Here is a 70609-nt window from a genome sequence, read left to right on the forward strand (position 1 = left end):
TCTAATTCCACATCACGTCCAGTTTCCTATTTAGTATGGAGAGCGGAACACTACTGCAATGTGGCCGAGAGAGATAAAACCCCAGCAGTGGCCCGCCTGCCCTGATAAGCTTCTAAACCCATTATTTATGAAATGATTCATTATTATTTGGCAATTTTATCGAAGGAAAGCGGAAAATTATTGCAGGGATATGCATAGGAATAACTCCGGAATGCATGCCTTCTAGCTTTTTATGTGTGTGTGCTTAGATGCTCTTAAAAAGACACTGCAAAAAAAAAAAAAAAAAAAAGAGTAATAAAAAATTGCACTGTGCCTGCCCGCATCTGAATAGCAATTCTTTATTTTAGTCCTCTTGGAGGTTATTATGCCCCTGATTTCCCCCCCCCCCTTTTTTTTTTTTTATTAAATATGGAACACCTACTCCGTTCTTAATTAAATTTAATGAGCCAAAATAAATTGTTGGAGATGCTGAGAGAGAGGGAAGGGGTGTGGGCTGCTTTGGGACAAGAGGAGGTAAATAAAGCACATCGACAGGAGACGTTTTGGAGAGAAGTGGCCCCATCCCCAGCCTTCCTCGCCCCACAATGTGTGTTTTCGCTGAAGGGCTAAATTGGGGGGCGAGCTCCTTCTCTCATCTCCCGTGCTGGGGCGTTGGGGGAGGCCGAGCATCCCTGCCGGGGCTGGGGGATGCCGGGGAACGGGGAGCGGAGCGGGTACCGAGCCGGGAAATTTGGGATGTGAGCGGAGGTGAGAGCTCGGCGTGGGGGTCAGGGCCGACCCTGGAGGGAGAGGGGCCTGGGGAAGGGGAGAAAGGGCCCTTGGTCGCCCCGGAGTGGAGCGGGGAAGCCAACGGGGCTCGGGGACCGGGACCGGCTGCGCGCCCCGTCGGGGCTGGGGCTCAGCCCGGCCGCGGAGGGCTCCGGCCCCGGGGCGGGGGGACGACGGGGAGACCCCCGGCCCTTGCCAAAGCCGCCTTGCGAAACCGGAGCGGCTGCTGGGGGACGGGGAACCGGGCGGGTGAAGGGGGTCGGCTGCCCAACGGGGCTCTTGCCAAGGCACGGGAGGCGTCCGAAACCCTCCCCAAATTGCCAGAAGGCTCCCGGCAGAGGAAGGGGAGGGCGGCGGGGACGGCTGGAGGGTCCCGGGTCCGTTTCTCCGGACAGCCGCGGGTAAAGCCGTCCTCAAGACAGCGGCGGGGAGCGGTTTTCGATACGGCTCGGGAGGTCGGCCTTGCCCCGGGCAGCCGAAAATCAACGAAATCTCCACCGGAGCGGGGCGGGGAGGAGGGAGCCGGGGCTGAGCACCTCCCGGGCCGCCCCCCGGTCCCCACTGCGGGGCTGGGGCGAGGTTGGGGACCCCGGGCCGAGGGGGAGAAGCTCAACCGGGGAGGACCGGCCGCACCTGCCCGGCGGAGGGGGGACACACACGGGACGACGGCGGGGCTGGGGGTGCGGGGGTGTCTATTGTGTCCCCGCCACCTGCACGGCCTCCCGCAGGGGGAAATGCCGGAGCTGTTATTCTTCCTTTCACTCCTTCCCTTCAACGTCCCGCTCTTGGACGCGGCCGTGGGAGAGGTTTCCACAAACCCTCCCCGGCTCCCTCCCAGCCCCCCGGGGTGGGGTGCCGGCAGGCGGGAGCCCCGCACGATGCCGGCAGCGTGCGTGGGGCGGCGGGGCAGGGGACGGTCACGACGCGGTGGAGAGCCCGTCGTGCCTCCCGCCAGGAAACACGACCATTTTCAAGCCGGCTCCTCTAACCAACAGGAAGCGTTAAAGATAGAACAGCCGGGGCTGGGCGGGGGAGATTAGGAAGCCGAGCATCTTCTGTGCACCGAAAGCTGCTGTGGGGGCAATTCCCACCCGTGCCTGCCCCCGGTGGGGTGGGAGCCGTGGCCGCGGTTCACCCATCTCGGCCGGCGCAGCTGCCCCTCGCTGGGCACCCCAACCCCGAGCCTAAGAGGGACCCTGGGGTGGCAGGTAACGGGCACCTTTCCTCGGCACTGCCCTGCCAAGGGTGGGCTTCCCGGTCACACCGAGCAAGCTGGGGCTCGCCCCCTCTCCAGGCTTTCACGAGGCGAAGAGGGAGCAAGGTCTGCCGTGCGGAGCACCAAAATTATAGGGAATAATGAGGCCAGTGATGCTCCAAGCAGGCCCAAGACCTTTTGAGCAAGCACTATAAACCTCTTCCTTTAACTATAATAAAAGATAGCTAGAAACAACAGAAGCAAAAAAAAAAAAAAAAAGAAAAAAGAAAAAAAACAACAATAAAGCCTTAAACCGTGCTGCCCCTCCACACGTGTCATCGCCTGAGCAGGCAATCGAGCCAGCGCTTGAGTTTGGTCCCCGTTGCTCAGAGTTAACAAAGCCAGACCTGGCTCTCCGGGTGTTTTTGACTCCAAGCTGCAGTAGATGCTTCAGGAAAAAAATCCGGGCATCTTGAAATTACTCAGCACTACACCATGAAAGGAAAAATGCCGCTTTAGGGAAGGGTGGTTTTTTGTTGTTTTGGTCAAGTGAATTAGTATTTCACTCGCTCAGAGGTTGCTGTCCAGGACTGTATGATTTGTGTAACTTGATAAAACACCACACCCTTGTCCTGAGCTGTGTGCAAGTAGTTTGGCTTTTGTTTTCAAATTGTTTCTAGCCCTTCAGCATTTGAAGAAAGTCTTCAAAATATTAACCAATACAACTGTCATCTTCCTGTGTTTCCAGACATTTTACAATAGGAAACAAAGAACAAAACCCTACAACAATAGCTCAGAGGTATGAATTGCCTCATTCATCTCACTGGAATGTTCAAAAACATTAACTATTTTTTGACTGATTCAGCAGAAAATGTGCTGCCAGATAATAAGCTTGTGCCTGATCCAGGGGAGATTCAGAGACTGAGAAAGGTTTTATTTTTCAGCACAGCAAAGTAGCACCTTTCCTGAAAGGAAGCAAATATTCTTGTTGATGGAAGAGGCTGCGTGAGAGGAGAAATTCTGACACGGCTTGAAGGGAGCTGCTGCCTTCCTCTCCGTACTGGCTCTGAAATAGCAAATGGCTTATCTCACCCCCATTCTTAATCCACAAAGGCCCACAAGGGTGGTAGATGCTGGAAAAGACTCCTGTGTCCTTGTAATAAGTTAATTAGCAGTTAGTTCATGGTATGTTTGAGTGGGCACTAACAGTGCAGTCCTTTAGATTTGAATGAGAAGGGCCTGGGACTTCAGTGTGGGGTGTTTTAATCTCTAGTTTAACACTCTTAGAGCAGGAAAGACAAGGTCAGCACCATAGGCTGAACTTCTGTTGGGACAATGCCATCATTAAAACAAAGTTTGCTCAAACTCACATTAAAGCACATTGATGCGGTCCGGCCAGTGAGAAAACAGATGGCTCGACCGACATTCAGCACTGTTCTCCCGTCAGAAACGGTGGGAATGGGAATGAATTGCTGCTTCCAGTGCCAGTATCTCATTTCCAAGACCAAGAGGTCAGGACAGAGGTGCGCTACACCACAGCCATGCTCGCCGAGCTGTATCCTCAGATGTACTGTCAAACGCAGGCAGAGCTGCCACGGCCAGCATAGGGCACCTGGGGTTGCCAGCACCAGCAGGTTACTATGTAGCTGACACCACACAGTAACCACAAAAACACTTACTACACCAAAAAAAAAAATCGAACAAAAAAGTCAAAAGTCTTAATAGAAATGGAATTGTTAAACAATAAATAACTGAATTCTTCAACTTGTGGAATATTATCATCACAGGGTTACAGAAAAGGGCTGCTTCACTAATAGACTGTAGCACTTGATGACAGAATATTTGTATGTTAATACAGAACAAAGGAAATAATTTAGTTTTGCTAACCCCACCACCTACTATCGGAATTTTTGAAGAGTTCAGTAGCAAGTGACACCCTCACCCTTCCAGTTAGCCATTCTAAACGATGGATGGAAGGTAGCATATGTCTTAAATAAAGGCTACATCAGACAACTGAAGATTTTTTTTTTTTAATGGAACCTTTGACCTTTATGAGCAATATGTACTTCTTAAATAAATAGAAAACATTCATTCAGAAAAAAAAAAAATCACAAAAGTTTTAAAAGTGCTAGTTTTTCCAATTTCCTTCCATGATTTCATGATACAGAGAGTTACATGTGCCATTTTGGCTGAATTCAAAATAATCTGACGCAAAGTAAAGCCACGGTTATACTTCCCTTCCCCCCAGACACAACCCCTCCCCAGTAATCCAACCATTTCAGCAACTTTCTAGAAATTAGTGCTTTAGCTCTGTTACCCCTGCTCTGCCACACACAGTATCGATGGCTCACAGTTGGCACAAACATGTAAGAGTCAGTGTTTTAAAAAAAGTCAACAGAAGAACATTTAAATAAGCATCATTGTCAAAAGTGTATTTAGAGTACATTTCAGGCTCAAGTTGATTCACCTTTTAGATACTTTAAAATCACGCCTAACTGTAAACAAAGTGCACACATACTTCAATGCTGATCAGCACCGATTCAAACCAGGCATTTAGAGGTGGCTGACCCCAACCTGGGCCAAAAACTCAGTTCTGCAAGTTTTACATTGTTACAACAGAGTGACCTCTTCAAAGACAATTTAATCCTTAGTTTCCTATAGTCTTTTACTGAGGTGTCCCTCTCAGGTTTGTAACAGTGGTTGCCAGCCATCTCGGGGGATGTTCAGAACAACTTTGGCAACTGCCTAAGTTGTTTCACATCAAGAATGGTGCCAATAGAATTGATGCTGTTTGACTGGTTTAATGTTTCAAGGGCTGGAGTATGCAGATTTCCAGGGAAGACCTGAATGTCTCCTTCGTCTTTCCTACCAGGTTGTTCAGTGAATTCAACCCTCCCAGGTAACAATTTGGGTTTTGATTTTAAATCCTTTAAAATCTGAACGGAGTTTTCATCTGCTTGATCTGCTCTGGGAGGAAAAATTTCATTTGTAATATTTCTTAATACAGGGCTGTTTAGTTCTGGTGGAGAGGCATTAGTAGTCAACTCTCTGCTGTGACTCTTTAGATGAATTGGAAGTCTTCCATCAGTTCTTTTGGATAATTCAGTCTGGTGATTGAAGCCATCCAACACAGGGGTACAGTTTTTGTCCAGCATGCTTTTGACAGTGCCAGAATTGCCATCTTGAACCTGCAGTTCCTCTTCATCTTCACTACTGTCATTGCCCTGTATCAGCCCATATCGCTTCATGTACTTCTTGGTTGCAAAAGACATATTGTTTGGTGAAATTAAGCTAAAACCCACCATGCTCTTGTCCATATTTGTATGCAAGATGTCTTGGAAAGAGAAATCTACAGGAGGATTTTGGCCTGAGCGACTGAAAGAAAGTCGAGATAACTGATTTTCACTGAGATACTTGAGTGCTATAGCGTTCGCTTCCATGCTCAGATCAACAACATTAGGAGTTAAGCCACACATGCTGACATTGGCAAATGACATATAATTTAGTCCAGGAACAACTGCTTCAGGATTTATGCACGCTAAGATGCTGAAATAAAGCATCAAAAAGTTAGTTTAGCATTACAGGAAAAGTATGCATTTTACAATATAATCTCATAATTTCATCTTGCTTGCTGTACTAAATTCTCCTTCCTTCTGAACACCACAGCTCAATCAGGTTGTTCAGTGCCGAGATCATACGTTCTGCACGTACTAAAAAGCAGCTCTCCAGCTACTCGCACCGATGGTATTCAAACACTGGGTTAGAGAATTGATGATACTCCCTTCTGATTTGATCTTAACCACAACCCTCGTATCAAGAAGAACCCGCCTCTAGCAGGTTTCAGAGCTGGTTTTGTTTTTAAAGCAGGTTTGAGCTTTTGGTCTATTCTCACCAGTGAAATGTGACATTATATGTCCCTGATGCTGAGACTCTAGAATCAAATTTTGGGTTAGATGGCAGTATCTAGACAGAAGATACAAGCCCAATGACAGAGACCAAGAACATCTCTTCCTTCCCAGTGCATGCCAATTCCCGGATTTTTACAGAATCTGTTTCCAGAAGCCTGCAAGTTTCTAGTTTTTCTGTCCTTCGGTAAGGGAAACGTTCATTTGTTCTGTTGTTTGGTACACCAATTTCTTGTATACATTAGGTGTTTAAAGACTGAAAGGACAAGCTCTGGTACACTGGTAGTGGTTATAAACCAGTGCACTTAATACATGCATCATATACTAGTTCATAAACCCAAACTCTTTGTGTTGAGAGTTAAGAGTCTTCCTATTCCACTGAGCACACATCCTGAAGTTTGCTTAAGGAGAACAAACTCCTGGCTCAGACGAACAACCACAAATTATGCTATGGAGTTGCACTGTTGTTTCCTTCTCTACTGATTGGTAGACCTTTTCTCAGAATTGTTTATATCAGTCATGAAAGTGGCAGAAGGAAGAATGCCACCCTGCTCCCCAGGTTTGAAGAAAAAACACCAAGAATTCCAGTTTTGTCTCATGTCAATAATATGCTAATAATTGAACCCATTAAAAGAACACTGACAGACTGTCCAGCCAGGAAGGTAGCCCAAAAATTCCAGAAAAATGCCTGAAGAAATTCAAGTGAAAAGGAGAGAAAAGAGCTTAGAAACTGTATGACTGGAAACAGCTTTTGATACATAGCTGAAGAGAAGATTAAGTAGGAGATGGTTAGATTTTTTTGTTTACTAACAGTTATATACTAGTATCAAGAAGACAATAAGAATGAAAGCAAAGCTGTGCCAGGCAGTCAGCCTATGCCTAAGCAGCTACATAAGTAAATTCCCGTGCCTCAAACACTTTCTTCAGAAATTACTGCTGTTCCTTCTCCTGTTTCATCAAGGCTGTTTCCCTCCCCAGCCACTGCACCCTCCCTGTTTCAAGTCAAAGCACTCAGAATCAGTTTTGATTATATATCAAAGCCTTGATAACAATGTCACTTATACTGGTGAAGTGCAAGGCAAGGGTTAAGAAACAGTGATGAAAATATATAGCTGCTTAACATTCAGCCTCCCAAGTCCAGTGTTTCTCTGGAATACCTTGACATAGCCCAAAGGACTGAATTTACTCAAGCAGCTTTGTTATTATTCTAGGGAATTGTGTGCTACTGCATGCACAATACTTTAAGAATCACCAGATGCTTTAACAGCTAGAGCTACTTGTGTTATATTTAAATAATCTGAGTTTTGCTAGCAGAGCTCTTAAACCTCTCTGAAATACCCATAGCATGAGCCAGTGTTTCATCTTTGCAGGAAATGTGGATCAAGTTGCCAAACAAATCCCCAGTGACAATGAACACAGTCCCTTCTCTTTGCTCATTGATCCAATCTTCATTTTTGGTTGGATTTACAAATTACTACTCAAAACAACTAGTATTTTACCTGGCATTCTCCACTTTGTGTGTGTTTGTCTTCATTTTGCCAGGCGAGTCAATTGTCACTCCAAGACTCTTCAGCTGTTTGAGCGTAGCACTAATCACACTCTCCTTATCCACCACTCCCGTGTCAGTCTCTGAAGCCATTTCTGTTTTATTGTCAATATCCTGATACTTAGGACCATCATCATTAACAAATCCTGATTTTACAGACAAGTGATCTTGCTCTTCTGAGGACCTTAAGAGGTGGTTTACTTGGCCCTATAGGAAAAGGGAGCAGGGGACAGACCACATGGACAAAAACATCATGACATGCAGCAATTGTCAAAATCCAAAATCCGGGTTTATTCTTATGCAACTTAAAATACAACTAGATGGGTTAACAGCTTATTCTGACAAAGGAGCCAAATTCAGATTCGGTTCAGGTGCAGTCACGTAAACTCCCAGCAGTGTAGTCAAACACTGGAATATCTTACATTTCAAACTTTCTGCAAGAGTTTGCTCTGAATTTAAACACATCACATACTGATATTCTTCAAGATTTAATGTACCTGCCCTTTAAGGGACTTGAAGGTAAAATGCTGTGCTATTATAAAGGGCACTAATTTGGGAAGTTATCAACTGACATTATCTTTGAACTAAAAAATTATTATTTTTTTAGACAGTACTCCATGTATGCATGGAAGGGTGAAGTACAGAATAACCACTTAAACCTTAAAAAATGAAAAACCACAAACTTGGAACCTTTCTGTAGAGCATAACATGTGAATTTGAAAACCGCACACAGTTTTCATTCATGCCAATACCACATCGTAACTTCAGCAGTGTGCTGTTTTGACTGTTGCATTCAGGGCAGAATATCAAATTTACATGAATTACCAGTAAGTCCTGGTAAAGCTTCTGATCCTCTGATGGATGCCGAGGCAGCAACGAGGCAGGTGGCTCCGAGTTTGGCTCCCTTGTTACCACCAAGTGGTTGCTGGCTCCCTCTGTTGGCTCTTTCTGTAAAGACACGCTAATACTTTCTTCCAAGGATGAACTGTGAACAAGTGCTTGGGAAACGTTTCCGCTTTTGAAAGAGAACAAAGAGATAGCTAGATATTTCCTTGAAACAGAAAAAACACAAGTATTTCTATGCGTACCTTATCTTTTCACGAACACAAGAGGAGAAAAATCGAGTACTGGAAACAGATCCTAACCACTTCTTGGTTTGTCTACTGCTTGAGGCTTTGCTCCTTTCTGCAGTCATTTTCTTTCAAAAGTCATTTGAGGACTGAGGAAATACACCTCACGGTGTGAAACTACAACAGCCTGACTAGTTTTTCAAAAGATGATTTGAAAATGACAATGGCTTCTCTGGACTAGTCAAAACTCAATGACTATGTCTTAACCTTAAAGCAGATGAAATTGAAGTTATTAACAATCTCGAGTTTGTCTTACGTTTTCAGCATTTTTATGGACACTTAAAAGCCTTTAGGAGCAACTATCTTCCATACGTTCTGAAACATGACTTATTCAAAAAGCCATTTTTACCAAGGTAACTGATAACAAGATTCCTGTTGTATTTTAAAAACGCTTTAAAAACTTCAACAACACTGTTACAAGTACACACATACACAATGCACTGAGTATCATGAGCTGATAACAAACACCTAGTTGAAATACTTCTCGATAGCAGATGTGAAAGGGGAACCATGATCTATCCTGAAGTTTCCAGATAAAAAGGGTAAATGTTCTAGAATGAGTTACAACGTGATGCTCCGCATCCCCTTCAGCTAGCTGGTATGTGCGTCGCATAAACCGTTTGAGACCAGACATATCAATAGTACTATCATCCCGAGGAGATCCCTAAGTGACCCTCCTCCCCCTTCCTGTTCCTCCTCAGAAGACAACTGTAAGATAAGGGAATTTCAGAACTCAACTGATCAATTGCCTGTGTTGAAAGCGATAAGATTTAAATCACGTGACATACTAGATAGTCAATGTAGGTTATCAGTTACTGTTACACTAGCAATTATTCATCATTCCCAAAAATGTTTCCCTCCTCCTCAAAGAAATCTGGGTGGTGCTCTACATTCTTATTATAAGATACTTATACAGCTATTTTACAGGTTTAAGGTTCTCTTCAACTTAGATTCATAAGATGGCATCTCTCTCAAATACAGCGTTCAAAAAACTGATTTGAATCAGTAACATTTATGGTAGCAGTATATGTTTGCAGATAATACTTTAATCAAGGACTATGAATATTTAAGTTATAGCTTAATTATCATCTCTTTCCCAATATGATTATTTTAAAAACCTAATTTAACTGGAAGGGTATTCCCCCTCCTTTGGCTTTTTATACTTAGAGAATATTAGATCATTAAAAGTGCTAAATTGTTGAGCTATTCCCTGTGTAAAAATAACATCCATATAGATAATTAAAAATATTTTTAAAATCGCTTCCCAAATTAGTCTGAGATTAGTCACTGCACTATAAAGAATCTGAGCTTAAAAATAATTAAACAGCAGTGAAGTTGGTACCTGCATTCACTACACACAAAGCAATTAGATGTAAAAGGTAGAGAAATTCAGGGAACAGTCATATAATCATAAACTCCTCATCCTAAGCCCCTCAGAACTGAAAGGGTTCTGAAAGCTGCTGACAGGGGAAAGCCAATGTAGAAAAACAACTGACTACAGCAGTGTCCCTTTCCCCCCTCAGGATTTAAGGTAAGAAAGGGAATGCTGCCAGCACTGTACATGCTTTTACAAGTTAAAGGCTTTTGCCATCAGCTGCTGCTGATAGGTAGGCTAGCTAAACGTGCATGACCGATAAATGCAGACTCTAAAGGCAACTGTGTTTTGGTAAGCTGTACAATTTGAAGCATAATTAAAAAACAAAGAAGTGAAAGAACACAACAACTGAAGTCAGGTGACCATTTATAATTCCTGAAGAAAATAACTATGAAAGTAGTAACTTATGAAAGGCAGTTCAGCTTCTTATGTGAACAACAGATATTTCTGGCTACTTACTGGAGAGTGTTCTGATTAGTTCCTTCTTCCACAAGATGAATACTGTCTACAAAGCTGGGCATGTCAACCACCTTTAAGGAAGAAGCAATACTTGTATTACTTGCATCTTGTTCAGCATTAATTGAAATGCTTATGTCTTCCTTAGAAATCTCTCCATCCTCTTTTTTTCCTTGTGGTATGGAGTCATCTTGTTTTTCTGAGGCTGTATTCCAAAATAAGCTAGCACCTAGAAGAGAACGAGAGATTTATCCATTTAAGGAAAGTTATTACTATCTTCTGAGACCCTCTGGTTTCATAAAGCTAGAGGAATCATTTCGTCACATTCAGGTTTTTTCCACCATTTTAGAAGTGATTTAGTGTTTAGAACAGCTAAGAGTTGCCAAAACATCATTCAAGTCCTAGTTTCTTCCAAAGTGTACTTGATGAAAATAAATAGTTGTATTAAAGCATTTTAATGCATTGACCTTGAGCCAGTTCAAAATTTTCTTCCAGACTAATCACAATATTTCCATGGATTTAATATTCCCACAGATTAACAGGAACCATTAATATGTAACTTTACAGACACAGCTGCCTAACTTGCTAAAATCAAAGCTAATACAGTCTCCTCTCCACGCATGTAAATGCATGCCTTCCAAAAACCATCAATAATATATTTAATAGAACACCAGATGGGATAGAAGCTATTACTTTTCAAAACAGTGTATTAATTCAGAAAGACATGTGGATTTTTTTCTTTCAATAAGGTACAATTTAAAATAGAAGACCTTGCTAAGGCTATTGGAAAAAGAATTCTTCCAGTGATGGCAATCACTGCCATTGCAGCCCAAAGACAAAAGCAGCTCCAGCCTAAACTTGCAAAAACACCTACAGAACTTAGCTATCTTTGTGTATCTAGGTGCATGTTTGCATACATTCAGCGTTTCTGCAAAACATTTCCCCCCATGCCCAAACAAATCACAGAAACATCCAGAAAAAGCAATGCCAGCCTATTTTTAAAGAATAAAGCGTTACCTGTGCTCACAGCAATGCTCACACTTTTCCTCATGGGGGAACCTGGTGAGGACTGTGTTTCCATAGAAACAAGGTCCCCTTGCTTCTCAGGCTGCGGAGCATGGCCAGCTGCAGCTGGTTCAGAGGAACAAGCCTGATGAGCCTGTGCTTCCAATAAGCGTTGGATCTGTAACGGTTATCAGACAGTTATAATTTGTACAATAAAAAAATAAAGTATAATAGGCAAAAGTGAATTACTAAATTAGGCCCCTCTAAGATCTGGATTCGGATCCAGGCTGCATTGCCACAGAAGTCTGATAACCTTCCAGTTCTCAGCAGTGCATGCAGCATAAATCAAAACATCAATTCTGATATTGGCAGAGCTAGCGAAGAAAAGGTTTTAAGCATGCTGGCAGAACTACACCAAGACAACTTGAGTAAAGCCTATTTGCACTACACTTGTTGGAAGTATTCTCTGCCCCTTTCATTCACATACAAAGCCTATTACCGACTTACCAGCCAAGCATTTATATGCCAACTGTCCCTCCACCATGCTAAACCAACTTTGTATTAATTACAAAACTAAGCACTTAAATGATAAAATTAAGGTTGCCCAGGCGATCTTCACTCTAGTATTTGCATCCACCCTGTGCACTGATTAGTTCACAGCTCCATGGAGAAATATCATAACAGTGAAGGCTGCATTTATGCAATAAGGAGAGGTTTCCCTCTGTCATGCACAGCCCATGCTTTAAGAGCTTGATTTTACATACAGGAACTATATCTAAAGCATATTTCAGGTGTAATTTTCTAGTTTAAGCGGGAAAAATATGTATTGTGAGCAACTTTCCTACTCGTATCATTCATCACCAGCAGCAAAATTTAAACTCTTGCTCTTCAGCCCCAAATCATACCCTGCAAAATACAGGGCCCACATGCTAACTCAGGAGGCTGCTATTTTGAAGAAACTTAACCTGGTATCAAAACCTAATTTAGCAAGACCACCAAAGCCCAAATTTCCAGTGCAGCAACAAACACCTGATGAATCCTGCCAGTCTGCTGCAAACAGACAACTGAAATTTTCAAAGCAACAGCCTCAACGGCTCAGGAATCTGCAGGCTTGAAGGCGGGCAAAGCAACACATGAGAACATTCTGTGCTTCACCTGTATGCTTACAACAATTCCAAAGTTTATAGCCTATGCAGCAAGTTTTTTTACATAGACAAGCATATGTATATGAAAGTATTTATACAGAAGGCATATTGGTTTGCATTATAAACAGCCTGCTAAAAGGGAAACCTTCATGTTATAGAAATACGATAAAAATAAACTCAAAATTTAATCAGGCAAGAGTCAAATAGTTTTCATTTAAGGGACAGCAATTAGCAGAGGTAATCAGGACCCCACTCCATCCCCAAACTGCAGCTGGTATGACAGGCTCTCTTGTTCCAACAAGGATAGACAACAGTTAATTTAATTCCTTTGGCAGGGGAACTATCAAAGCATAATCACTAAGAGGGCAGAGGAGAAAGCTGCCATTTCCACAAACCTGAGCTTGAAGTAATTTGAGTTGTCTATCTTGTTCTGTAAGAACCCGGTATGCATCTGGAGATAATCCCATCATTCCATTATCTGATCCTGCTTTAGAAGCAAGCATGTGCAGGCACGGTGAGTGGGCTGCACAAAACTGCGGACTAGAGGGGCTTGCACTTGAAGGCAGTCTTATTCCAGGTGATAAGCTATTGTCGAGAGAACAGTTCCCCATTTTCCCGTGATATCCCACGCTTATAGGGCTGCTTGTGGTATACCCTGGATTGCAGCAAATATTTGGGCAAATGATATTTTGATGGAGCACTGTACATGGATTCTGTTGAGCCATCTCTGATTGGATTTCTGCTCCATGTTTGGGGCTCATTCTACCGATTCCTTGCCATGAGTTTATTGGATTATATTGGACAGAAGCAGGAAACTGACAGTTGCATGCACTGGCTGGACAGCAAGGTGGCACTTGAACTGGCACCTGCAGTTCTGGTGGTCTTCTGCAGCTCTGTGGTGAAAAAGCAGAGTTGTAGAGGACTGGCTGCTTAACAGCAGGAAGCTGCTTGGCACAGGATATTGATGTTCTTCTACTTGGAGGCTCTCCCTGCTGTGCGACTCCATCGGGATTTAACACAAGTCTTTCTGACGGCTTTCTGGGGTGATGCACAGATGTATCCGGGGAAGGCCCACTACAAGGGGTTGAAGAAGAAGAAGATCCAGAACTTTTTCTTGATTGAGGGCAAGCTTTCTTACAGTGCAGCTGTTGCTGTAGTAGAGCTTGCTTTCCTCTGGAAGGCCTTGAAGTCAGAATTTTCTGGTTTAAATGGTTTGGTAATTGCCTCAAAGAGGGATCTCCCGTATTAGCAGAAAAGTTTTGCTTGTCTTCAGAGTGCTGTGTGGGGTAATATGTAGATCCCAAGCACCATTTCTTTTTAATAGGCTGATGCAGTGCTGAGGGTAGACTTTTAGCATTTGAAGTCCCCATAGGCTTAGATGATTGTCCTGATTCTATGAAACTCCCATCCAAAACAAGTGACAGTTCAGGAACTGAAGGAAAGATCCTGGTAACCTGAAGTGACAATTACACAAGCAAGTTTAAGATAATTTTAAAATACTGTCTTTCAGCTCTTCACATACAGAATTTCAAAGAAAATGTTTTCATTTAAAATCAATATATGACCACTACCAGCTCCAAACCAACTACACATTGAATGGTTTTCTAAAGATTGGAGAATTCAGATACAGAAAAAGCAGCAAGATCTCTAGGAGCATTCTTAGAAGACAAAATTGCTTTCATGTGGCATAATAGTAATTTCTACCAAAGGAATGCTCCATGTCATCCTATAGCGCATTTCAGAGTATGGATCTTTCCCCTTCAAGAAGTGGACTACATGTTCCCTCTTACTATTCCTAGACCCCATAGATATGTGCAACAGAACATATTTTATAATCCACAACTGTCACATCCTTCTAGACCTATGCTGTACGAGGGCTGCTATTTCATTATATTTGTATACCTTTCAGTAAAAATGGGCAGACCAGCAGATCTTAATTTCATTTACCCAGGAATACACAAGAAAGTTTGCTGCCTCTGTCTTTGCCTCAGACACCACGGCTCTTCCATTTAATGGTAGCAAGATTCCCAAAGTAGAACCTACTATCTCTGTTCCCAAATCCTAGCATATACAGGAATTTAAGTGTCTATAACAGTGGAAAGAAAGACAGGCTAACTAGAGCAGGAGTTGGGACTCTTGGCCCATTTCTTCAGTCCTGTTTTCCCCTGCTAGCTTTGAGACAGTAGCTTTACACTCTCCAGTCCCCTTACAAAGAGTTTTGCTGCTCTAAGTGTGACATCTGAGATGCCTAGAACAGTTATTTACTTAGTTACCTGTTGACTTGCTGGGTGAGGACTCGGAATTGGCCTGGGGGATAAATCCTCATCTTCTACACCAGAGTCGTGATCGCTTGCTGACAACTTACTGGGTGAACAGCCCTGGGAAGGACTAAAACCAACATAAATCAAACTAAAAATGTTTGCTTGTCAGATTTGGCAGCAATAACATGAATCTTCATGTTTTTCACTGTGCCATCTACAGTGCAATATCAGCATCATTTTTTCAAGAAGCAGTTGCTATGTATCTCCTCTGTGGTTAGCTAGGGAGTTCACACAGCAAACAGTTTTAAGATCAAACAGTGAAAATGCAAATGATGCTTTTGGGCAAAAAGATACTAACCCTCCCTCCCTGCACCCTCAGACATATACACCTTTTAAGTGACATTCTAACAGCAAAACACTGATTTTTATTAGGAAGATAGGGAGTGCTACAGTAAAGATTGTAACATTGTTTAAAGGAAAATAAAGGCCATTTTACAGTCATAGATAAAAATTTGATGGATAAGTCAGGTTCTTAAAAATCCCTAAGTTTCAACCTATCCAGGTCTCGCAGCTCTGAAAAGTTGGAAGGAAAAAGGAATTTTTACCAACTTAAGTAAATTTCAGTTAAGAGATTTGCTCACAGGACAGATCTCACAGAAAGCTTAATACAGTGAACTAAGCTCCATCAGCAAGTAAGCCTTTTTAGAAACATCCACTGTATAAACAACAACCACGAGTATCAAGAGTAGAACTACGAGTAGTTTCTCTTGCAATACGGTCAGCTTGACCATCTTACTTGAAGAATATTAACTCTAGGAATAAACAAAAGCACATACACAGATTTTAATGCAAGAAGATCACTGAATGCACAGCTAAAGTGACAGCTGCCACAGCAGAGGCCAAAAAACCTCATCCAATAAACATTTAGTTTTTGTTTATAAATGACATATCAAAGATTTACCTTCTGATAGGAAGTTTCTTGCAAACTCTGCTGAAGAACTCAGTTTCTGCATTTTGGTTTTCTGCACTCAACTCAAACTGGATAGGGCTCTTGCCTGAAGGTTCAACATTCTGGAATGAAATTCATTGTGAATACTGTGAAGCATGAAACTTTCAACTTTTAATCACTGAGGTACTACCCCCAGAGAAATAGTTTTAGGGACATTTATATCTGATTATTTGCTGCTTGTCCTCTACTTTCAATTCTCAATTCTTTCACCACTACAAAGAGGCAGGCAACTTCCCTTCCTGTTTAACACTGTTCCCCCTGCTACTCTGTAAAGTAGCTGGCCTAATTATAGCCATGTGCAGATGCTTCCTTGCTCTAACTGCTTAGATACTCTTCCACAAGCCTTCACCACTATAGGAAACAGCAACTGTTCCTATACTGTTTCACACACCACAGCTGGGCAAGTCCTGGAGACAACAGAAATGAGCCTCTGTTAAGAAGCTTGTTGTCTTCAGAGAGCTAAGCCGTACCTAGGCTAAAGATGGAAGGCAGTCCTGAATAGGGAAATTTAATCGCACAGAGAACAGAGTAAACAGCCCAGGACACACATTACATTAGTTGCTTCTCTGCCAGAGCATAGGAGCATTTATCGAGCAGATTAACAATTCTACTTCAGGTTCTGTACAGGCCTAGGAAATCAAGTGAGAAACTGATATTTCCTAGAATTTCCTCAAACCTTATTAGTTATCTCCCAGACATTGTATCAAATTCTTTCAAAGAGTTACTCTGCACAAAGATAAAATTGTTCCTGCCTTGTTACTGTAGCGCAGCAAGAGATCTGAAGATTAGTAGCTACTGAATTCCCATTTGCATTCAACTTCAAACAAAGCACAAATACCTAGCTTTGCTCTCCAGAAAGCACCAATGTGCATCGCCCATAGCAGTTCTCAGACGCATCCAGCATGCACATTAGCACACAGCATACCACATTAACAAATGCTATAGGAAATCAGAATCTCTGCTCCTAAAGCCAAAAGATCACTAGTAAGAAGAAGCACTAACCAAGTCCAGCACAGCAGAGTACATTTTAAAAGACAGATTCTAAATGCTGTTTGGAGGTCATCTCTCAATTTGAGAGACAAACTGAATTTACAGTAATCACTGTAAAAAGATAGCTTTATAGAGCTACATCATTTTCAAACACTGCAGTTCCATTTGGGTCACATTATAGTGACCCCTTCTTTAAGTACTTACACTAGAAGTCAAATTTTAAAGTACCATGATGCGGTAGGAAACCAAGCCACTTACTTTGAAGAGGTGTACTGTTTCATTGCAAGTTAAAATCTGAAACCCTAGTTCAGTCTGTCCACTGCATGGAACGCACTCATAAAACTCTGGTTCCTTGTGTGTCAGTGAATAAAGCACAATAAGAAAACTCTGAGATTCCGAAAAAACCCTAAAATAGAAAAAAACCACATCTTAAAAAAACCATAAGAAACAGGAAGAAGGCCCTTAGTTTCTCAACATACCGAGCAAACTATCACACAGTTTAGCAAACTGGTGAATCACTGCATTTTGAGTGGTACTGAGCTATAGATGAAGCAGATGGACTTATGACTGATGCCACATGCAAGAATCTAAGCAAAGTAGAGAAATAGGAATAATTCATCTACTTTCTAGCTCAAACCTTTAGGATCACTTAGTATTTTAAATGAATTCCTGGAAGACTTCAATCATAGCATAGAAGAAAACATCTGTAAAAATGATAATGTGATTTATTTTTTTTTAAATAATTCAGTTGAAGAAGCATTATAAAGACACTTAGCATTTCAGTTATCCCTAAACATTCCAAAAATGCTCATTGGCAAACAGATATTTTTTTTTTTTTTGAAGAAAAATTGTACTGAAGTTTTTCCTACAGCAACAACAGTCAACATTTAACACAAAAGAGCAAAGATAATGAAAATAACGTGCGTTTCCAGAAAAAGGTAGTACTACTTTCAGAACAATTTTTCTTTTTATAGCACTTGTAATACACTTGTTTGGGGGGGCGGGGGGTGTTTGTTTTTTCTTTAAATAATACATGTGATAGAGAAAACAGTAGGAACAAGGTGCTTGAAAAACTCATTCACACACAACTTTAAAATTATACTTACAACTTAAGAGTTAAAAATATATGATGCACAGATTAAGTGGTTAGTCAGCAGAGGTTAATTCTGTTTGCATGGTTCATCAAATCTGCCTAATCCACTTCCAAGATGGAATCAGTGAAAGTTAATGAGAGTCAAGCATCTCACTTGCTTATCTAATAATCTAATTGGGCTCTTATCTGTATTTGAGCATATTTAAATTGTTAAGGGAAAGAAGTCTATTCTGTAATTACAGACACATCTGTTCACCAAATGTGGTTTTGTTTCATAATTTAAAAGCAAGTGTGGTTGAACAGAATAAATTCTTACACATACAGCATATTTTGAAGTTTGATTTACCTGAAGACCAATTTTAAACTATATACACCTGAACTCCCTCCCAGCTTCCGTATAATTAGAACTTGGCAAACATTACAAGTGAAAAGATGTAGAGAATGAGGAATGATTATCTACTAACACCACAATGAAAAAAAAAGTCAGAATGCATAAACTATAAGAACAGAATATTTAGCAGGAAGTCATAAAAAGACAGTATTAGCTGCAAATCAATATGCTTCAGTATGTTGGTCAGATACAAGTGGGGAGAAGGCTTATGTCAAAGAAAACACCCATGAGAAAAGTTCAAAACCAAAACCCCACCACTGTTTAAACTACTGTTTCCTGCTTACTGCTTCTTATTTAAACTAAAATGCAGTGACCTTAATGATATTAATGTTTACCCTCTTCTGTCTTTGAGGTATCAGCCCAGCTTTCTAACACTTCGGTCATACAAGATTTGTGAAGCAGAAGTCAAAACCAGAAAGAACAATTAAAACAGACAGCCTTACCTCCTATATAATATATAAAACACAGAATTCCCTCAAATATCTTTGAACAGAGCCCATGCTGCCATGCATTTCTGTGGAATATATTTTTAGGCAGCCAATAGCTTCTATATTTTATCTATAAAAGTGACTTGCCTTTCTTGAATTGAAGAACTGAATAAATATCGCAAGCAACAGGCCCAGACTTGAGGACTACAGATATGAGTAACTCCACTCAGCCAACTAGAAGTAAGAAGAAATATCCAATTAGAGACAGTTCCATTACCAAGTTTCCACTACGTAACCCCTCAAATACATCTCAAATAAATATGTGTATTAATCTATACAAACAGAACCAAACACTTACACTCCAACTAACGGCAGAGCATAAGCTTTGGGATCAGACTCAAGCAGCAAAAGCAATTTTCGTGTCTGGTCCATGGTAAGGTAGCTGAAAGAAAGCAGAAGTTGGGGTTTTTTAGTATTTTGGAAGGCAGTCTTTCAGAAAAAAATCCTGAAGAGATAAATACAAGTTTAGAAAATACTGTAAGAAAAAAAGTTCAGGGAAAAGAAACCAAAACAAAACCCCACATTCTTCCTCCATACTTACAGCAACTCCTCAGCTTTCATCAATTCCCTTTACATCAAAGAATTATTAAGGACAAAATGTGCTTAGTATTATGGTATTCACAACAAATCCAGAAGGGCAAGTCATGTGACATTTGAAGACTAACTTTCAGAGAGGCATTCACAAAGTCTGTTCAAATAAAATGTCATTCAGTTGCTTCAAATTATTTCCCTGATATATTCTTATTCACCCTACTAAATTAGTTATCAGTCAGAATGACGATTCCCCAATACCATCTTATAAGCATGATTAACAGAAAAAGCTTTGGTTCACATTCATCTGATTTTCATTCTAGGGCAAGCACTGATATTGTTTAAAAAGCTGAATGCTGTTTATATTTATTATGTTAACTAGAGGAGTGTCCCCCTGCCCCAGTAGGAAGATCCTTCACCTGAAGTCAAAAGCAAGAAGAACTCCTACTGAACTAGTTAAGGTTTTTGCCCCACCCCATTTCTTGTTCCTTGTTTAAAACGTTTTAAATTTTTCCAAGTCCAAGAAGTTATGTTATTTTTATGCCGGTTATTTTACTAAAAAGTAAAGCACTGGTTGAGGTCTCGCATACCTACCTGCTTTAGGAAACGCAACAAACTGTCAGGCAACTTCAATAGCTTTAGCATCACCCTTTACTCACCCACATTTATAAGTTCCTTGAACTTGTGCAATATTCATAGGACTGTTCAAATTTCTTGCTAGAGCTGTGGGAATAATTGGGACAGACTTCACGGGGGTGTATTCCAAAATATTTGCTGCAGTAATAGAAGCCCAGTGAAAATTAAAATGTAGATTATCCAGGTTTTCTGTGAAAACAATGTGAGCTCTAACACTGAGCAGTTTAGAAAGATCCAGTGATTCTTTACTGCACAGACTGTGCTGCAGACCCTGGAAGTAGAGAAAAGAGAAGAGAGTTAAATACACTAAATTGTCTTCATATGACTACCATGATTCAAGTTGTATTACACTAGGAACTCAAATCATTCATCGTAGCTACTATTGTAGTAGGCACTGTATAAAAAGCCATTAAGCCAGGTCTCCAAAACTCATGGCTATAATGAATAACATAAAATACACTTGAAATTAAGCTATGCATATCTTAGCATTGTTTTATGATGTGGTAAAAAACCTGAGGTTACTTACATTGTATAAAAATTAATAAAATAACAGGCAACTGGAAGGCTCAAGGTGATCTGTCAAAGTTTTCTTACTTGCATTCAAGAAATTTGTATTTTAACATCTGGATGTATCATCATGAGAAAGTTTACATGTGAAGTAAGCACTATTTGTATTATGAAATACACACAACTACAGGCAAACATTTACAGGAATAGAAGGTGTATTTACTAGATTATAAGTCTACAGCAGACCACAGAAGCAACAGGCACACATTTCAGCTCTAACTACTAACGTACATAGACTTTACATGCTTTCTTGCAAGTCATTTGCCTAGCAATACTGTATCAACAATTGCACAAATACTGCAAGTCATTCATGATAGACATGAAAGAAAAAGCTGGTTTTTCTTGTTTAAGTAAGTTTGCTGCAATCACTGTTGTCTTGCTGGTTTTGGTGGTCAGACCAGCTGAAAACCTTTGGTCAGACAGCAATATTTTAGTCCAAGATTAAAGACTGTGTGATCCTTAAACACCTGTGAAGACTACCTGATTTTAATAGTTTCCGATACACTTTTCAGTGACACTCGAGCAGCTCATTTCACATAACCAGCTAAATAGTCTTGCTTCAGCCACAACTTTGCTGTGTTTGAAATGAATGGCAGCTGGAAATCAAGCCCTGTGCATAGTCTAGGCTCTAGCCTAGAGGACAGTTATTAAGAGACTCAAAAGTTGCCAAGAGCAGCCTACCTTGAAAGCCAAGCTGATATCTTCAGCACTGTGCACTATAATACTGTCTGAAGAAAGTCCCCAGGCATTAACTGTACATGGAATCAAAAAGTCTCCAGGAAGAGATGCAGTTGGAATTTTGCCCGATCCACCAGCAACTTCTCGACCAGGATCAAAGCGGTCTATTGTTAGCGTTATGCCTTCCCCATCTTTACGATAAATAAATAAAGAAAGTTAGAGTCCAAGAGCAACTCAGGCTCCTTGATAACAGCTTGCTCAACCAACCAATACTGTGTGTCTACCTGATGTTTAAAGTTACCTTCATCTACTGCAAGAGTCCCAAGCAAAAAACAGGAAAATAATTTCTTTTCGCTCTGCTTAGCATGGCGATAGGCAAGTCGCAAGGTTTTCTCCACCATAGATAACTTTGGGTTTCTAAAAAAGAGACAATAAGCAAGTTTCAGACCCAAATTATTTTTAATGCTTTTTAAAAAAGTATTTATTGTATCGCAATAGCTTCCACTCTTTTTTCTTTCCTTTAAAAAGAAAATACTCAGAAATAGCCCAAAGCTCTAAACAACAAAAAGGTCAGAATTTTAGCTCCTGTTCTGTGCATCACCCCAACTATTCATATTCAAGCAAGACGTATTTTAACTGGAGCAGCTTCAAAGAATACTCTCTATGATCATCTCAACAAGAGTATTTTGGCTTGACTAGTCCAGCAAACCAGCATCAGAGGGGAAGCAGTTTTTCCTACGGAGAATAAATGGGAAAGAGAGAGAAGAGCTTTTTTCTCTGGAGAATAAGCAACAAGGAGCGGGAAAAGCTTTTTCATCTGAAGGGCAACATTGTCACAAGAACTAGAGATGAACACAACTGAATTATTTTAATAGAAGGTGGATAAAGTTAGAAACACTAAAACCAAAACAGAGAACCTCTAAAAAGTCTCCTAAGTTTAAAGAGCAGAATAGGCCAAAAAGCTTAACTGATTCTGATGCAGTGTTCTCTCATTTTAGCACAATACTTAGTGTGCATACTTACAGCAGCAGCAGACTGGGCTCAATGACACAGGAATGCAAGTACGGACAAAGATTAGGTAATTATAAAATCACTATTTAGTGAAAAAAAAAGGTAGTAGGTTTGGAATCTAGGACAGTAAATATATCAACATTATTTTAGCTTGAGACAGCTTATCTGATTTTGACTTGGAAAGAGGTCAAAGTTGAAAGTGAAGCTACTGGTTTATGTGAATACTGTGGTGATGGCTCCTATCCCACCTGCTCAAGACTAACTAAGTTTAGTGCCTCCATAAAAATAAAAGCAATTTATTTTAAACTTTGTTAAAACTTGAAGGTTTTAATATTAACTCAAAGAAGATTATGTGGCAAGTACAAGTGGAGGCCCCTCTGACCTGTATGTAAGAGCTGTCCACCCTTATATGCACACATATGCATATACTTGGTCTAATAATTACAGTACGAGCTTTGTAACATACCCATTTAAGTAACAAGAATCAATTTTTACTCTCCATTTGTTTTACAAGTCAGGTTTGGAATACCCTGCCCTAGAAATTCACAAGTGCTTCAGCTTTGCCTCTAGACGCATTCTAAACAAACAAACAAAAAAAATCAAAACTTTTGGCATTTTAATCCAGATTCCTGAAGCAAGCAAAATGCTTAGTTTTGAGTTTTACTTGAAGCTCCTATCTGTATCCAGTTTGTCAAAAACATTTTTTTCTCTGTAAATATTTAGAGACAAGGAAAAACATGTTAAAGAAAACTACAAATATGCAGTTACTTCTACACCTTTCCACATGGGAAGGAAACTGAAAGAAATTGTAAGTTCCTTTAGACTGAGGCACCTCCAACCCACTTGACTGCATTACACCACAGAAAGGAAAATTCTCAAGTCTTTGCAACGAAAATCCCTACTTACTTATAACGAACACACCGGTTGCTTCTTTTTCCTTTGTGCCTTGTCATAGACTAGACTCAGAAGATAAAATGAGGCTTTGAATCATATAATTCTTAATTTATTTTAACCTTTAGCCACTTAAAAAAGGTTATTCATACCTGTAATAGGTAATATGTGAGCCAATGACATCACCCATAGGGACTGGGTCCCAAAGTGCACACTTTGACAGAGGGAAACTGAAAGGGACCATCCTTTCGGGAACAAATCTAGGAAGATCACAGAGATAAGAAAGGAGAATGGATTAAGCTTAGTACTTTCAAACATCATTTATAAGAAGGAACAAAGGAGTAACACTGTAAGAAAAACAACAAATAGGATACATAAGCTGTCAGTACTTTTTTTGTTTCAAGTCTAGGCCAATGAAGCAGAAACTTTTGCTGTGAAGTTGCCAAGGATATGAACTACAAAGTCAACACAAAACTCTCATTTTCCACCGACGGTGCCTTCATGTAATCTTGGAAGATGTGTAGGCCAAAATATAAGTTTGCAGATAAAGCTCAAGAAAAAGTTGCTCTGGATATACTGTAGGAAAGGAAAAGGATATCAGTCATTAGACACTCCCACGGCACACAGAAAATCTTAATTTAGCAAACTTAACATTGGGTCAGCTTCCAAAAGCCCTGTTTTAGTCACTTTTTAAAGTCAGCATTCAATCCACTTAAGCTTTGAAGACTTCTGAAGTAAAGCCTTAGCTTAACTGAAATAATATAGTGCAAAATTTGCATTCAGCCTTCAAAGAGGCCTGAAGAAATTAGTATCCAATCACATAAACATATTTACACAAGCAGAATTACTTTTTTTAAGAGTTGCCTAAACCGAGTATATTAAGTGAAATACAAAACATTTGACAGTCCACATAATTCGGCAAATATCTCAACACTTTTTAACAAGAACTCCCTTCGTAGTTATTCGAAGTGTCAAACTTCGCCACTTTGCATTTCCTTCAGTTCCCAGGAAAGAACTTTCTCTGTTTTTAAGGCGGTCCCCTAAGCAACTCGCCTACCTCTCATGTTTTCAGCGACGGTTAATTGATTCCCATTAAAAGCTAAGCGCCCATCAAAATAAGTCCCAAATTTAGGCTTGTAAAAGGGAAAACTTTTTTTAAAGCCCTACTGTTTCACGAGTTTTTGGCAAGCACGGATGAGAAACACACCCCCCTAGCTCTCTATAACCCGAGCCGCACTCCCAGAGCGGCATCGGGCCCAGCGGGTGCCCCGACGGGCTGGGGGGACACGACGCACCACCCCCCCCCCCACTTCGCGAGGAAGGGTACGGCGGACCCTCCCAGGGCGGGAGGGTGTACCTCAGATCTGGGCCGGGCAGAACGGGGTCCACGCAGGGCGGTGGCAGCTCTGCCCCCTCCTCTTCACCCTGCCGCGGGGCGCCGGCGTGGGGCAGAACCCAGGAGCGGGGCCCGCCCGCAACAGCCCCTCCCTCAGGCGGGCAGCGGAGGGGGCCTGCCAGCGTCCCCTGAGGGAGGAGGGGAGCGGCCACTGACACCCCCTCCCCAAGGCCTGACTACCGCCGCACTCCCTGCGGGGAGGCACCAGGAACCGCCTCGGCCTCCCGGCGCGGCAGGACCAGGACCAGGACCAGGACCAGGACCAGGACCAGGACCAGGACCAGGACCAGGACCAGGACCGGGCCCGTCCCCTCCCGCCCCGCTCCAGCGCCTTCCTCAGCCCACCACCGACCCCTCGTTCCCCGCCGCCGCCAGCCGCCGGCCAATCAGAAGGCAAAACCGGCCGCGCTCCCGCCCCCCGCTCCTTACTCCGACCCAATCGGCGCACAGGTGGGGGGAAACGGCTCGCTCGACCAATCAAAGCGTACCCGGGGGAACCAACCGCCAGCGCGCGCGCAGGGGATTTAAAAACGCCAGCGGGCTCACAAACGGTCAGCGGGGAGGGACGCGCAGGCGCAGTGCGGCGCGGTTGCTATGGCAGCGCGAAGGCGCCGCCGCCGCCATCGCTCGGACCGGGCCGTGAGGGAAAGGACCGGGTTATTTCAAAATAAACCCGACGCAACCGTCCTGCCCCGGTCCTGCTGGGGGGGTCGCCCCGGTCCTGCTGGAGGGTCGCTCCGGCCTTGGCCTTTCCCCGCCGGTGTCCCGGAGCGTAAGCCACCCACAGCGCCCGGGGCTCCGTTAGGGCCTGCCCCGGTCACAGGCTTGTGGCAACCGGCGGGGCTCGGTGGCTGGTTGGGGGTGCGGCAGGTCCCTCACGGGGCAGCCCCCCGGGCGGCAGCGGTACGGCCCGGTTGCTTCGCCCCGATCCCGGCGGTCAGGCGCTGCCCAGGCCGAGCGTTCACCGGAGGACGGTGCGTCGCCCGGTTGCGCACCGGAGCGGGTTGGGAGGAGAAGCGCACGGCGGGCGGGAGAGGGGGGGAACGTCGGACCGGATGGTTGAGCGGCGGCTGGCGGCCCTCGCGCGCACATGCCCGCCCCGCCCCTCCCGGTCGGCGCGCGCCGCCGGGGACCCGGAAGCACTTTCCCTCGGCGGGGACAGCTCAGCAGCGGCAGCTGCGGCGGCGGCTCTGCCTCAGCTCCATCCCCAGCCCTGGCCTCGGTGCCCGCCGCTCCCTGCCCGCTCCACGGCCGCCCCTTGGCCGCCGCCCCGCCGCCTCTGTCGTCCTGCTGCTTCTCCGCCGCCGCCTCCTTCTCCTCATGAAGCCCGTCGTCGTCTTCGTCCTCGGCGGGCCCGGGGCGGGCAAGGGGACGCAGTGCGCTCGTATCGTGGAGGTGAGGGCAGCGGACCCGCCGCCGGGGATGGGGGGAGTGAGTGTGTGTGTGTGGGGGGGGGGGGTACGGGACTACGCGTCCCGGCGTGCCGCGGGGCTCCGGCTGCGGGGGGCTGTGCGGGCGGGGGCGCGGGGCACGCTGGGAGTTGTAGGCCCGGCCGGGGGTGGGGGGTGTCTGCCTCTCCTCGGGGTGGTCGCTTGCGGGGAGCGCGTCCCCCTTCGCCCGGCGGCGGGCCCCGCACCTCCCTTGCGGTCTGGGCTTTTGTCTAGCCTCGGAGGCGATCAAATAAAAATAACTGACCCACATCTCCCCCTCAGGCGGTGAAGCAGCGGGGGCAGCCCCCGGTCCAGCCCCCCTCCCCGTTCCCCTTCCAGCCCCTGTCAGGCAGGCTGGTTAAGGGCAGGCCTTTGTCCTCCTTCTGCCTTTTATTCCCTCAGCCCCCCGGGGATCCCCACTGCGCGGGTGGGTCTGCCTGCGCTGGCATCATCCGCCCTGGGCGGTGGGACACCTGCTTGGGGTTTGGAGGCCGTGGCATTTTCGGGCGCTGTGCCTTGGCGGAGGGGCAGGAGCGTGGCTCTCCAGAAGTTGCGGGCCGCCTGGGCGGTGGTGCGGTGTCAGGGCGGCCGTGCAGCCCAGCCCGAGTGGGTGGCTCTGTACACGTCTGCCTGGCCACGTAGGTGATTGCGGGGCTGCCACCCACACGCCTCCAGCCTGCCGGTTTTGTGGCCTGGGAATGGAGGCGGTGTGGTTTACAGTGGTTGGGAATACATTGACTTCAAATGTGTGGGATCAAGGTCTATGTCTTCTGAAGCCTGCCCCTTAAATGTAAGAGCTGGTACGATAGACATTGCAGGGTGTTGGCTTTCTGATCCGGTGCCATTTCTGTAAGATGTGAAAGTAAAATGTTTAAAATAGAACTAAAGTTTTGTTCTACCACAGAATATGGTAGAGGTCAAAGGATGTCCTGACCTCATAGATGGTTAATCTTCTCCTCTCTTTTCAAAGAGCCTAAAACTGATGGTATAGGTTGAGAAGACTTTCTGCTATATATTTCTTATTTTCAGTTTTCCAAATACGTTTTTACAGCCCTTTGAGATAGGACAAGTATCTAAGAAAGAACGGTGAATGCTGCGTGGTGTAGTACCATCCTTTTAAAAACCAAAAAAACAGAGGGATAAGTGCACTGTATCCAGGTGAATAATTACAGAAGTAGTTAAGGCTGAGTGCTTCCAAGCGTGTATGTTGGATTTGAAACAGCTTCTTTTTTTTCTTTTTTTTTTTCCCCTGAGCAGTTGTATATATTTTTCTTGTTAAAAGCCATATAGGATCAAAGTTTATCCATACCTGCACCAAAAGGAATGTCTAAGAACTGTAGCAATGCCCATGTTTCTGAAACTATTGGTGGAAAAAACCCCCGCAACTCCTGGCACGGGCACATTTTGTGTGTTGTCTATTCTGGTGATGCCCTGGCAGTGCTGTTGCAGTTTATCCACGCTGCCATTATATCCCAGTCCTCAGTGTTGTATAACTAAGTTATGCAAATTTGGTCCAGACTGAAAAATGCCGTTATGACTTCGTTCTGAAGGATTTTAACCACAAATTGCAGACTCTCATTCAAACCAGCTTATTCATTAAATTAAATTGTGGAATGAAAGGTTCGTAGTGCTCATAAAGCCTTTTTGGTAAGGTCAAATTCTGCCCCTGGCACATAGCAAACAAATGAGCTTAAACTGCAGGGGAATCTTGTAGGCTGTCATTAATGGCTTTCACCAAACCATTAATGTAGCCTCAGGGCTGAAGTACCTTGTGTGGCCGCTGGCCTATGTTTAGAAGTATAAATGCCTTTGGCTTGATAGGTTAATATAATTGGATAAAGACCACTTTATTAGGAGGAGTTCAAATGAGTCATTGCTACTCGAATTGTATTTGCAGCTCAAAATGAAAGAAGAAAGTTAACTTTGCTTGTACTGTATTTATTTTCTTTTCTAAGCCTGGAAAGGGAAGTCCAAATACTAATAAATGTAAATTTGCTTTAATTCTGCTAATCCTGTTCATTGCATGGAAAGAAGTTTATTGAAGTCAGTGGGCTGACAATAGAAAGCACTCGGACTCGCCGTCTGCAATGGTTGGCCTTCCTGCTCGCTCGGACACCTCTACAGGAGCTGCTGGCTAAATTTTGAGGGAGAGAGGGTCTGAGGTGGTTGAAGGGAGAGTTGGACTGATGCAAGCCTGCTAGAAAACTTTCGAAAAAGGGGACATGAACAGGGAAGTGTGGATGAAACACAGCAGACGTACTGGAGAGCAGCACCTCTTTTAAGCACACGTCCTTGGCCTGGCCCCTAGCAGCCCCCCAGAGAGCCCTGGTGCAGGCGGTTGAATAGCCTGTATGCAGTCAATGTTGCCTTTAGGTTGAAGGTGTATTTTTGTTAGGATTTTAAACCCTGTTGGCAGCTTGCCACAGAGAAAAGGGTCTGTAGCTGAGTAATAATAAACCTCATTCATCCTTGTTGTAAACGGACTGAATAATATTAGCTTACATTTGGAATGAATCTGACTCAGTATCTTGCTGTAAATCTGAAGTGTGTGCTGAACAAAAAGTCAGTATGGGCTATAATTATTTCTCAGTTGCTATTCATACTGGAGATTTGGGACAGAGCACATCACACATGTGGAAGAAGTCTCACTTTGCTGAGGTGAGATCTTGTATGCTTTTAGCGTTAAACGATTTTATTAACAAACCAAGGATATCTGTGTTTTGTAAAGCAGGTATTACGTACTACCTGGGAATGATTTCTCAAAGTAGTGTTGTAATTGTTTTGCTGACTATGCTCTACATTCTCAGAAAAGGGAGATGGCTATCACATGTTGTAGGCGAAATATGTATTTTTTAAGTAGTAACCTAAATCATAACGGCTCAATATGTGTGTGCTGGAGTCCCTCATTCTGGAGAAGGCATGTATGCATACCAAATTTGGACCAAAATGGAGAAATTATTTGAGGGAAGAAGACGCAATAACAAGTGGAAATGGGTATTGACACGGTGTACGAAAGGGAACAGCAGGTAAGCGATTAGGTTTCTTTATCTTCACAGATAAGGTTGGAGGAGACAGCTGAACCAGGCTGGTTTTCTCCGATATGGAAGAAAGACTCGTGTACATTCCACAAACTCACAGAATTGTCACTGAAATGCACATGCAGCAAAACTGCTGCTCTGGACCATTTCCCCCTGTTTAGGAAGGGATGAAGCAGAATTCCCTCTTAAGTTCGTATCCAGCTCTGCAGATTAACTCCTGAAATCTTCCACAGCTCTGTTAGGTGGAGCTTGCCATCATCTGGGACTGTTGCACAGCTGTCATGTGAGGCAGAATATTTGAGCAGGTAGTTGAATGATGTCACTTGAATGCGGGTTCTTGCAATAACCTTCATGCTTTCCACAGTGTTTGTATTTTCTGTGACTGTGAGGTTATTATGTGTGTGTAGGGCAAAATGAATGTGTTTTATTGCTGACTTCTGAACTTTGCTCATGAAATGGTTATGGTGAAGTCAAGGCAAAAAATGCATTCTTCAAATCTGCACAAAATATGCTTTCATGTACTTAAATTTCAAATCCTTATAACCTTTGCCTGAAATGCAAAGCTCTTTGGTTGGTGGGAAGAATAATAACTAAACCATTTGTCTGTGTTCCAAGCAAGATTTGAGTTGTATTTTGTTTGTTTGTTTTGGCAAGGTGATTCTGTAGGGATTTGGAGTATGCAAGACATCCCTCTCTGTGTACCTAAAATGTAATTCACCTCCACCACAGCCTGATCCTGTATGTTTGTGGTTAAATCTAAAATTAATTCCACGAGGTGGGATGCTGAAGCCTTCTCCTTTTATAAGAGCGTAAGTTAATATCCAAATGGAAAAAGCTGTTAAGTTGCTTTGGGATATATGATAAGGAGATTTCCTAGGGTGAAGAAAACAATGCAAAGAAGAACTCATTGTATCAGAAACACTCCTCTGAAAGTAGCAGTGGATTTAGGTTTTGCTGTTGTGTGTTAATTGTCTTCTGGAAGTTGGTTGAGAGACAGTGTTAACTTCCTTGAAATAAAAACGTTTTTAAAATTGTTTACTTTAAACTCAACTTTTGAAATCTCTTTCAAGAGTGCCAAGTATTAGTATTCTACTTAGCCTTAAGTTCTCATAGTTGTTTTTGATGAAAATAAGTTTATATTTCTGAACTTTGGAGCTTTTTTTAAAACATGGTGAGTGATCGTTTAAACCTACCCCCTGAAGATTTATCCCTATACGCTTCCATTTTGCAGAACACTGGGCTTTGGGAAAGTCCAAAATTCAAACTTACTGGGTGCCTTTTATTGAGCTCAGCATTCCTGAAGCACTGGGGTGCTCTGTTTGCCCCCCCTTCCCTGGGGGTGCTGTCAGCGGGATCTCCTTTGTGCGTTTTGTTTTGTTAATGTGGGGTTTTTTGTTTGTTTTTCCTCCCCCAGAGGCAAGAACATATTTCAAACTAAGAAAATGTCTTCAATTTTTTTTTTATTGGAATAAGGAGACAGAAGGTCTATTACTGCATTATAGTTTATACCCCAAAGTTTTAATTCCATGTGCTAATTGCTAATAGGACAAACAAAAGCTTTTTTAGGTAAAAAAAAAAACAAAACAAACAAACCAAAAAACCCCCCACAAAAACAAAATGAAGGCTGCAGGCTTTACTCAGTTCTATTTCTAACTAGTTCTTGAATGGTGTATGGAGCAAATTTCGGCTGTTTATTAAGGTTGCCCAAGATATGACAGGTCAGAACTAGGGCAATAAAAGTTTGTGTTTTATTTGTTTAGATCTTAAGACCTGTGACTTTCATTTTCAGAGTAACAATGATAAGCCAAGATGGGAGTCAAGGTCAAAGTAGTAATTTGTGTTTTTCTTGCTTTTTCTTGGCTTCTGCTCACTTAAGGAAGTCTCAAGCTGTGTGTTTAGTGGAGAGATGTGTTGCTGGACCACACAGGGCTGAATCAGAAATAAACTTTGTGCCCCTCGAAAGCTGGCTGTGTAAGGAGTCCCAGCAGCAGCTGCTGCACACTACTGATCCTTTCTTACTGCCTCAAGAAGATTGCTAGGGCAGACTCCACCCTATTAAAGTGTGACACAGATATGACTCATGTATTTTCAGTTGTATTCATCTATTTTTTTTGTTTTACTGAAAACAAAGCATGTTCTGTCTGCGGAGTGGAAGTCGCAAATCCTGGTTGACAGAAGAAAGATGGAAGTGGCTACAGGGCAGGGGAGAGAAGGGCATCCCAGGGAGGCTGCAGTCTCGGCTTGTAATTTGGAGATGTGGAGCCTATAGGTTGCATGTCCCTGTTTGTCCTGCTGAATGGGGACTGATTTACAAGGCCACTGTGAGACAAACGAGCGAGCAATATTTTGCTCTGCTCTATACAGTACTCTTAAGTGCTGTTCTGAGTAACACCTCTGTAGTTGGATTGATGGAAACTTGAGTTTGCCTTCCCACATCCCTGTGATTTTTTTTTTTTTTTTTAATGCAAAGGAGGAAGATGTCTACAGTGGTGCTGAAGACAGCTGATTTTCATCTTTTTCATTCACAGTTAATTTTCAGAAGAGATTTGGATTATGGTTCTCCAAATATAAAAATAGTTTTAAAAATAATGAGAACTTGTGTAGTAGCAACTTATTCATTTAATCTTTTTTTCTTCTTATAGAACAGCATTCCAGTCTGCTAGCATAGCAGAAAGCATTATCTCTGAAAGAAGTTTTAGAGTAGTTAACTCTGTATTTTCTTTTTTCTTCTCTGTAATCTAAAAATTTGTCCAATACTTGGCAGCCAAATGTTTGGAAAAATTTTTTAACCCAGTTTCTATTTCAAGTCTCCTTTCAGTCTGACTTTATGAATCTGGCATATATGCATCCTTCAAGAACTGGAGAAACTGCTTTTTCATTGTTTGGCAGCCACAGTCCTGCTCCCTTTCCGATTTCGGAGGAGAAGAATTAGGCAGTAGTTGCAACAAGTCACGTTCTGGGGATTGCATCAAGATGTACTTGGCACTGCTGGAAAGTCATGCTGGCACAGGGCGAACCCTGGCAAGACGCGAGAGTGTTTTGCCCTGGTTTTTGCGCAGTTACATCACAGTCTCTTTTGCGAGCTCTTGGGGATGTGACGATTTGCTCCAATTCAGGACGCTTGCTGAGGGTTTATCTTGCCTAAGATGAAAGAAAACTTTGTGCCCTGCACGCATTGATTAAAACTGGCAAGAGTAGTGTGAGCACTGCATCTCTGAAGCCTTCTGTGTATGGAGCAGCAGCCAAGCCTTTCTCTGTGCTTGTTTGCATTGTTTAAACCGACATGTTTTCTTTGGCTCTTGGCTCGGTACAGTTAATAAATAGATGTTTTGGCCCTGAAGGAGAGGTTTGTTTTTCTTATTGCTTGATTAATCCATTCTGAAGGTTACTCTAGAATACAATTTACTATTATCTAAAACAAGTCTATTTATACAACAGCACTTTAAAACACTTCTATCTTTTACTTTCCTGTTCAGCCATTAAAAACTATTTTAGTTTGCTGTTGCAAAAGTCAGAGATTCCAAAAATTGTCTGACTCAATTTTGTTTTCATGCATGAAAAGGGAAGTGCCAAGGAAAATTAAATGGCTTGGTAATCCTCTAAAACCGAAGGGATTATATTTTCCTCCTGTTTTCTTCTTTGTAGAAACTTGATGTTAAAAATATCATCATTCTTTAACGTTAGCAAGAAGAAGTACATGTTAATTTAGGGTTCAGCAGAGTAAGGTTTCTTGCTTATAGGAAAGATTTATTCTGGTTTATGGCTTCTGTAGTTCATAGTTAATATTTAGATTTGCAATTAAATACGCATATCCAAATGCAATGCACATTAAAGCAGGAATACAGTGAGCTTATAGAGGATGTCTGTGGAGCTTTTTCTTCACAGTTATTTAGAGCAAAATCTTGCTTCCTTTTTTTGCCAGCTGTGTAGAGTTTTGGAGATTTAGGTAATTATATCCCTTCTTAAATTATGACTATGGCAGAACTAACTTTCCACGCTTTTGTGGGTGAAATTGGAAAGCAACTGAAATGTTTTTAAAGTCACTTAGTGGGTTGTGTAATATTTCTGTTGTACTTAGTCCAGTAGCCAAGTTTTTAAATCCCAAGTTCACAGCCTTAAAAAGTGTGTAGTCATATTATTATGCTGCTCGGACACCTTTTTTGAAAATTGCTTTGGATGTTGCTGCAGCCAAGCTGATAACCCTGAAGTTTTTTGCTGCTGCTTTTGTTTTGTGTAAAAAGTTTAGGATGAGTTTGTATAGGTGTACTGTTTTGGGTGTATAGCTAGCTTAGGTAATCACCAAGGAGATGTCTTTATTGCCTATTTTTATGGACTATATTTGGTGAAGGAGCATAGTACACTTGGTTAGTTGTCTTGTGGTGTTAAATGAGCTGAGAAAATGATTGTTTTGTGCTCTGAAATTTCCTTTATAACAATGTATTTCTCTTTGGTAAGCATGTATTTGTATGTTTGCACTAGGTGTCTGTTTATGATGGTAAATGCCTGAGAAATACTTTTCATTGGTATTTTGCATTAGTAACTTTTTTTAGGTGCAGTTTGAGGTGAAAGAAGAGAGTAATGGTGTCTGCTGTTTTCCTGCGTACCGGTAACAAGTCGATAGATTTGGACCGGATCTCTCTGCCTTCTTTCTGTTTACTCTACATGGTGTGACATAGGGTGGCACCAGTGTAGCTGTTTACCTTCATCTGCCACATCATCGTTAGGAGAAGGCACTAGACTCCCCGAAGGGCTGCCCTCCGAGTTTGTCACGTTCATCCCAGGGAAAGAGGTAGCAGGGGCAGGCATGCAGGGCTGGGTTTAGAGGAGTGCATGTGTAGCACCGTTTGTGTAGCTGCGATGTTAGATGCAGAGTTATAAGTGATTTGACCAAGGCAGAGGAGGAAGTTGGTGCCAGAACCACAACGGGAATGTAAGGATTCCTGACTGATGCTGTGCTCGAAACATTCTTCCAGCTCCAAAGGACCTGGAATCACCTCATGTGCTTTTCTTTAAGTAGGTAATGAGATAAAATTACAAACCTATTGTGTAAACGTAGCAAGGAAAGACACTATCGCAACTTTTCACTTTCTAAGTCAAGACTTGACCCAGTAACTGATAACCACTTAAAATTTTTAAGTAGTTGAACCATTAGGATGGGGTATAGCTTGTATCTAATTTAGTGATTGTTAAATATCTGATTGCACAGTGTAACGTTTCAGGAAGTGCCTTGGGGACTTTGAGATGGTCTTGTTTCCAAACATGACAAAATTACCTTTGAAAACGGTACACAAACGCCTGACCAAAGCCCTGTCGAGCATTTTACCCAAGAATCTCTCTACAGCTGTGGTTTCTGTGCATGCAGAATATGCTGTATTGTCAGATTACACACTGAAGATGGAATAGATCTGTCACTAGCAAGATGATCTGTCACTAGCAAGATGCTATTCCCTGTATTCTTCTGTTGCAATGCAAAGATAAATGTGGCTGACACTGCTGACTGATGTGAACTTTGCACATGTACTAATTGAAGGGAGTCTATGCCTGTTTGTTTTGCATGTTTCAGAAATACGGCTACACGCACCTTTCTGCTGGTGACCTCCTTCGAGATGAACGAAAAAGGCCAGGCTCACAGTATGGAGAACTCATTGAGAGCTACATTAAGGAGGGAGAAATTGTACCGGTTGAAATAACAATCAGCTTGCTGAAGAGGGTAAGGAAAGGGCTATCTCCTTGCTGGTTCACTCTTGCAGACTAAGCAACAAAATGGTGGCTGTGTTCTGGAAGAATTGCCTTTCTTCTGGTGTGAGTAGTGTGAAATGGCAGACACGCAGGTGCACATCACCTACTGGGCTTCTCTTGGCAATTACTCATGTTTCTTTCTGGCTTGTTGGAGGGAAGTAGGTGATAGCCTCTGATACCTGGGGATCTGTGAGAATGGGATTTTTATTTTTTATTTCTTTTTTAGTAGCTCTAAGGAAATTGGTGAAACTCTGTATTTCTTATTTCCCTTAACTAGCTTTTGGACTTCTTGGTCAGCTCAGTCATATTTGACTGCAGGTTAGAGGCCTTAAAGGTACTAAGTTTCTGTAAGTTTTATCAAAATAGATAGCCAGGTGAGGAAAAGCACCTGCTAATGTTGCTGTGGAAGGAAAAGCTCCAGCCTTTATCCTTATTAGGTGTTCAGGAAAACCAGAGTATCTCCTTTAAGACAGAGAAGGCTTCTGTTGCTCATGGCACTCTAAATTTATCTAGAGTTTTTCTCTTAGAATTAACTCTAGATCAGGGATGTTTTGGCATCTTACTGTGTAACAGCACTTTCCAGTATCTTGTAGAAAATCAACTTTAAAGCTGGAATTGTGTGTTATGAGATTTTGAGCTTTATGAAATAGTGAATTCAGTTTGAAAGAAGGCTATATTGGTGCATCAGTGAATTAATTAGCATGCATTGAAGGTGAAACAAAAATACATTTTGTAAATCTGCAATAATCCTAAAATAAATGCTTCTCCATTTATCATGTCAACATTTTGAGGGTAATTTAGTAAGTAGATAAATGATTGTATGTGCAGGAGATCATGAGTTGAATTCTCTTTTATCAGGCTATGGATCAAACAATGGCTGCCAATTCCCAGAAGAACAAGTTCTTGATTGATGGATTTCCCAGGAATGAAGATAATCTTCAAGGCTGGAATAAAACTATGGATGGAAAGGCGGATGTTTCTTTTGTTCTCTTTTTTGATTGTGACAATGAGGTAATGAAGTGTGTTATTCTGTCACCTCCTTTCTTGCTATATTGTGAGAATCATTCAAGAAGAACAATAAAACTCTGTCAGGTAGTGAATGGACTAGTGTAAGAGTAGAAGGAAAACTTTGTCTGTGACTTTCAAGGATTTTTTGGCAACTTGTTTTTGCAGATGAAAAACTGCGTGTTTTTGAAATAGCAGGCAGCTAATTGCACTTGGTATAACCGTGCGAATAAATTATACTGAAGAAGTACTGCAGGCAATTGCATTCTTAAGGAAAATTTATAAAAACTTTAAATACGTTATACAAAACTATTTGGTTAATTTCCAGAAAACATTACTCAGTTTACTCTTAGTAACTGTTTAGTCCAAAATGAACTTGATAGCAATGTCTGCTTTAATTCTGAAGTGCTGGCAGCAGCAGTCTTTATTTTCATAGTTATGAGATGTGCTATAGGATAGCCAGTAATCAACATTTTATTCAGCAAGTCATTAGATTACAAGGGCATTTTGACAGTGATACATTATATTCATTTAACAAGTGCCATGATATGCTGTCTTTTTAATATGTCAGTGCCCTTGAGGCATAAAAACGGATATGAGAATCCCAGCACCTTAAATTGACTTTCTTCGTTTTACCCTTTTCCCCAATTCCCTGAGAAATTTTGTTACTTTTTTTTATTAATTGCAATTATTTTTTAATCTCAAAGAACAAGTGAGGGGTTATTTTTTTCTATTTAAAAACTTAAATAAAATCAATTTTTTCACTTGGTGGAGTGTTAATTTTGGTTCTGATTTGTTTACTAGACAAATACTAGACAAAAAATAGACAACAATGCCTCATGATCTTCTGGATTTTTTTTACTATGGGTGTACTTTGTAGGAAAAAATAACTTTTAACCATTGCCCTCTTGCAGGAGTAGGATAAATGTATTCATGAACTGCACATGTGTCAGCACTGCTTACTCAACTTCATGGTTCAAAACTTAGTTCGTTGGGCAGCTTTTAACTATGGTTAGTTCTTCAGTTTTTACTTAGATTTTGATTTTTAAGTCTTTGTTATAACAATGTCAAGTAAGAACATTTTAACTTACAATAACTTAGTATGTAGCCTTACAAAATTCTTGAGAGAACACGCAGCAACTTTCTTTCAGTGCAGGCATATATTAGTAGTCTAATTTGACATGCTTTTCAGAAAGTCTGAACACATCCTTGAAAATCAGGTAATTTTCTTCTTTAAATGTCTCAAGTCGGAGTCCCAGTCGAACCGCAGAGCTTGATGTCGCTTTTACTTCCACTGACCCCTGTCCCATTTTAAGAGCCCCCATTTTAATAAACTGGTGAAGTGTGAAGCTATCGTCCTTTTTCTCTGGAAGAATCTAACTTTCCATGTGAATTCTGGTTACATCCACCAGATCTGGACAGTATTTTGTGTGTCTGGCCTATTTAGATTTTTCAGGATTATTGTTTTGTTCCTGCTTTCAAGATAGCACCTTGTGTTCTTGGTTGTGATCATTCTTTTGATGTTTTTTGTAGATATGTATTGGCCGCTGTCTTGAAAGAGGCAAGAGCAGTGGTAGGAGTGATGATAATCGGGAGAGTCTGGAAAAGAGGTACCATCTTCAAAGCTTTTCAGTTCCCTTCTGTTTATATTTTGCTATGTAATGCTTTTTTCCCCCTGTGTTTTCTCCTAGAATTCATACGTATCTGCAGTCTACTAAGCCTATAATAGATTTGTATGAGAGAATGGGAAAAGTCAGAAAAGTGGATGCTTCTAAGTCTGTTGATGAAGTAAGTATATAAGCCAAAAAACCACGGGGGTGACAGTGGCAGGGTACATAGTTTTGGCATTCTTCTGAGATGTGTGTGCGTGTGGTTAGTGTGCTAATCGAGCACTGATGTGTATTACTGAGGGAGGTTGTGGAACTCTCATTTTGACCCTTGAAGAACTGATTAAGATGTGAATAACTTTAAGAAATCAATTAGTTCTGCTTGAACATGAGCTGAACTAAAGAACTTTTCAGCGTTTCTGTGTTTAACAGTGTCTTGTCTTTTTCACTTTCATGAGCTTTTGCTTTTCTGAAGTTGTATTGCTCTTCTGTCTCAGTTTCCCAGAATTGATGCCAATTTCACTATTAGAGAATTAGTGAATGTTTTAAGAAAAACCTATATATTTTTTAAAATACTCTCAATTATTGTGTATGCTGGTTTAAGTTGAAGTAACTGTTTGACTAACACTTCATAAAATGAGTATTACTCTCTCTCTTTGTAGGTTTTTGAAAAAGTTGTACAAATTTTCGACAAAGAAGGCTAATTCCCAGCTTGAAAGTTCATTTAAACTTGTGCTTGAATCTTGCTTGAATAGCTGCTACTGCAGTCCACTCTTTGTAATTGTTTTAAAAGATTTTTTTATTGTTTTTCACATATCTAATGATGATTGGAAAAGCAGTTAATTACAAATGGATCTGTTTTTTAAATAAGAAATCATTTCTTGTGGCTACAGCATACAAATTTCAGGGTTCTGCATTAGTACAAGTTCAGTTACTGACATGGTGAAACCACAGTTGAAGTATCTCTCTGAAGAGACTATTTATTCTGTCACAGTTCTGTGCCTGTCGTGGGCAGCCCTTCTTACTCCTTATTGCCATATACTTTTTTTTTTTTTTTTAAAGGATCAACTAAACAGCAGCATTAAGCAATGAGGGACCCATGTGCCCTTGTTTGTTTTTTGGATGCTTGGACCAAATTTAGCAGAGATTTTTTTCAGATAACAATTTTGTCACAAAGTTCCCTGTTATTCCCAAAACCAAATTCTTTAAGTCAAGCTACAGTTAGTATGAGAATCTGTTCTAGCAGGTCTCACAAAACTATATAATATGCTGTTCAGGAGTAGACATACAAAGTACTTCATGGAAAGTGGTGCTTTCTTATGACTCTGGATGTAAACTGTCTTGTAAGTTCTTGAGTACCTGGATGACATGGCCCTGGGCTTTACCTTGTCTTCATTTGCAAAAGGTTAAGAATATAATTTCAAAGTCAGGTCAGTATTTCCATACTCATTTATTTTAAACGATGTTTATATTCTTAATTACAGCATGGTCTTCACAAGATGGCAAAACTCTTAAATAGCGTACAATAAGCAAAATCTTCTAACAGTTCTGTCTTTTGTAACAAGTGTAAGGGAATTTCTGTATTATTATTATTATTATTGAAATACTGTATTACTGAATGCTTTAAGGTTTGGTACCTGGGGAAATACTTTTATGGTTAAACTAGTGAATTTGTTTCCCTAAAATTGTATAATTTTAATAGCTGTTTGTTTGAAAATATTGTAAATTATTGCACTTTTGTTGTTACGTGGTCAGCTGAAGGGAAGATACCTGCAGAAAAAAGTACCATTCCCTTAAACAAATTGGGTCTTGCTTCATCACGTTCTCTTGAATTAGCCAAGTACAGTCATCAGCAATAGTTGGGATAAGCAGATAACTGGTTGAAACAAACTGGTTTAAATGTTTGCACAGATGTGGTGTAATTCTGCCTTTTGTTTAAAGTAACCTTTTCTCTCTTCTATATAGTATGCATAGGTATGTGGGGCCCCAACCATGCATTCCTTGCATGCCCTGAGCTTTCACTGAAGAAGGCTCCAGAAGGCTTGAAGATGAGTGTTTTTAACTAATTTTAGTGGTAGACTGTTCTTCCTACATTAACTGACACTGTAATTGGTTTGTGATATGCTAATAGATGTTGCAAATTACAGGCAATTGCAATTTGGAAATCTTGGGGCTCAGCTTTTCTTTATTGGTGACTTTATTTAAGGAAAAACTTTAAATTAAGCCTAGCTTCTAATTAGAATCAGACGTGTTGGTACTCATCCTGCAGCATGATCTGTGCGGCCAGATTTGTATTTGTATGAATTCTCTTCTTGCTGAGGTTCTTGAGGCTGCTGGACTGGGGAAGAGATGGGTCAGAAAGAAAGGGTAAACTACAGTATCTTTTCCTGTATGGTAGGAGTTCAAACAGTGGACTGAGCACAAATAGCTGTTTGCTACTGCAGAATATATGGACCATGACTACTTTTGTGAGTGTGGGAGGCTAATGCTTTTGCTTTAGGAATTTCCCCTTAAAAAAAAATCATGGAATTAAATTCTTATTGTATAAGTATGCTGACATAGGATAGGATCCAGCGAAACTGCATGTTTTGATATGAAGGTTAGAATCAGGGTTTTTCCAAAAAGACTTCAAACAGGATTCTTTTAATCTAATTAGAGAGATTTAATTATCTTTTGTTTCTACGTTACTGGTTTTTACAAGTTCTGTTCAGAATAGAGTATCTGTTTTCTCCCATCATATACTTTTCTGTGTATTTAATTGCTGAAACAAAGAAAAAAAAACCTTTGGAGCAAGTTTTTAGAAAAAAACAATGTTTTGGCAATATTGAATTTGGAGTGGATTGTAATGTGTCTGTGCAAAGACTAGATTTTTTTTGTCATTTTATTTATTGAAGATGCCATTAAATGTGTTACCAATTCTTTCAAGTTGGACTTATGATTGAAATAAAGATTAAAGGCAATATGCCAATGTGTTGTGTCTGTTTAGCAGCAAAACTGTTTAAAGAATTTGAGGAGATCTAATAAACTTTGTTCTGTGGCTTAACACGAGTGCTTGGTTTACAGTAATCCATCACAAGGGATATTTTTCATATGTATCTATCTCTATAAAGTGTGTATTTGTTAGTGTTAGATACCTTGCATGGCTGCATACACAAAGGTATGTGTATAAAAGTTCAGTTTTCACCATCAGAACTGAGGTCCTGAAGACCCTGGTAGGCACAGCATAAGATCAGGCAAATGCCTGTGGAATTGGTACCTTTCCTTGATTATGTAGGTTTATCAGATTACTCTATTTGTATAGTTGTGCGGTGATAATTCATTTGGCCCATCGGTGAAAGAAAGGGGACCTGAAGTAGACTAGAAAACACAAACCTATTGTGCAGCTGCTGTTGGAGACACTTTTTCTCTTGATTTCTCATGCTTCCTTGCTCAATCACCAGCTGATTTCCCGAATGCCATTCTGCTGCTTTGCAGCACACGCCTACGTGCTTTATTTGAGACTGTGTTCTTAAAGGAGATTGGCACAGCATAATATTCTTCATAGAAGAAACGGAGAGGTTGCCAGACATATTTTAAAATAAGTCTTCATGTTTTGTGTAAAGGTTTGACACAAAATGGGTTATTTATTCACATGTAGGTTTCAGTAAACAACATATTGAACTTGAAACCTTACTCTGGAAACATTTGCAGAGCCAGCCTGAAAGAGGTGGGAAAAGCAGGGGATTTTCCAGCAGTGGTAGGTATCTTTCTGCTGGTAAAACTGTATAGACCGACCTGTTTTGCTGAAACCTCACCCTGACGTTGTAGCCTCTCCTCGAGGACTGACTGGCAGGGGCAAGGCTCTGGTAGCTTTCCCCAAAGCAAGCTTCCCACTCCCAAAAGTGGGAGACCTGAACAGAAAATTCCTGCCCAAAAGGTTCCAAGTTGATGGAGCGGGGGCAGGCGGAGAAGACCATAAGCATGCAGTTGAGGATTGCCTCAGTGGAAGATATTCCCCACTAGCAACATTTGTCCTTAATAAGAAGAGATGGTTCATGAGGGCGTTCCAAGGTCTTGTGCAAAATGCTGTGTCTTATAACAGTGGGTGCTGCCCAGGCTGAACTGGGGAGAATGGGAGAGTTAAATGGAAAAAACAAAAACCTCAGTTCAGACCGGAGCTGCCAACTGTCGTTACCGGTTGGCAGTTTCTAGCTGCCAGCATTTAGGAAAGTTGCAGCTTAGGGGATTACTTTTCTGCTTAGTTTGAAGTTCAGAACCAGTTTGGTCCCTGTTGTGATACAGATGTCTCTGGAAGCTATGATGTGTGACTACTCAGCTGGCCTTCTGCTCGGGGGGGCCAGCACTGGGCACGATCGGGTTATTTCTTCAAGGCACGGAACAGTAGGACTTGGAGACTGGGCACCTGGGGCTGTGCGCTCGCCACAGTCCAAAGATCCCAGGGTTAACAGCTAATAATGAAAACTGCAAGACGATGCAAAGAGGATTCAGCTAATCAGGTAACAAAGGAGACAGTAACAAAAATATTAAGACTTTTGGTTTCATATAGTAGCAGTTCTCACACTCTTTTGATCTGCAGACCTTTATAAGTCTTCCAGTGGAGATAGGGGGGCACAGATGAATTTAATCTTGCAGCTCTGCTATTTTTCATGGATTGCTTAGTTTAAGATGAAGGTTTTCAGCCTGTGGTCTGTAGAGTGTTTCTGTTGGTAACAATAGGCGCCCTTATTGAGTCTTCTAATCTGCTCAGCTGATGTATTCTCTATCCTCTTTGCTTTCTGCCTTTTAACATCTTTTCCTTACCTTTCTGAATTGCAGATGCTCTTTGGGATGGGGAAGCGGGTGCTCTTACCAATCTCTGTGTGCCTTGCAAAAGAAACAAAATCTTTAAATACCTTCAGCTGGAACAATCAGAACCCGTTTCTGCCAATGAACTTGGTACATAATCTGTTACAAAACTGATGTAAAGCACATTGTGCTTTTTTTTTTTTTTCAACTACGGAAAATCTCAATGTAGTACCTCTGTCTTTTCTCCTATATGGGTGAGATCAGATGTGTCTGTCTTGCTTCAGCACAGTGCTTAGCAGTAGTTGCATGAAAAAAACTCCTCAATCACTAGATGTTAAACTAGCAATGACTTGTTATACTTCAATAGAAGCAAGCGAGATGATTGAGGAGGGGAGGAAAGACGCTTAAAAGAAGCTGTCAATTCTGCTTCACTAGTCAGACTTCAGCTTTAGATACATATCTCTTCTGCACAGCAGTGATGCCTCTATTTAGTCTAGCTATTTCATGATTATGCTGTATAGAGATTTAGGCAAAAGCCCAGAACTTGCCTGTCTCCCCTCATTGACTCTGCCACCTTGAATTCCAGAGGTTGTGGAGACAGGAATTTGTCTTTAGGGTAAAGCTGTAGAAGCTAAACTGGGCAGGATGAAGACAAATGAAGCTGTGCTTGTGAAGAACAAGATGCACAGCTTATTTCACTGTGGGCAACAATGCCAGGCTATTTTGTCATCCTGGTTTGTAACTGCATTCAGATGGCAAAGCAGAAATTTTCTCTTCCCCTCAAATGTTTGGCAGAAAGCTCGCTTTTGTCTAAAATGCTTCTTAAGCACTGTGCGAACCATTCAGTCCTAAACCAAATACCAGTTTGAGTTGTGCTTTTTCTTTCTAATTTACAAATAGGAGGGTTTGGTTAAGTTTCTTGTAATAGCTGCTGCAGCGAGACAACTCTTGGAAAATACAAGGCGCCATCCCAAAAGATATTATCTGCTTTATTCTGGAGGGCTTTTTAGCACAATGCAGTTTCTTCATGGTAAAAAATGGCAGATTGTTGTGCGACTACCAAAGTGTAACGACATGCGGATGGTACATGGAAGTGGTATCTTGTACAACTTTTGTGCTCAGCACACACTTTCATTTAGTGCCCTGAGATGTGAAGAGAGATTTTATGATACATTCTTAATTGGATCATCTTAGGAGTGAAGCTTAATGTATCGTGGAGATCTTCAGGGACTATCAGGCTCTATCAAGGTGTTTGGGGATGTAATATGTGGTGGTCCTCTTTCCTGACTGAACATAAAACTATCTCTTTAGGTTGCTGTTTGGGGCGTTACTACTGTTGTCGTCTTAAACCAGAACGAGCTGAAGTCCCCAGCTGTGGTCACCAAGTATGCCGAGGTCCATGTTATGTTCTAAGCCAAATACCTCTGTTCTTGTCTGAATACCTCCTCTGGTTTCATTTGGATATGATGGAAATCATCAGCGTCTTTATTTCAGGGGGAGGGCTGGCACAGGCCAAAGTCAAGCTGCTGCCCCACCTCATACTTCTCCCACACAAACTTCTGTGAGAGGGAGATGCTCTCTGGGAGCTGTAGTGGCTTCCTTGCTTCCATTTTCCTTTCCAGGCCATGCATCCTGGATTTCCCAAGGTGTAGTAGTATCTCCCTACCCCAAGAGCGGAGATGGTAGCCGGACCACGGGAGAAGCCCTTGGGCATAGAAGACAACAGTGGCATGAAACATCCTGGATGCATTTTTCAAATGAAAGTATAATCAGCAGCCACATTTTTGCTGGGTAATCAAAGTGTCCATGGCAAATAGAAACAGGGATAATTTTACCATGTTCTTTCTAATTTAAAATTTTCTGCAGAAAGAAAGTGGATTTGACCGCTTCCTTGCAACAGAGAGCTCAGGATTTTAAGTGCTGTTCCTGAAGCAAGCATTACATTTGGCTTACCATGTGTGACTTCTTGTGAAGCTTCCCTGGGCTCTTGGATGCTGTTCTTGCCAGCAAAAGCGGATTGCTTCCAGCAATAAACATCCCACAAAATTATGTATGTTCTTTAAGAAAAGTACCAAGATTTTCTGCTAATTGCAAAAATACATAATGGATGCCTCCAGCATCTGTTATTTATTCTCTAACCAGCTTTCATCCAAAAGTAACCTTTAAACAAACATTAAGATTGGGTAGTGTAACTGTTCCACTGTGTCACACGGATCTACACCCCCCACTTTAATTATGTTTGAAACACGTGCTTATAGTTGACTTCTAGTGAGAGGGAGAAGTTGTTTATATCTCTAACCGGGAGACGTTCACAACCTGGAGAGGACGATGCCCGGTGCCAGAGCTGAAAGCCTGTCTCGGGTGTTTAGCTGTGCTCTTTTTGGAAGAAAAAAACCCAGCAGAGAGGATTTTGCTCACACGACAGTTGCTTCAATCTACCACAAGGAGGGGTGCCAGGCTCGCAGAGAGGAGGATGCAGCTTGAAAGTATCATTATTAAGCTGTACAGTATTTCCCGTATATTGAAAGACCTGATTTTTAATAAAAAAAAGCATGCTTTTTTAAAATGGTGTAACTTAAAAAAAAAAATCCCCGTAAAGAAACAGATATTTTTGGGTGGATTTTTTGTTGCACTGAGATCCGCTAATATTGGTTACTTGGCAACAGTGAACGCCGTGGGGTTTTGTCAGTTTATTTAATTGCATCTATTGAGAACAACTAGATGGGGCCAACTTAGTTATTGCGGCTGTTCTGTGCCACTGCATTCATGATAGGTTTGTCATTGCCATCCTGAACTAACTAGGCAACTTTCCGAGATTAGCTTGGGTGAAAGCTTTCCATTAGTGAAGGAGTCGCATACCTGGTACGGTGGCAGAGAAGCATTCCTGGTGTCTCTCCATCCCCAAGTGCTTCAGAAGCGAGATCTGTCCTGGGCTGGCAGAGGGAGCACTAGAAGTGAAGCTGCTGGGAAAAGCTGGGTGGTAAGCACCCGATTCCCTTTCACAGGGGAATTTTAGAGGGAAATGACTGTAGCTACAGTTGTTTTGTCTGTTGATTGATGGTTTTTGGCAAAATCTCCTAGTTGCCCTTCCGCCCTATTATTTCTTCCAAATGACTGTGATGGAAAAACATGGACTTGTTTACGCCTTTAGCCACGGCTGTGCGGATACTACCTGGGCATCCTCCAGCAATAACAGCCCCATGCTTCCCCAAAGGACCTCAGGGTAGGGCAATAGGAAGAGGCAGGATGGGGTTGGCATCTTGGCTGGTGGAGAGCAGAGAAGAGGAGATGCCAGCAGGGTTACATTGACAAAGCCTCGTGCTGGGGCATGGCCAGTAATTCTGAGCATGGGGCACGAGCAGGACCGGTACTGGCAGCAGTCCCCTACGTAGGCTCAGCATCTCCTGCTATTCCAGCGACATCTGGGTCTTGTGTCACTTCACTGGCAGACAGCAGAGCAGCACTGTTGGGGACCGAGCACTAGTGACTTTGCAGCTCCTTTGCAGTAGATCTCCTATTCCTCTATGCTTAGATGCATTCCCATTTTCTAAGCAACCTGTATTACAGATGGGAAAATTAATTCGCAAAGGGACTCTGAAACTCAGCAAAAGCACAGCCCAAATGAGTGGCAAAAGGAGAAACAGCCTTTGCTTGCAAAGAGCAGCTGCTCAGTTTTGACCAAAGAAGCTCCTAACTCAGTGCAGTTAACAGGACGTGGTCCCTTAGGAAGAACAGGCTTACTGCGGTTTGGGAGAATTCACTGCATCAGTTCAATGAGTCAAGAGTCATTTACCCACAAAGTTATTCCGGGTGCTTAGATCAGGATGATAAACAAGTTCTGCTGTTTGTCCAAAGTATTGAGAGGAGGTATTTTTCTTCAGGGAAGTTCATCGGTGCCATTTTTTAGGGCACCTGCTCACGCTGGTAGAGAAGTTCCTCAAGAACAAGTTAACATAGTTACAAGCAGAGTCTGAGAACCACAACCAGTTTGGGAGTCCAGCCCTCCTTGACAGATGTGACATCTCTCAGCAGTTGCATCCAACCTGCTAATGTCCATCTCCTCCACACAGTAAAAGACTAGATAATTACGCTTCAGATGACACACATTTTTAAAAGTTAAGACCATCAGTAAATTAAAATGATAAGGCACAAGTGGCCTTAATAGTAATAATAATAAAAAAGGTGATAACCTTAATTTTGAAAACTGTGAAAAAATGACTCGCCCATTAACTGACACTGTGATAGGGATTACTCTGGAGAAGGGAGATTTTGAGTCCCTTGGGGAGAGCAGGTAGGTTTCTGCTGTCTGAGTAGGCACAGAGTCACCACAGCAGCTAACGACAAGAGGCACATGCAGAACCTTAATTAGCTTGGTTGTTATTCTGTCTTATCTGCCCTCTCTCTAAACTGCACAATCCCACAAAAATATGAGCTCTGGGGGAAAAGGATAAAAGCGGGGAGACAAGAGCTCCCCCAAACAGCCAAGGAAATGCTGAAGGGGACAGAAATATGTAAGGTCTTTGGCAAATAGCCACATGTGGCAGTCCTTGGTACAAATGCAGAGTAACCCTCATGTGCTACTAATTGGTCTAATTAGTTCCAGCAGGGAACCCAGCCCAGATGGGTGAGGACAGGCACTTGCTAACTGGACTCCTGCTGGTCCCCAGAAGTTAGTGCAGAATTGCTGACCGGAGCCCAGGATTTCATGCCCAGGAAAAGAAATGCTGGTCCTTACAGCCCCTGTTTTGGGATCCAGGGAAGGAGCGGAGGTGAGAGCTCTGGGTTTAGTTATTACTGCATTGGTTTGCTCAGGGGCAAAGCTGTTGGCTCCTTTGGACTGTCTGAGAGGGGCTGGGGGTGTTTTAGAGCAGTGCCAAGGACATATGGCTGAATAGCTTCCTTGTATTTCATCGGGTGTTGCTGGAGGCAGAGCAGGGACCTGAACACAAAACTGTGGGAACCCTTGGGCAGAGGTCTCTGTCGGGCACAGGTCTTTCCTGTGCCGCTGGTCCCTTTTCTCAACAGTAAATGCCCTAAAGCTCCCAAGTTGCTGAGGAGTTTGATGTTACTCAAGGGGATTTTTGTGCCCTAAAGCCTGTGTGACTGGAAAGCCTGCCAGGCACTTAGAGAGCATGAAATTTGGTTAGAAACCATCTGAAGCTTGTATTTTTTTTTATTTTGCTTTCTGATTTCCCTTTTTTTGGTTAGTTTGTTTCTGTCCAACAACCACAAGGCATAGGAAAGCTGTTTTTTCTTTTTAAAGCAGACTCAGATTTCTGTATCATCTCTCAGAGCTTTATTTAAAGGAAAAAAATATCCTACCCAACTCCCTCCAATTCTGGTATTGCAAGGCTTAAGAAAGCACTGCTAGCTCCACTCGCTGTAGTACCTGCGAAAACTTCCCATGCTGTCTCTGTACTGCAGAGTTTAAACTTAAACTGAGAAAATGAGCAAAGGACCAGAGGTGAAAGAGAAACACTGAAGGTTAAATGAGCTGCCAGACACGCCAGCAAGTCAGTGAACTGGAGGAGCTCCCCTGGTTTCTCAGACTGATGGCAAGCTCTGCCTGCCAGGGCTCAGCCCTGCCTGCAGATCAGCATGTGTGATGCTGAGAAGTTGGGATACTTGGTCTTTTTTTGGCTCAGTTTTAAGTCAGAACAAGCTCTAAGTAATGGGCAAGTGAGCTGTATGAGTAAACCCTGACCTCCCCTCTGCAGGAGATGGAGGTGAGACGGAAAGACCGTGACCCTGTATTGTCCCCTGCCCACAGCAGCAGTAGCCTTGCTCTCTGTCTCGTGGGCAGGTGATGCCGTTATGGCTTTTCTGCCTCAAAAAGATGTTTTTAACACCTGAGAGGCATGACAGAAATGAGAACTGTTTGCCATGGTGCTGAGCTGCTGCTGTGCCTGGCTGTGGGGACAGACCCTCTGTTCCCCAGCAAACTCGCAAGCCCAGGCTTGATCCTTCGTGCTTTTAAGCCTGTAACGGTGTGAGCAGAGGAAATGGGCTGTTTGTGTGTTTAAAATTAAGTTTCCACCAAAAAGCGCCTGTGACTGGTGGGTATGTGGAAAGGAGAAGTTGTGCTGCTGCTGGCAGCCACGGGCAGAGAGGCTGCATCAGTCTGACCCTCCTGTACGACATGTACACGGGGGGGAGGACAGGACACCAGTGGGGTGGCAGTACTGGGCTGTGTCTTGTAGGTGTGAGAGCCTGTCTGGGGGGTGGGTTCATCAGGTGGGTATCTGTGGGGACATGGGACCCCTGTCTGGGCTCTGCACACCCCATCCCTGCACATACAGACACTGGTGGTCCCCAAAACCCACTTCTTTAGGGGTGACACTACCAGCATCCCATGAGGTCCCTGGGGGTGAAGCCACCACCAGCAGAGTGAAAAGGCCTTTCTGAAGGTAAATAAAGCCCCAAGCTGTCCTATTATTTTAAAGAAGCTGCCTCCCATGTGTGACCTTGGGGTGCGTGTTGATGGGTACATGCCGCAAGGGTTTAGTCTGAATCCAAATCCCCTCTCCCTCTGCCTTTCTCCACTGAAATGGGAGCTGTCATCATGCTGCTCAATCTTTTAAGTCGGCCTGAATGCCGGTTGTCTCTCTTCTTTAATAAAAAGAAAAAGTCTCTGGGATGCTGCACGAGGCCGTTGCTCTGTTTCAAGGTGCGTTCTCGCTCGGTCTTTAGTATTTGCCTGGTCTGCTCTGCCTTGTGACTGGAGTGAAGGCGCATTCCTGATGAAAGGTTTGTTTTAGTGAAAGTGGGGGAGACGGCAGGGCCTGCAGGTCTGTGAATAGACTGTTGTTGAGGCCGCTGTGGTCTCTTAAATTGAGCACCCGTTAGTAGGGAGGGGAGGAATGATAGGCATCCAGGACGGCTGCAGGTGCCCTTTGCTCTGCGGGTGAGAGGAGCCCCTGAGGTCACCCCTACCTCCTGGGTGAGAGCACAGCTGTGGGCTGGATGAAGGTGAGGCAGGCAGAAATCAGGGTCTTGCTGGCCTCTGATAGAAAACACAACCGTGAAACTGCTTGAAATACCCATCATAAGTAACACAAACCCATCAGTAGCTGCCAGGAGGCGGTTGGCGATGGACAAGCGGTGGGATGTTTGCTGCTGAGCCCTGGCTGGAGAGCATCGATCCGATCTGATGGGGAGACGTATATCTCAGGTGAGACGTAATCCCTCTGTCAGGGATGGAATAAGCTCTCACAGCAGGTACCTTTCCCTGCTGAGCTGTGGTCTTTTCCCTTTTTGGCCCCAGACCGCAGCCTACTTGACGGGGACGTCTTTAAGCAAGTCAATCAAAGGGCAGTGGAGAAGAGAAGGCAAACACGAAGGGCACGGTGGAAGGGCAAGTTTCAGAGTGCCCTGATGCCGGGTTGGGGACACGAATCGCTGGAGCGTGCGTGAAATGAATGGCTCCAGCAATGACGTGGTCAATCTTTCAATGAACACGAGGAGTGGGAAACCGTCTGGCTCCAGGACAATATCTGGCGACTTGTGTAGAGGAAGAGCCCTGGCACCAACCGATGCGTGAGGTTGATGAGAGGTGATCTGGGCAGGTCATTCAGAAAATCTGGGTTGCTGGCCCAGGGAGGACGTAATCGCCTTGGCCTGATGTTATCTGGGAGGCTGGGTGGCGAGGAGGAGGCAGCGAAACAGGCAGGCAAGCAGGAACCTCTGGCTCAGAGTCAAGCCCTGGGGTCCCGAGGAAGGCTGGTGCCCGGTGGGAAAGGGGATGAGCTTTGCTGGTGCTGGAGTGGGATGCGAGGGATCAGAGAGGAGCTGGCGTGAGGCTGAGCGCTGGCTTGCCTGAGTCTGGTTTAAGCTGACTCAACTTTATCTATGTCCTCCCTGACGCCGGGTGCAATAGTTTCCAGACCTGTTTCTAAGCATGTTGGTTTAATGTGGTTGGTACTTGAGTCTCCCTCCCCAAGAATGAAATTTCAGCAAAATCTGTAATTCTTAAGAAAAGTTTCAGGTTTTATCCATATGCACACCTTAGAAACCAGAGATTAACATGACACGGATCCTGGCTGGGTGAGGGAGAGGGCTCCGGACATCACTGCATGGTGAGGTGGTCCCAAATCCCACAAGATCCCCAAATGTGCATCTCTTTAGGAGTTAGGCATCAGCTCCTGATATGTTGAGCTGAAGTGACTTTCCCAAGGGTTCTGGGGCATAAAAGACAGAGGACCCCAAATCTCCCTGCCAGTGTTAAACTACCAAAGCATTTTTCTTCCCTCTTTAGTCTACCTTAACAGGCAACAAACTCACGGTACCTATTAGTGTAAAACTTTGTCCGTATTGGTTGGTTTAACGCTGAAATCGGTGTATTTCTATGGTAATCACAAAAATGCGTTGGTTTATTATTTTCAATGACATTCTTCTGTTCATGACGTTGCCATCTGAAAATAAGGGACCTGCTGAATAAACAGCCATTGCCTTTCTTTGTGAAGAGATTATGTTTTGTTGTGCTTGCAGAAATGACTTCTGCTGCCATGCGTTGCCCTTTAAAAGCAAAAGAATAATAAATAAGCAACAAAAAGCATCTCACTTAGATACGGTGCCTGTTTGGAAGGAAAAATCAGGTTTGGTATCGTGCGTGTCGTTCAATTTCTTTTATATTAATTTGATCTTTTTTTTTTTTTTTTTTAGTGCAGCCTGATTAATTCCACATGTTTTCCCCCAAGGTTTGGACAGTAAAACTGCTTGTCTGAGTCATCAACTAGATAAATAATTGGCAACTTCAAGGGCCCATCTCCTAAATCATTCCACAGTTGCTTGTGGCCCTAGCAGAGCTTGGTTGCTTGTGCGTTCGAGTCAGCCGTAAAGTCTAATCTGGGCTTTCAATGGCCCCGGGAGACCAACAAACTGCCGATTACGGAGCCTCACGTCGGCTTGTCTTGGCACATCTGCTGGAAGAACGCAGCGAGCCGCTGGGGAACGTGCGGTCGGGGCTGATATTTATAGCCAGGGCGGAGGAGCCTTCCTGAAACGGGCACCCTGGGGTGCACACCTGGCAGCTGTGCCACCCCTCCTGCAAGGAGCTGGCGCGATCCCCTGCGTGGAGGTGGTGGGGCTTGTCCTTCCCGGTGGGTTTTCTGAGCCCGTGGCTCAGGAGGTGCTGACCTGCCACGTAGGGATGCCCGGGGCTGCCACGCTGGCCTCTGCGATATAACAGCCTGATCCTGAAATTGGTCCACCAGAGCATCTTCTCCAAATGCAGGTATCGGTCCCAGGTCCAGTTGGCCTAAATATAACCCCCGCTCGTGGGTCCTGCAGAGTAGTCCACGTGGTGGAAAATGGGAAGCACAGCCACGTGGGCTGCGCAAATACGGTTCTGTACAGCCCCCTCCTTGCCAGGCTCCGGCCACGTGTGAGTATTGGGAGATTTAAGATGGACATGTACCTGCTGCTTCATACATGGTGGTTGTCTGGTTTCTGAGAGAGACCTGAGTCCCTCTACTTTTACAGGAGAGATGTCGGACTTCGCTTCTTCTGTCCCAGTGGGTTATTTCTAGCTTGGCTTATATTTTAGGGGTGCCACTTGGGTCCTGTGGAAATCGGATCCAAAGTGTAACCCCACTGCGGTTGGAGAAGCTGTGCTGCTGTCCTGGGAATGCAAGAGGCACTGAACTGGATGCTGGATATGGATATGATTTGGGGGGGGGCTGATTGCAGTTTAAAATGCAAGAAGGTGCCAAAAGCAAGATGAGAGACAGCTCAGCGATGATCTCTGAGCTTAAGGAAAAATAGTGTAAATCTGGAACAGACCCATCGTCTTCAGAGCTGGCTCCAGGCTTCTCAGCAGGAGAGGCACAGCTTCTGCTGGATTGGAAAAATAAAGCAGCCCAAATGCCTCTCGTGAGAGGTCCTGGCCCCTTGGCTTCTAACAGGCGTGTTTGAAGCAAGCCTGGTGCCTTGGGAGGGATGCCACTGAGCCCCAAGGTGATCACTGGGGGTGGTGGGCACGGGGGGAACAGAGCCCTCCCCTCCTTCAGATGGTGTCAAGGCATTAAAGGTAAGTGATGTTGAAGGAGAATGAATGGATTATGCTTTGCTGGAAAAAAAGGTCACATTAACATGCTGCAATGTGTGGGAGTGACACCAGTGAAGGTTAAATCAACTCATTGAGTTAAAGCTGAACAAATCAGTGTGCTTTTGTGTATGTGTCCCCATGGTGATTAGAGCTACCTTGGCTTTCGTGGTGGCAATTTTGGACATGGCCATCCGAAGCCCACTCAAGTCCTCATTTGACTGGTACCTGGGTTGGATGCTGGGTGCAGACAACAGCCGACAGCACGGACACCAGCTCAGCTGGGGAGCTGACAGATCTTGTGGTGGTGCTAAGCAGGAACCATAGTGTAATCCTCCTGTTTAATGCCTACCTTATTTCCCAATTAATACAATGATGAGAAAGCCAATGGGCAACTTCTTGCGGGCACTAACCCCTGGTCTGCGATGGTCTGCCTTTGGTCCTCTTCGTGCTTCCTCTTTTTTCTCAGGGAAAGAATTGTTTGTGCAGCTGAGTGCTTTATTTTGGTAGGCCTTGCTCTCGTTTTTCTTAACAAGATTTTTCCGCTTGAGGAATAGTTTCGAAAGAGAGCACACTATGTCGATGTACAGTGTGTATCGTGAGGTGTCAGCATGGAGCTGGGGGTGAGATTTACCCCGATCCTGGGGGTGTCTGGGGGCTCCCAAGAGCTCATCAGCCATTCTGTGCAAGGGGAAAGGAGCTGAGCCAGCCCCTTTGCTGATGGATATTTCCCATGCAAAGTTAACAACCCTGTCCAGCCAATTCAGAGGCAGCCACCAGGTCTCATTCTCTTCCCTAACCATCCTCTTGTACTTAATAGAGGCTTTCTTCCCTCTGCCCCCCCTCTTAATATTTGGATTTGGGTCTAGGACTAGCTTTTGCAGAGAACAGCTCTCCTCCATGGGTGCTCAGCCCCTTCTCCTCCTCCTCCTCTTTCAGCCCAGGAAGGACCGGGCTTGTACCTGAGCTCCTTGTGGAGCTAGAGGGTCCCTCTGTGTACAGTGAATATTCGGTGGCGGAGAAGGGTAAAAAGCAGCAGAGGACCGGAAGAAGCATTTTGGCAGTCAATGCCACTGGCCGAGTTGAATTACATGTTCAAGTTTGCCAGTTGTCGGTGTGTTGAGTATTTTGTAGCATTATAAGATTTTAGGAGTCCCAATGCAGATTTTCTATATTTTGTTTGTTGAAGTTTGTGTGTGTTTTCTTGTAGAAAGAAAAGTTGCCTGGCAATTTGCTGCATGCGTTTATGCCTTTTTTTAATGTGAAGTGGAAGCAAGCATCTGAAATCATTCTTCTCCTTCTGACAGCAACATCTGTAAAACCTTAACGCTGGAAGGAGGCAGGAACCAAGAGATTTATAACCCCCTGCTGAAATATTGGAACGACCTTATTTCCCGGCAATTAGCTTTGCTCAAAACATTTTTGTTTCCTATTAGAAGCAATCTACTAACATTTACATTGATGTGTTTAATAGTTGTTGGCCATCTATGAATTCAAGCAGGCAAGGCAGGAGGAGGGGAGGAACATGCTTTGTAAACTGTGAAAGAATTTGTGTTGCATCGTGTGTTGTGTTTGTTGATAGTGGTGAAAACATCCATCATGCTATGCTCCAGAACGGGGAATGACATCTTTTGGGAAAGGGAAGAGAACTGGTGTTTGGCCAAAGCTTCTCTACCACTGCAGCGTATCAGGACTAGCTCCAGTGCCTTTGCTGGAGAGTGGATCTTGATTCAGCTGAAACTCATGAAGAGCGGAGACGTGAGGAGAGAAGAAGATGGAGCGGCACCTCTACATAAGCTGCTGCAGGAATGAGTAAGGGCTCTGAAGGTCAAGTAGGCTTAAGGAGTGGGTGGCTGGGTGGATCGTTCCCCTTCTCTGGTGGATGCAGCAATCTCCAGCAGAGCGAGGAGCTGGTGACAGCAGCTCCTGAGACCTCTCTGGGGCAGTCTGGGAGAGAAAGTTTCTCACAGCCCTCAACAAGAAGTGGATTTTTGGTTAGGTGGTTGGTTTTGATTTTTTTTTTTTTTTTTTTTTAATATGTTGAGAGTGTGATGTAATGGGATGAAACTGAGAATCAGGTATTTTAGGCTGAGTTGCAATGTGAGGAAAGCCTGATGTCTGAATGTAGTGATGGCCAGGGTTGGAAGCAGCAGCGGACATTGCGACAGTGTTGTCTTGTAGGAGCAGAAGAAATGCCTGTTTTCTTCTTGGCTTTGAGATCAGGAAGATAAATATTGTATCTAGATAAGGTCCTGAGTGGATCTGAAAAAGATTAATTGTTTAATTGTTGAAAAAACGCAGTTCTAGGAATGTTGAAACAAAGTTGAACTTGAAATATTGGGGATGTTTAAGGACAGTGTCTTGTTTCTTTGTTTTGAAATTATTAACGTGCCTTGAAAATTGAAAGAACAAAAAAATGATGTTTTTGGATATTGTTAACTGGCTGTGGGATGTCCCTGTGATGTACAGTGTGGAGGAGAAGTTTTCTGGGGAAATGCTGTAGCCCTGCAGGTGATGGATGGTCACCCTTGGCATTCTACAGGATTTTGCTGTCTGTTTGTTTTCTGGAGGTTTCTTTTACCATGAGACACCATTTTGGAAGTTTGCTCCAGGATGGGCAGCAGATGGTGTCAACTCAGTTTCATTTAAGTCATAGATGATTCACTTACTTTGGCTGAAAATGGGCTTTTCCTGACCCACCTGCTCTTCCAGCTGTGCCATAGTTCCCCATCCCCTGCGCTATGCTGCAGTTGTAACTGTTTTCTAAGGCTGAGCAGTTAGCTGGATGACCAAATGGTCCGGGTTAAAAACTAATCCCTTTTGGAGAGGCAGCAGTGAGCTGTGGCATGGAGCTGCAGGCATCGAGGATGGCAATTTTGTAACCTGGTTTTGCCTTGGGAGCCAAGGCTTTATGTAGTTAGACAAGAATTTTCAGCCATTCAGATCATGTCTCCCCACAAATCATCCTGGTAGCTCAGATGCTTTCCTCAGTCATGTACGTGCTGAAACAGTCGCTCACTAGCAAAGCCTAGAGATGCACCGCAGGTGAAGAGGGTCTTTCGACAACCTTGGAGAGCAAAGATGTGTGCCCCAAACTGGCAATGGTTACCTGCCCTCCCTGCTGCCCTGGGGCCACTGGCTGGGTTCTCCCTCAGTGGGGTTGTGGACCTCTGCTGAATCTGCTTGGCGGCGTTGGAGGTTGATAGACCTCTTTGAGGTGTCACAGCAAAGTCCACCCGGTCTATTAGTCTCCGTAGATGGCTGGAGCATGACAACACAGGCTGAGGACCGGGACGCCGAGCCTCCACTGCCGTGTGGAGACACCAGGGGCCCAAATGAACATGCTTCTGCGGCTCTTTGCCACGAGCTCGCCGCAACGCCTGCCCTGCTAAAGGGAGGGTGCTGCTGTCAGTCATCGGCCCATCTCGCTGCAGGCATTCCTGGCACAAGTCTCTTCAGGTTCGCCTCTTTGTGCACAGTCTAATTCCTCCTCCGAGGAGCTTATTTGTCTTTTCTTTTTCTTTCTGAGGGGCCAGGGCAGCTCCCTGCTCCCCATCCTTCCCTCCTGAGACACAGGCTGAGAAATTCCCCTCCTCTTCAGCTGCAGGCAGGGTCCCTGGCACATGCCTTGGGCTGCCCTGGATGCCCCCTGCCCAGCCAGCCCCCTGCACCCGCAGAAACACCACGTCCAACATCCAAGCACCAGCAGGAGCAACGCTGCGGCTGAACACCGAGGGAGAGGAGGAAGAGGAGGAGGAGGACTGTTTAGGAATGATGTCAGTTCCCCTCAAAAGGGATAAACTGGCCATGGATCGACTTTTAGCAGCAGGAGCAGGTGAAGCGCTGAAGCCAGTTAACGTAGAAACTGGTGGGAGGCAAAAGCTCAAGTGAGTTTTATGGTGAAGGTCGGTGCGTTTCTGAAAGGGGTGAGTTGCCCTAAGAGGCCCTTCAATATATCTCTCCCCGTGGACTTATTTCCACAGTATCCACCCTGGACAGACCACCTCCCCCCTTAAACAGTGTTGTGGTTAGAGGAGCACCATGGGGACCTTTTTCCTGAGGACCACGACTGTATGTTCCCTTTCATCACCCAGACTGTGAATGTTATCCCTGTGATGTGCTGCTGGGCGGTGGGAGGACCAAGGCAAGGTTGGACTGGACTCTGGTGGGTTGTTTGGTTTGGTCCTTGTTGCCAGAGCATCATCTAGGAGAAACGATGCAGAGAGGCAAACTGGTCCCCACACTTAAATAGCTGGTGGGATTTGGGGAAGCCAATGCCTTCATTTCACATGTGGCACCAAGGATTCATCCCATGCAAAGCTGTTTTGCTCACAGCTGGCCTGGGACAGCTTCCATATGTCCCCCTCGAGATGGAGGGTGCCATGCCTCACTCCCCATCCACTGGACAAAGAGGCTTTGGGGGTTCTTTTGTGCCAGAAACTGTCACACAGTGTGTGGGGAACATCTCTTTTCTCTTTTCTCGAAGGGCAGGTTTCTTTTTACCCCCCAGCTCTAGGCAGGCTCAGCACACAGATTTATTCGGGGCCAGGGATGTATGTGTGCACATGTTTGGGGAGGTTTGGGGGTTTTGTGTTAGTTTTGGGGTTTTTTTTGTGTTGGTTTTTTTTTTTTTTTTGAAAGAACAATGTTGCGGCGGCCAGCAGCTAATCCTAAATTTGGGATACCTGACATCGTAATGAGAAAACAAACCTTCCTGCACTTAAAATGAGTGACAGGCCAGGTTTGGCCCTAGCAACCTTCAGAACTGATTTGACCTTGCAACCAGACCTCCTGGGCTGACTGACAGATTTTTACAGCCGCATTAGAGTTGAGCTGACCTTGTTTATCTGGGGATTCACCTGGGAGACAGCAGACATGTCCAGGGATATTAAGTCTCAAGCTGAAAATGTTTGCTCAGGTATTAGGGGGAGAGTTAATTTAGACTGAATGCCTCCTATGTGGCACCAGCTACTGCTCTGAGGGACAATGTGCCCCTCGGCCGATGACAGTTGGTTTAGACTTTCTTTAGAAATTGGAGTCTCCTTCGAGTGGAGCCATGCAGAGTACTTCAACTCACTCTGAATTTCCCTGCACATTTAATATTTTGGGGCGTTTGGTAAAAAAGAGCCCAGGTGAAGGTACAGGTTAGTGTCCCTGCAGAGGGGTCCTGCTGCTGGCACCGGGAGAAGTGTGTTGGACTGGGTCGATTCACTTTTCTTTTATAAAATGTGACACACGTGAGCTGACATCTGTCCCAAGCAGCACTGGGCTGGTGTCCCCTTTCCCCGATACCCACCGAGCCCTTCCTTCCCGCGTGGGGGGACGTGCTTTCCCTGCTGCAGCAACTAAGGAGAGGGCTGGGGACCAGCAGTTCTTCCCCTTCCCTTGTGTGGACCCCGAACGAGAGGACCAAGCCCTGGAGCTGCCCCCCTCCCGCACTCCGAGGATGGGCAAAAAGGGGCACCCAGCAGCGGGTGCTCAGCCTGTCTGCCCAGTCGGGAGCATCCAAGGGATGCTGCCTGAAGCCTGATCCCCCTCGAGGTCATCCAGGGAACTAAGTCATTTCAGCAAAATAATTTCATCTGCTGTGCGGGTGGTTGAAACTCTGATTTACACTGGCATACGTGTGCCCTGGGCAGGTGGTACAGCCCTCCTGCAGCATCTCTGGGCTTGGGGGGAGACGATTTAGGATTCAGGGAGAGAGATGATTCGGAATTCAGGAAGACCTTGGGATTTTATTTTTTTTTAATTCTTTCTTTGGGCTTGCAGATAACTAACAGCCCCCAATATGTGTATGACCACATGGGTGGTCCTGGCTGCATCCCATCCCTGGGGAGGACCAAGTATCGCTGTTCCGCGGGGTCAGGCAGGCACCTTTGCTGCTGGTCTTCCCCAGGTTTTCCTCAGCTGCTTTTTGTGTTGAATCACTACCAGTCCCTCTCTTTTGAGATTCCTCTGAAAAGCTTCTTTTCCTCCACTGGGACCATAATCGCTTTTCAGGAGTGAAGGTTTCACATGCTGGGATCCCATGTGTGGGTGTCTGGTCTCTGCTGGATGGGGCTGGGCTCATGGGAGAGAGGCAGAGGGTGGCTTGGGGGAAATCTGGAGCTGATTTCTGGGGAGAAAGCAGATGTCCGTGGTGTGACACCCCTCACAGATGGAAGCCCTTCCCTGGTGTTGAAGGAAAGATTTTATTTAGTTAATTCTTTCCCATTTTCCCTGCTGGTATTCCCTGGTATCGCCTCCTTCATCTCCTTTTCTGCTCAGGTTTTGCTGCTGCCCTCCCTCTCCCCTCACATATGCCTGTTTGGAAATGTGGGGGTAATTGTTCATTCTCTGTATTGCTCGCTTTCACCTTGGCACTGTGTTTTTGGGCCCCAGCCAAGGTAAAAAGTTAAAATGCCTGACTGATGCATGAGAGACAACCTTGTTAGGATCCTCACAGAAGCAGGAGAAACTGAAATCTCCTGAAAGCAGCTTTCTCTGCAGTTTGTAGAGGCATGGCAAGGGATGCTTTTCTTTGACTGTCTCATACTTTCGCAGAAGTTTTGAGACCAGATGGGACAATTTGAAATCCTTCGTTATAGGCTTGACTTCATTCAAATATCACACGTTGTGCTTAAGGATGAAGTTAGCTGCTGCTCTGCAGAGGGACAACCAGCAGCCAGCCACTGAGCATCCTGCCTGGGGCGCAGCACGAGAGCTGTGTCCCTTTCCCCTGCATCGCTTCTGTCTAGCTCGGGGTCTCGGGTCCCTGAGGAGCCTCCCCTGAGATACCTGAAGACCCTCTCCTGAGGTCCCCAATGCCCCCACAGTCACAGATGCTGCCTGGATGAGGGAGGGAGGAAGGCACAGATGAAAAGCTCCCAGGGAGGAGGAAGAGGTAGTGGTGCATCCCATAACTGGAGAAAGAACAAGACGCCCACTGGGTTATGCAAGTTCCCCAAATCCTGAATATTTGTTTCTCTTCCTGACCCACCCTGCTTTGCCTTCCCCTATGTTGAGGTCTGGCAGGTCTCTAAAGGCAGTAAGTTCCCAAGGGCAGGAAAAGCCCTTCGTGCCAACACGGGAAGGATGCCCGTGCTAATTGATGTTCCTACACCTCCCTCCTGGGACCTGGTGGGAAATGTGAGCTGAAAGTGCCCTCTGGATGTGTGGATCCTCAGCACAGTGTGGGCACTGCTGTCGGTCCCCCCTGAGCTGGTCCACCTTTGGTAATGAGCCCAGCAAAGAGGGGAAGCGTTGAAGCAGTTTGGCCTGGAGGGCTGGAAATGCGGCTGCTGCAGCGTGAACCCTCCCTGTGCCGGGGGAGGCTGGGATCCTGCTGCTGAGCTATTTATTTAAGAAAAAAAATATTATCATTTCAGGCGTTGGCAGTGTGGGGTGTATCGGCCATTGTATCAAAGATGTGGTTTTAATGCACTTTCCTCCGCTTAAATGCTATTTGCCTTCTCCTTCAGGCAATTGAATTTAAGAAAACTCTGGTTGCCCAGGTTTTGTTGAACAAATTGGCCCCTCCGCGCACAATTCCCAGGAGGAGCCAGCTCTGCAGAAACTCTGGGAGCTGTCACTTCAGTGCATGGCTGGGATGGGCTGAACGGATTACCCAGCTCTGCATCGTCTGCTCTTTTATCTGTCTCAAAGCAATGGGAAGCCAGGAATAACCCCCCAGGGTTCCTCTGAGCCTGGCGGTTTCTGGAGCCCGGGGTCAGATGACTGTTATTGTAGCTAAAGGTGTTTAACCCCAATTGATTTTGACAAGCCCTATTAGCAGATCCCCCAATTACTTATCGGGTTTTGAGAGGAACCTTGTCGATTTAAGGCTGGATGCTCTAACCTGAGCGGTGCTGACAGGATGCAACAGGTACCAAAGCTGCTTCTGCAGGAGTCGATGGGAAAAACTCCCCATCAATCTTCAGGGCCAAATTCTGACCCTTCCGCAGGGCCTGGCAGCTCTCAAGGGTCTCAGAGTCAGCCCTGGAGAGCAACGGGCTGGAACGAGGTATACGAAGCCTCCCACCCTGCAAAGCACCGAGCATCCTCGGAGCAGCCCTGGGTTGGGCTTAAAGCCCAGGTGACTTGTTTGCAGGGCAGCTGCCTGCGTCCCGACACTGGGGAATGGTGCAGGAGCCGTGGGACCTGATGCAAAGCATAGGACAGTCCCTGAAGAACTGCCCAAAACAGCTGGAGGGTTGTTTCTGCTCCCCTTCAAAACCGATCTGTCCCCCAGCTGGGTCCTGGCTGCTGGGGAAGGGAGCTGAGGGTGCCTGGTACCAGTGGCTGCAGGAGAGAAAGGAGATTGCTCTGCATTTTTGCATGCTCAGAACCAATGTTTATCCCATGGGGTTGAATTCAGACCCCCAAAGCCCCGCAGGCTGGAGCCGCTGCTGGGCGGGCAGAGAAACTGCAGGGAGACTTGTGTCCGCAAGACGTATCAAGCAACGAGCTCTCTCTGAGGCTCGTATCCCAAAGACAGCTGAGATCATTTGGACGTGAATGGGACTTATGTGTCTAAGTAATCTCAGAGGGTCTGGGCTTAACAGCGTTGCTGATTTTTAAATTATTTTTTTAATAATACAGCAACTGGGAAATAAAAGCATCATCTCAGGAAGGAAATCACTGCATTAGCCTAATGTTTTAATGAATGTGCTGTATTGCCGTGCAGGTCAGATGTAGGTGTTTGCAGGTGACAGGCAGCAGCCTGCTTGTCACCCACCCTGGGCAGGGAAATGTGGCCGTTCCATGTGCAAATACAGTTTAGTCCAAAAGTTGCTTTTGGGCAGCAAAACAAACAGCCTTTTGGAAGCCCTGCAAGTTTCACACTTGCTTTTGCATCTTGGTTGCTCAGGGAGAGGACTCACCCTGCTCGGGGAAAACAAACAGCCGGCATCGCCTGCTTGGCTGGGGGCTTGCGTGGGTTTTACTTGAGCCTAGTGAGCGACTGGAGCTGCTGTGAGACTGTGCTGAGTCCTCTGGGAGGTTTTGTAACAAACACCTTGTAAAATGCAAATATTTGAATAGCGACGTTCACAAGTAATGTGCCAGGGTGAGGAACAACTGCTCACGGTTTTTTGCCGGTTGTGTGAAACTTAAGGATGAACTTAAGGATTTTCCAGAGACAAAGGTGTTGAATACACTGTTTACAACCAATACTCAGTAGAGTTTATGAGGTTTATGAGGTTTATGAGCCATTTATTTAAAAGAGAAGAGACCCTAGTTAATCAGCAGTCTATTTATTGTTTCTTAATAATTTGACAGCAATTCATAACTGTGCCTTGTTTTCTATTATGGGCACAATTGCATTAAGTGTGCTTGTTCCCCATGTACTATCTCTGAAATTAATTTTCACTTTGAAAACTGCTCATATTCTTCCAAATAAAGAATCATAATTAAATGGAAATACTTCTTTCAGATGATTGTTTTCAAAAGAACCAGTTCCTTGCCCTGTTTTGGGTTATTAAAGGTTTTTGTTTTGTTTTATTGCAGGCATTTTTAGCTCAGCCTCCAGAAAATTGGGCAACGTAGGAGGCTGCTGTAGGCGTTGGAAAGCAGTTGGGGGTGACTTTGGCGGTCAACGTGCTGTGTAACCTTGGTCAGGTCACTGGACACCTAACGGTAAGGAGGCCCTTTATGTTGATTTTTTGGGGGGTATGAGTTATCTGACAGTGTGTCTCTGGTCTCTCTGTCTGTCTGGGGGGGGGACTGAATAAAGGCTGAAGGAGCTGTGTTGCTCCCAGCCCCAGCAGCCTGCTCCGTGGTCTGGTGGGCTCCAAGCCTGACTGAAGGCACTGGACGATTCCATCTCCATACTGGAGCTCATTGACTTCCAGCAGAGATCTCATGCCCCAACCTGCTCAGCTAGCATCCTGCTTTTCACCCAGAGATCCCAAACCACGGAGCGGCTTATATCCCTCCACGGGCACAGAAGTCACTCCTCCTTCTCCAGGCACTCAGCTGACCTCAGGGCTCTTGATTTATGGCCACGCAAGTGCCAGGAGAATGGGGCTTTGCCGCTGCCAAGCAGGCAACAGAATGTCGAGGCACCGGCGTAGCCAGGGAGCCGTTTATGGGGTGCTCAGTAACATCCTGCTGACTTCTCGGGGGCTCAGCACCAGCTTGAATCAGACCATTAAAGTGACCTGCAAAGCTTTATCTTAAGTGTTATCTCTTCTCCCACCAACTGCAATATTCAGGGGAATGCTGATATCGATGAGAAAACTCCTGGTGATGGCTGGGGCAGAAACAAATTACTTTCCCACTAGGGAAAGGTCATCTGTGAAATTTCACGGACAGTCCCCCATTCGCTAAACACCCCCTTCCCCTGGCTTTTTTTTTTTTTTTAATTTTATTATTATTATTTTTTTGTGTGTGTAATTGCGTGTCAGACCAAGTGCACTCAGAATGTGAGCAGGGTCTGATACAAGGAGGGTGAAATGAGATAATCCATGTTTTCATCATCCATAGGCCTCTCTTTTCACGGGCCGTGGGCCGTACTTTATTAGGCTGAGCAGCTCTGGGCCTGCAAGAAAGAGGAGCCCTTTCTCATCCCGATGAGAATAGTGCAGTGAATGGATTCCAAGTGTTTACTCAGCATTTGTCTCGTGGTTTATCAAAGGAATGAGGAGGAGGTGCCGACAGACCTTTTGTCCCACTGATGTGTTATGACAATGTTCCATGAATATGCAGAATGGCAGAAGGGATTAGAGCCAGTACAATTCCCCTCCGGCGCTTTTTTCTTTTTTTTTTCTTTTTTTTTTTTCTTTTTTTTTTTTGCCTGGGATGTTCAGGGGTTTAAGAGTGACCTGCTCACAGTCAGGGCACTAAACATCAGATTTTCCTGTAGATAGGGGTGTAAAAATCCCACACTTGTCCAAAGCTGTTAGCATCTGACTTGAAGGTTGGGCTATCTTAGTCACTAGCTGCTCTTTATGAAATTTTGGCTGGCAGGAACTGCCTGGCTGAAAGCTTTGTGTTTTGGGAGACGTGGAGATACTGGTGCATAATTAAAACTTGAGTTAATCAGTGACACATGAAGCCCAGGCCAGTGGTGATGTGACCGCTGCTCTCCGGTCTGCCGCTGTTGGTGTAGGCTGGCAGTGGTACCTTGCTGTGTTTTTTCTGCTGCTTCCCAGAGTCCTGGTCCAGCAGTTTGAGTGTGATTCAGTAAACGGTGCTGACATCGGGCACGGATGCTCTTCATGCTCTGTGTGCCATTTTGGATGGACAGGTTAATGAGTTAACCCTTGCGGCACACCTCTGAGGCAGGTGATGAACATTATCTCTGGTTTTAATATGGGGAGACTGCAGTAGGGTGGTGAGGGCAGGCACATCGCTCCACACCACCAGAGCACTGGTGTTTCTGACCTTCCATCTCCAAGTAACTCTGCTGAGCAATGGTCAGCAGCTATCAACCCATTATCAAGGCTGGTAATGCGTTTCTCCTATGTCATTGAGCAAAGATATCCCACCTGAGAAATTATCCTCCATTGGTTTCCTAGATCCCAAGAATCTTTTCTGTCTGGCTCCCCAGATGGTCTGGGGGGGAGCTCTCCAGACACATAAGGGGAATGATGGCTTTGGGTCCAGCTTGGGTCTTACCCTAGGAAGAAGGGTGTTGGGCATGCTCAGCACTGGTCTAATTCTGCTCCCGTCCAAGTCAACAGATCAAAGCGCTGCTAAGAGCTCTTAAATCCACCTGAAATCTCCCCCGCCCCAACCCGAAAGATGAAACTAGCCTGTTCCACCCTTGCCGCATATGGGTAAACTGTTTGTCTAGAGCCTTTCCAGCGTGTCCTGCCTTTCTGTTCAGGATTTTGGTTGCTCTGTGGAGGATCTGGAGGACATTTGTTCTGGGTCAGATGAGAGGTGGGGCATAGTCTGCTCTCATCAAGCTTATGGGGATCTCCCTGGCTGTGATGACCGCAGCATCTGCTGTGAGGACATCCAGCAAAGGCAGCCACAAGAGGGGAGAAATGGCCATCAGCTCCTCCTTTGCAGGGACATTTGTGCAGCAATGCTCTGAAGGTGGCCAAGGACACCAGGTTGCACAGGGCTTCTCTGCTCCTGCTCCGTGGCATACGTGGTGTGCAGGGCTCTGGTCTGGATCCTGCATAGAGCATCCCATGGCAGGCTTGGCCACCGTCGCCACTGTTTTTCCCCAGAATGGGTAGAAATGGGGGGGGTGGGTCCACAAACATAAGCCTGAACAAGGCCTGTGAGCCCCTCTGGGGCATCGAGTCTCTGTTTGCAGAATGAGGCGCTTGCTGAGCATGGAGTTGTCAAGTTTGTGTATGTAGGGAAAAATAGTGAAGAAAGAGGCAGAGGTTCCTTGCAAGTCCTAGCGCTGGCTGTGTGGAGGTACTGCCTGCTATTGTGGCGTGTTTATTCTGCTTGCTGAAGTCCCTCTCCACCCACCCGGTAACACTAGCAATAATTAGGTTAATGAATTTGGGTACAGTTATCCCAAGCCCAGCTCTTGGCTGGTGGCCCCATGAGAGCAGTTGGCAATGGCTTTTGCTGACGGAGGGCACGTGCTGCGATTTGCTCCCCAGGGAGGTTCTCAGCTGGTCTTGGCTTTGGTGGAGAAGTGACTTCCTATCTCCAGAGGCCGAGGACCATTGCCCAGCCGGTGCTGACATTCCCTCCATGGGGTCTGCTCAGCACTGGGATGTGTTCCTGGCAGCTGATGATGGGGGACCCGAAGCACCTCAGGCTTGGTGCTTAGGCCAGCCAAATTCTTGAGACTGGATTAAAGAGAAAAAAGTGTATTTTTCACCGTCTGCCTGTTTTCACCGCCATCAGCAATGCTGGATCTTCCTTTGCCCCCTGGGGGTGTGCATGAAGGATCACTGTTTTCATGTTGTCATTTGCAATTGGGACTCCTCAGCTGTGGTGTAACGATAAAAAAGGAATTAAATGGGAATAAATGCTTCCCGCTCTGAGAAACCTGTGATGAAAACACAAGAGTTGGCAGCCCTGGGAAGGAGGCCAACCTTGGACCCACAGGACACTTAGAGCACAGACACCTGACTATTGAAAATCCTTCCATCCTTCTTTGCTCATCTTTTATCCTCTGGGATTTTGTTGACTGCCGGAGGCTGCGTCTGGCCCCCTTTTCCTTAGGGGGAGACTAAGCAGTGGAAGAACAAGTCCACGGCAGCTGCCAACCTCTGAGTTTTGTGGCTATACAAGGCAAAGCCTTTAGGACCTATTTGCAACCAACTCATTCTGGGGTGGAAGCTGCTGAACTCTCCGGTGGGTGCTGGCATGCTGCTGGCTACTCGCTGGGGCTCCTCTTAACCCCTTCAGACCTGTGGTTAAGTACATATCTCAAATATCTCAGTGTCGATGTGCTGTTCATCTGGGACTTGAGACAGTTGTTTTGGCTTCCACTCTGCCTGAACATGTTTGTGCCTCTTAGGACTGCTTTTTGTTGCTGCTGATTTTTTTTTTTTTTTCTTTAAAAAATTTATGGCAGGACGCAAGTTCTCATTGGTTTGGATGGGAGCTGGGTTCCTAAATTGCTCTTACAAACCTCTCTCAGACTCTTTATGATGGAAAAATGATGACCAGATCCTGACATTTTTCTTTTTTGACCCACTCTCAGGCTTGCTCCAGGTTTCCTGTACACCTCCCTCTGCCTCAGTTTCCCTCCCTGTGTGGTGGGGGACAAGCTGCCCATTTTTGATCTTTTAGGTCTTTGAAGATATGCCATGCCTACTGAGAGAGACACAAGGCAGGAATATTTGTGTAAAGTGTGTGCACTCCAAGTTTGGTGGAGAGAAAATAGATAATATTCAATCATCTGAGCATCTTCCAAAGAAGAGTATGTAGTACAGCAAACTAACCGAGAAAAGAGAAGGGAGCAGTTGATGCTCAGTTTTGTCTCCTGACTTTTCCTGGGCTTGCAGAACTCTGTATCAGGCCTGCCTGCCCCTGTTACCTCCTGGAGACCTTCAACTGTTGTTTTCTAGCTGATGATTTCGTGCCATTTTGACGAGATTTTCTTCCCACAGCACTGAGGGCCACCACCTCCCTTCCAGTCTGGCTCCCATCATGAAGCTCTGCTGAAGTATTTCATTGAACGTTTCTTCTGCAAGAACAAAGCATCCTCTTGGTCATCCCCGGGAGAGAAATCCCTCCCTTCCCCTGGCATCTCAGCATCTGGGGTCCCAGCAGGCCTGCCATGCTTCACAGATGGCCTCCTCGCCACCGACCCCTCTCCTCTCAAAGCCCATCAGATGCAGCAGGTGGAGAAAAAGGCAAGACAAATCCTGAAGTTTTGACTGCAGTGGAAAAAGAAGGATCTTGTGCTCTTCTACCACAGGTTTTTCATTCAGGAAACTCCACCACAGAGTCTGTTATTCACCCATTCCTATTCAAAAGCTAAATTATGAAGGTTCAGAGGAAACTTAGCCTGTATGATTAAGCCATCATCTCCATCCTAGAGAGTCATGGTAAAAATGTATTTCATGCAAACAAAACCTAAATGCATGCAATATATGCAGTGTAAATCAAACAACATGATGTATGTGGGAAAAGCTTCCAGAGATGCTAATTAGATGCATGAGTAAGATTCTTGGTTCCATCAGAGAGCATTTGGACTGTGGTCCTGATTATGCCTCTGGCTTGCTGCTTTACTCCGTATGAATCAGTCCTTTATGCTCTACTTGCTGTCTCCATTTAGAAATGAGCAAAATAATTTCTGACCTTTCCCCAAGGACATACTGTATTGGATGTTTTTAAAGAAGGGTGTTTGAGGTTGACATCATGTGGTCTCTGATCCATGCTCATGGGCCCTCCTTGAGGCTGAGATGTATTGCAGGCTGAGCTCTCTTCCATGCTCAGCTGGTAAGGGAGGTCAATGTCCTGTCTTGCACCTATCCTGCTGGGTAACCAGGATCCAAGCCAGGTTTCAAGTCCAAATCCATCTCCCTCATTGTTTATACTCAAGGTGGCACTGCCAGATGGAGTTGGCCTTATCGCCAACCTTCTAGATGAACCCTGAGACCTCTTCAGCCTGCTATGGTATCAAAAGCTGCAGTTCCTCTCAAGCATCATATTGACCCTTCTGGTCCAGGCTACAATGTGGCTTTGAGCTGGCAACATGAACAGAGAAGAGGCAGGAGCAGGAGTGGGCGTGCTTTGGACCTCTCTCAAGTCCACCGCTGCGTGGACCGGCGGGGTTTTCTGACGCAAGATGGGCAAACCAGTGAGCTGTGTCACAGTGCCTGGGGTGAGGACTGTGAGCAGGGAAAGTGAGTGGCAGGACAACCCCGGGAGCTGTGGGCACGAAGGCAAGAGAAAGAGGTGTGAGAGGGGCTTGGAGCCCCAGCAGAGAGGCCGGGGTTGCCACAGCTCACGCTGCTTGGAGGGGCCGGGGAGGTACGAGTGCTGCTTTTGGGGGAACCAACCTCCCTAAGCCATAGAGCTGGCCCAAATATGCTGCTGACTGGCATCAACTGTTTCTCATCCAAACAGAAGCACTTTGCCAAAGGCCATGTCTTGCCTAGCCGGGATGCAGCTGGGATGCCACTGCAGAAACAGAAGTGATGTGATGTGGTCTTCCAGAACGGCTGCTCCAGAGCAAGCGGTGATGGATGAACCACAAACGCTCTCCCCAGGCACTCAGCTCTGACAGAAACTGCCCAGGACCTGGATGCTGGTGCCAGCTGCCTACCTGCATCAAACACTGCTGTGATATGGAGATTCCTGACTCAGCTGGAGGACCCCGGTGTCCACAGCACTTCAGAGGTGGCAGATGGAAATGAATTAACTGGATTTCTGTGGACCCCTAAAATAAAGAAATGTCTGGGTTGATTCTCCCAGCCCCAAGCAGCACCAGGCAGGAATGGTTTTGGCTCGGAGGAATGTGAGACAAACACTGTGATTCATACTTGTCCAGTCTGATTTGAGTCTGAATCATCTCTCTCGCCTTCTCACGAGGAAATGATGTGATGAACACTGGCCTGTCATGGCTGGAGACCCTTTTCCTGCACCACATGCGCTTTGAAGTCGTTGCAAGAAATTTTACTTATTGGTCATTTGTGGAGCGATCTCAAAGGCACATGAGGTCTTCCCAACCTTAACCTAGTGGTCTCCCCTCCAGACAGCCGACTTCTCCACCAACACAGACACGTGGCGAGATGACCCCGTTTGGGGCAGAAGGGCTGGGCAGTGGCCAGGCCACCCCCTCTATGCCTGGGAGACGTGAAGGTGGGTGTCTTGCTCCTGGACTTGCCTCTTCTCTTGCCAGGCTTTAGGATGCCCAGCAGAGGTCTTGTTGGCTGCCAGCCCCTGGATCCCCATCGGCGCCGTGGGCCTTGGAGACCCCTCTCCAGGCTAGGAAGTGAGCGTGTGGGCTGGGTGGGAGGATCTCTGCTCTTCATCCCCCCCACATCACCATCTCGTGGCTTCATCTCTGCACCGTGCCTGGGATGCTTTCCCTGCTCCCAGCCCTGCTCCATCCCACCATTTCAGGAGACCCTATGTCCTACTCTACCTCCATCCACCTGGTCCCACCAGTTCATGGGGTGCCCCGTACCTCCTGCTGAGGTTTGTGCTCTCCCTGCACTACCAGGAGGGGATTGCCAGAGGTGCCTGGCTAGGCTGGGGGGATTAAAGAGCCTTTGTTTCAAAAGCATTTTAAGCGGTGAGAAAAAAATAACCTGCCAGTCCGGCTGCAGGCAGATCGGGCTGAAGGTACAAGACAGAGGGAAATTTTCCATGACAGAGGTGTGCTCCTGGCCTAAGGGGAGGGAAGAGGCTATTATGGTTGGAGTGGATGAAATCACTGCTGGCAGGAGCATTAAACAGAGGAAAAAGCTGGTAGTGAGCTAGCAAGGTGGGATTATAACAGTCTGCTTGGGCTTGCAGCTAATTGGTCTGGTAGCTGTAAGAGAGTAGCAGATGCACAAGGGAAAGGGAAAATTTTGCAGTGAAGTCCTTGACTGGGAGCCCTGGTGTGCAGCATCTGGGCTGGTTGGGCATCAGTTCCTTGATTTCCTTGAAAAATGCAAGCCTCGGCAGGTTTGGGGAGCTAGCTGGAGCTGTGGTGGAGGCAGGTGCTGTGCAGCAGAAATGCTTCTTGTGTGACAGCTAACAAGGAGTGGGGCAGAGGCAGGGCTTCCCGGCGTGGGGAGGGCTTGGGCTAACCTGTGGGGTCACGGAGGGGGAAAGAGTGTGGGAATGCATGAAACATTCCTGCTACTGTGTTTTCCTGCCTGTTCCCGTCCTGTTCTTGTGATGCTCAGGTGGATTTGCAGAGGCTTTTGGCAGGCCCTGCAGGCCAGGTTCTCCTATGGACCTGGCTGCCTATTTATACGGTGAAAGCATCAAAATTTCTGGGGCAGGACCATGAACAAACCTTGTAGAGCAACGCTGCAGGGTGCTGAGCTTTAACCACCTGGGAAAAAAACCTGGGAAACCTGTTTGTTCAGCGTGCATCAGCGTTTTGTTGGGAAGGGAATATTTTTTAAGAACAACTGGAGGTAGCTGGAAAGCAGGAGACCAAGGTTTCTTGTGAAGATCTGCTCTTGTAGGGGTTGTCCTCAGTAATGTTGTGTGATGGTTTCTTCCACTGCCTCTGGGTGCTGCGTAGCCTGAATCCTTCCAGGATAGAAGGATGATCAAAGGACAGTCAAGGCTGTGCCCTGCTCGGAGCAGATTGTTGGTAGAGCAGGTTCACCAAGAGGGGTTTTTCGGACCAGTGCTGTGGTTGTATTGCAATGATCATAACAGCTTCTTTGGGTTTCTAGAGTTTTTAATATTGCTTTATAAAACCAAATATTTTAAAGTTCCTTACTAACCCCATGCATGACCCACCCTTGCTCTTCTCGGTGTGTTGAAGCCACCAGGCAGAACGGCTGAGCCACCAGGGAGAGGGACCAGCTCAGCCTGGCCCTTGTGCTTGGCCTTTTTTTAGGCTTGGGCTCTGGCCATGAGGTATGGATCCGGGGCAGGAATTTTGGGGGTTTTCATTCCAGGAAAAGGGAAAAATAAATATTTACTCATCCCAAATACTGAGGTTTATCCTGAACAAAAAAAGCACCAAAGTTTATAGAAGCCAAGTCTCCGAAACTCCAAACCAAATTTTGCCCCTAAATCATGGTTTTCGATAGCTCAAGTTCCTTAGAGTTTTTTTTGTTTTCTTTCAAGTTTAAACAAATAGATACTTCTGTTAAGAATATTATTTTTGGTAAACAGACAACAGAGAAGAAAGGGGTTTTTTTTCTCCTGCTCCCTTTATTTCCATAGGAATAAAAGAAAACTTCACAATTTTTATATCAAAATTAATTTGGGGGAGAAAAATCTTGACTGGTTGTAGTAGAAGAAAACCCAAAACTTCCCTACAGAGATGAAAAATAGTTTGCAAGTTTCTTTCTTACCCTGATGTTGCCCAGTTTGGTAAATGCTTTACCTATACTTTGTGAAGAAATGATTTTGCCTGGATCTTGCTGCATGATTACCTAGAAATACATTAGTGACATGAAGAGTT

At 44.6% G+C, this 70609-nt stretch overlaps 2 protein-coding genes across 5 annotated transcripts; one reads left to right on the forward strand and one right to left on the reverse strand.

The window, feature by feature from the left end:
- Window positions 1–4008: 4008 nt before the first annotated feature.
- STIL (STIL centriolar assembly protein) lies at window positions 4009–25365 on the reverse strand. Of its 4 annotated transcripts, none has more exons than XM_075037058.1 (16): window positions 24956–25365; window positions 23224–23331; window positions 21471–21586; window positions 21173–21360; window positions 19948–20195; window positions 19056–19139; window positions 18845–18931; window positions 17044–17191; window positions 15748–15857; window positions 14799–14913; window positions 12921–13979; window positions 11393–11558; window positions 10379–10604; window positions 8240–8429; window positions 7368–7621; window positions 4009–5509 (listed from the first exon to the last, which is right to left on the reverse strand). In XM_075037058.1, exons 2-16 carry the CDS (start codon window positions 23313–23315, stop codon window positions 4687–4689), a joined length of 3906 nt encoding a protein of 1301 aa, XP_074893159.1. In that variant the 5' UTR covers window positions 23316–23331; window positions 24956–25365; the 3' UTR covers window positions 4009–4686. The 4 variants fall into 4 exon arrangements, with proteins under 4 accessions (XP_074893159.1, XP_074893161.1, XP_074893162.1 ...); XM_075037060.1 differs by lacking the exon at window positions 24956–25365 and adding an exon at window positions 24897–24944; XM_075037061.1 differs by lacking the exon at window positions 24956–25365 and adding an exon at window positions 24429–24639.
- A 241-nt stretch (window positions 25366–25606) lies between these two features.
- CMPK1 (cytidine/uridine monophosphate kinase 1) lies at window positions 25607–40332 on the forward strand. The gene is made up of 6 exons (XM_075037062.1): window positions 25607–25862; window positions 34499–34645; window positions 35533–35685; window positions 37213–37289; window positions 37371–37467; window positions 37949–40332. Exons 1-6 carry the CDS (start codon window positions 25788–25790, stop codon window positions 37988–37990), a joined length of 591 nt encoding a protein of 196 aa, XP_074893163.1. The 5' UTR covers window positions 25607–25787; the 3' UTR covers window positions 37991–40332.
- Window positions 40333–70609: the final 30277 nt, after the last annotated feature.

The sequence above is a fragment of the Buteo buteo genome, chromosome 10 (genome assembly GCF_964188355.1).
Source record: "Buteo buteo chromosome 10, bButBut1.hap1.1, whole genome shotgun sequence".
NCBI classification, from domain to species: domain Eukaryota; kingdom Metazoa; phylum Chordata; class Aves; order Accipitriformes; family Accipitridae; genus Buteo; species Buteo buteo.

Coding starts and splice junctions, on each gene's coding strand:
- STIL (XM_075037058.1), bottom strand. CDS start 23,315: ATGGTCCCTTTCAGTTTCCCTCTGTCAAAGTGTGCACTTTGGGACCCA. Junction 8,430..10,378: donor ACTAATCAGAACACTCTCCA/GTAAGTAGCCAG, acceptor CTCTTTCAAAAG/CGGAAACGTTTCCCAAGCAC. Junction 7,622..8,239: donor AGCTTTACCAGGACTTACTG/GTAATTCATGTA, acceptor CTTTTCCTATAG/GGCCAAGTAAACCACCTCTT.
- CMPK1 (XM_075037062.1), top strand. CDS start 25,788: ATGAAGCCCGTCGTCGTCTTCGTCCTCGGCGGGCCCGGGGCGGGCAAG. Junction 35,686..37,212: donor TTTTTGATTGTGACAATGAG/GTAATGAAGTGT, acceptor TGTTTTTTGTAG/ATATGTATTGGCCGCTGTCT. Junction 37,290..37,370: donor CGGGAGAGTCTGGAAAAGAG/GTACCATCTTCA, acceptor GTTTTCTCCTAG/AATTCATACGTATCTGCAGT.